This window comes from Pan troglodytes, chromosome 23 (genome assembly GCF_028858775.2).
Source record: "Pan troglodytes isolate AG18354 chromosome 23, NHGRI_mPanTro3-v2.0_pri, whole genome shotgun sequence".
In the NCBI taxonomy this organism is placed as follows: Eukaryota; Metazoa; Chordata; class Mammalia; order Primates; family Hominidae; genus Pan; species Pan troglodytes.
Window position 1 is genome coordinate 23,409,345 of NC_086016.1, and position 57,452 is coordinate 23,466,796.

At 54.4% G+C, this 57,452-nt stretch overlaps 3 protein-coding genes across 11 annotated transcripts; 2 read left to right on the top strand and 1 right to left on the bottom strand.

The window, feature by feature from the left end:
• The first annotated feature begins 1,119 nt into the window (after nucleotides 1–1,119).
• LOC101058786 (transmembrane protein 191A) lies at nucleotides 1,120–7,218 on the top strand. The gene has a single exon (XM_054676047.1). The coding sequence runs from the start codon at nucleotides 6,720–6,722 to the stop codon at nucleotides 7,200–7,202; it is 483 nt and encodes a 160-aa protein (XP_054532022.1). The 5' UTR covers nucleotides 1,120–6,719; the 3' UTR covers nucleotides 7,203–7,218.
• Nucleotides 7,219–7,364: 146 nt separating this feature from the next.
• On the top strand, nucleotides 7,365–10,158 carry TMEM191C (transmembrane protein 191C). Of its 9 annotated transcripts, none has more exons than XM_024353567.2 (11): nucleotides 7,442–7,840; nucleotides 7,959–7,994; nucleotides 8,120–8,243; nucleotides 8,378–8,428; nucleotides 8,579–8,677; nucleotides 8,999–9,055; nucleotides 9,164–9,223; nucleotides 9,350–9,414; nucleotides 9,494–9,566; nucleotides 9,714–9,754; nucleotides 9,837–10,158. In XM_024353567.2, exons 1-11 carry the CDS (start codon nucleotides 7,545–7,547, stop codon nucleotides 10,039–10,041), a joined length of 1,107 nt encoding a protein of 368 aa, XP_024209335.1. In that variant the 5' UTR covers nucleotides 7,442–7,544; the 3' UTR covers nucleotides 10,042–10,158. The 9 variants fall into 9 exon arrangements, with proteins under 9 accessions (XP_024209337.1, XP_024209335.1, XP_024209332.2 ...); XM_024353564.2 differs by having other exon boundaries at nucleotides 8,579–8,656; XM_024353563.2 differs by lacking the exon at nucleotides 9,350–9,414 and having other exon boundaries at nucleotides 9,164–9,282.
• A 3,079-nt stretch (nucleotides 10,159–13,237) lies between these two features.
• Nucleotides 13,238–45,671, bottom strand: LOC458675 (putative phosphatidylinositol 4-kinase alpha-like protein P2). The gene is given in 19 exon segments (XM_054676048.2): nucleotides 13,238–13,641; nucleotides 14,818–14,901; nucleotides 15,428–15,517; nucleotides 16,209–16,377; nucleotides 16,854–16,974; nucleotides 17,996–18,121; nucleotides 18,203–18,307; nucleotides 18,791–18,900; nucleotides 19,959–20,029; nucleotides 20,130–20,202; nucleotides 23,215–23,285; nucleotides 24,200–24,329; nucleotides 28,455–28,582; nucleotides 29,220–29,327; nucleotides 29,528–29,679; nucleotides 29,880–30,014; nucleotides 30,016–30,038; nucleotides 33,715–33,813; nucleotides 37,371–45,671. Coding segments are annotated over 19 exon segments (1,878 nt in total). The 5' UTR covers nucleotides 37,402–45,671; the 3' UTR covers nucleotides 13,238–13,589.
• Between the last annotated feature and the right edge of the window lie 11,781 nt (nucleotides 45,672–57,452).

Here is a 57,452-nt window from a genome sequence, read left to right on the forward strand (position 1 = left end):
CATTGCACTCCAGCCTGGGCAACAAGAGCGAAACTCCGTCTCAAAAAAAATTAGCTGGGTATGGTGGCACGTGCCTGTAATCCCAGCTGCTTTGGGGGCTAAGGCACGAGAATTGCTTGAACCGGAAGGCAGAGGTTGCAGTGAGCCAAGATTGTGCCACTGCACTCCAGCCTGGGCAACAGAGTAAGATTATCCAAAAAGAAAAAAAAAAAAAATTAGCGGGTGTGGCTACACCTGTAGTCCCAGCTATATGGGAGGCTGAAGTAGGAGGATCGCTTGAGTCCAGGTGGTGGAGGCTGCAGTGAGCTATGATTGTGTGACTGCACTCCAGCCTGGGTGACAGAGCCAGACCCTGTCTCAAAAAGAAAAGGGTCATGATGCCTCCCCAACAGGATATGGTGGGGACACTCCAAGACCATGGGAGAAGAGGATACGAGCCGGAGCCATGGAAGAAGTGAACACGTAAGACTCCAGAGGCAAACTGCCCGTCTAGACAGCTCTGGCCTGCAGAGCACACCACTCCCAGGCCAGCACTGTGAGGTCCTGTTGAGCCACCCACCTCACTGTGATCATCCCCAGGTAAACCCTCGGACGTGGGCCCGGTGCCCTCCTTGCTGAGGCTGAAGCCACGTGGCCATGAAAACCTAAGCATCACAAGCCGCTCTCTGCGTTTGTGGTGTGATCAGGGCCTTCTACCACAAGCCATGTGCCCAGGCTGATCCTCTCTAATGTGGAGAGGCGGCTGCGCTGGAAAGGCCTCAGTAAGAGCAGCTGGGCCCTTGCAGACAGACATCAGGGTGTGACCCTCGGGACTGGCTCCCTGCGGCCACTGCAGCACAGGTGTTCACATCTCACAGTGGAGGCAGTGGAGACCATGCTCGCCTGCAGGCTCTTGGCGAGGCTCTGAGTCTGGCCCCTTGCGTAGCCCCTGGTGACTCCTTGGCTTCTGGAGCGGAACTCCATCCTTCACATGGCGCTTTCCTCGAGGGCCTGTGTGCGTGTCGTCTGTGGCCAAGTTCCCACTTCATAAGGACATCAGTCATATTGGATGGGGTCCCACCCTGCTCCAATGAGACCCCATCTTTTTTTTTTTTTTTTTTTTTTTGAGACAGAGTCTTGCTCTGTGGCCCAGGCGGGAGTGCAGTGGCACGATCTTGGCTCACTGCAAGCTCCGCCTCCTGGGTTCATGCCATTCCCCTGCCTCAACCTCCCAAGGAGCTGGGACTACAGGCGCTCGCCACTGCACCCGGCTAATTTTTTGTATTGTTAGTGGAGACGGGGTTTCACTGTGTTAGCCAGGATGGTCTTGATCTCCTGACCTCGTGATCCGCCCTCCTCGGCCTCCCAAAGTGCTGGGATTACAGGCATGAGCCACCGTGCCCGGCTGAGACCCCATCTTAATCACACCTGCAGTGACCCTGTTTTCAAGTTAAGGCCACATTCTGAGGTATTGAAAATTAGGACTCCAATATGAATTCGGGGGGACCCAATTTAACCTGTAATATGTATATCCCAAATGCAATTTTCTCCTTTTTTCTTTTAGACAGTTGCTCTGTCACCCAGGCTGGAGTGTAGCTCTTGGCTCACTGCCTCTGCTTCCCGGGCTCCCGCAATCCTCCACCTCAGCCTCCTGAGTAGCTGGGACCACAGGCGCACACACAGGTGATAGAGATGAGGTTATGCCATGTTGCCCAGACTGGTCTTGAACTCCTGAGCTCAAGAGATGCACTCACCTCAACCTCCCAAAGTGCTGGGATTACAGGTATGAGCCAGCATGCCTGGCCTCCAAATGAAATTTTCAGAAAGGCCTTTTCATAATAGTAACAGGAAACAAGTGACATAGGCATAGCCTTGATAAATGTGCCAAAAGCCCATTTGGAAATAGCACATTTGTAGGAGGCCTGAGGCAAGACTTGTGGGATTGGACGGGAATGCTCTGTTCCTGGGACCAATATCTGATGATGGAGAGTGTCCATTCTTCCCTTTAAAATTTTTATTTTAATATTTTATTTTTAAAAAGGGGTCTTGCTATGTTGCCCTGGCTGGTCTGGAAGTCCTAGGATCAAGTGGTCCTCCCACCTTGGCCTCCCAAAGTGCTGGGATTACAGGTGTGAGCCACTGTGCCCAGCCCATTCTTCCCTTTTAATATATACGCTTCACATACAGGCTTTGTTTTTGCAACTCCTATCAAATCCCAACAATGTATTTGGGAGAATTTGACAAGACAGTTCTAAAGTTTATCTGAAAGAGAAGCAGCAGATCCTAAATGGCTTTCCCCAGGCCCAGCACTGGCAGATAGCACCTTTCTAACCTTCGGGTGTGAATCCAAGGGTGGTGGTGGAGCTTCAGGACACATGCACCCTCGTGTCCCTCCTCTATGTAAATGGAAGCCTTCAGTGCCAGCTCCTTTAGGTTGTAAGGACTGAACACGCTCACAGAAGTCGTGTGCACAGTGAGGTGGGGGCTGAAATGCAGCAGCTCCTCTCCCCGTGTTCTGTCCCCGCCCCACCTCTCCCCCACCTCAACTTTGACCACTAGGGGACCAATTATAACATGAGATGTCAAGAATAGCTCATGTAAAGCCACCCCACCCCAGTCACCTGGTTGCTGCATAGTGTCACATTCATAGGAGTACAATTTAGTCACTAGTAATCCTTTGCGAATAATACAAACATCCAGTAATTCTTTGCTGCATAACAGGCCTTGTGCTCAAAAGGTTCTGCAGACCTTGCCTGGGTGCTCTGGCCAAGCTGCAGTCATCCCAGGGCTGGCTGGGGGCTGGGGGTTTGCCGGCATGCCTGCTGGTTGGTGCTGCTGCCAGTCCCAGCTACTCGGGAGGCAGAGGTACGGGGACGGCTTGGTCTCAGGAGGTTAAGGCTGCAGTGAGCCATGATCGTGCTACTGCACTCTGGCCTGGGCAACCAAGCAAGACTCTGTCTCAGAAAAAAAAAATAAGGGGGTGAGAGGGGCTATAAAGGCTCTGAGGTCCACGCTCTGGAGGCCCACAAAGTCTTTTCTGCATCATCTTGTTTGTCAGAGCAAGACCCAAGGGTGAGCCTAGATTCCTGAGCTGGGGAAACAGGCTCCACCTACTGGTGGTGAGAACTGTAGACAATCTGTGGTCGTTTTGAGTCCACTATAAGTAACCAAAATAAACTTCAGTCTTGCTTGCATTTCTCAACATTAGTGAAAGGGGACCCAGTGCTTGGTTGTAGCAGGCGTCCTAAACTCTCCTTCTGACCTGCAGAGTTTTCATCTGCAGAATGTCCCCTCCTGGTGCACAGCATTCATGTCCCTTGTCCTCATCCCTGGTGGGTGCTCTCGCCGCCTCCTTTCTGATCCCATCCTCCTCCTTGTCCTACCAACCGTCTGTACTCACCCTGTGTATTTAGTTTATATAAATGTTAATGCCTGGCCAGCCGTGGTGGCTCACGCCTGTAATCCCAGCACTCTGGGAGGCTGAGGCGGGCGGATCACCTGAGGTCAGAAGTTCGAGACCAGCCTGGCCAACATGGTGAAACCCCGTTTCTACTAAAAATACAAAAAATTAGCTGGGCATGGTGGCGAGTGCCTGTAATCCCAACTACTCGGGAGACTGAGGCAGGAGAATTGCTTGAACCCTGGAGGCAGAGGTTGCGGTGAGCTGAGATCATACCATTGCACTCCAGTTTGGGCCACAAGAGTGAAACTCTGTCTCAAAAATAAAAAAATAAAAAATAAATGTTAACACCTGTAGTCCCAGTGCTTTGGGAGGTCAAGGCAGGAGGATCACTTGAGCACAGGAGGTCAAGGCTGCAGTGAGCTGGGATGGCACTACTGCTCCCCAGCCCAGGCAACAGAGTGAGACTCAATCTCAAAAAAAAAAAAAAAAAAAAGAAAGGAAAAAAAAGACCAGGGGGGGTGGTTCATGCCTGTAATCCCAGCATTTTGGGAGGCCAAGGTGAGTGGATCACTTGAGCCCAGGAGTTTGAGACCAGCCTGGTCAACATAGTGAGACTTCATTTCTACAAAAAAATAATCAGCCATGCTGTAGTCCCAGCTACTGGGGGTGCTGAGGTGGGAGGATTCCTTGAGCCCAGGATTTCCAGACCGCAGTGAGCTAGGATCAAGCCACTGAAGTTCAGCCTGGGTGACAGAGCAAGATCCTTTCTCTCTAACAAAAAATTAAAATTAAAAAATATTGGCCAGGTGTGGTGGCTCACGCCTGTAATCCCAGTACTTTGGGAGGCTGAGGCAGGTGGATCATTTGAGGTCAGGAGTTCGAGACCAGCCTGACCAACATAATGAAACCCTATCTTTACTGAAAATACAAGGATTAGCCAGACGTGGTGGTGGGCGTCTGTAGTCCAGCTACTTGAGAGGCTGAGGCAGGAGAATCACTTGAACCACCATGCCCAACCTAATTTTTTTGTTGTTGTTGTTGTTAGTAGAGACAGGGTTTCACCATGTTGGCCAGGCTCATCTTGAATTCCTGACCTCAAGTGATCCACCTGCCTCAGCCTCCCAAAGTGCTGGGATTACAGGTGTGAGCCACTGCGCCCGATCTGAAGACATTTTTGATTGGTTGATTGAGTTGGGGGTCTCACTGTTGCCCAGGCTGGAGTGTGGTGGCATGATTATAGCTCACTGCAGCCTTAAACTCCCAAGCCCAAGAGATCCTCCCAGCTCAGCCTTCTGAGTATCCGGGACTACAGGTGCACACCAGCACACCCAACTCATTTTAAATTTTTTCTTTTTTTTTTTGAGATGGATCTTGCTCTGTCACCCAGGCTGGAGTGCAGTGGCGCAAGCTCCGCTCACTGCAAGCTCCGCCTCCCGGGTTTATGCCATTATCCAGCCTCAGCCTCCCGAGTAGCTGGGACTATAGGCACCCGCCACCACGCCCGGCTAATTTTTTGTATTTTTAGTAGAGATGGGGTTTCACCATGTTAGCCAGGATGGTCTCGATCAGGAGATCGTCCATCTTGGCCTTCCAAAGTGCCAGGATTGCAGGCGTGAGCCACCGCACCCGGCCCCGTAGTTTCTTACATGTTCACAAAGAGACAAACTTAAAAGAGCAAAGCATTACGAACTTTAAGAGGCCAATGCAGGAGGATCACTTGTAGCTAGAATTTTGAGACGATCCAGGGCAACAAAGTGAGACTCTGTCCCTACAAAAAAATAATTTTTTTTTTTTTTTTTGAGACAGAGTCTCGCTCTGTCGCCCAGGCTAGAGTGCAGTGGCGTGATCTTGGCTCACTGCAACCTCCGCCTCCCGGGTTCACGCCATTCTCCTGCCTCAGCCTCCCAGGTAGCTGGGATTACAGGCACTCGCGACCATGCCCAGCTAATTTTGTATTTTTAGTAGAAATGGGGTTTCACCATGTTAGCCAGGATGGTCTTGATCTCCTGACCTCGTGATCTGCCCTCCTTTGCCTCCCAAAGTGCTGGGATTACAGGCATGAGCCACCGTGGCCAGCCTCTTTTACTATTTTTTTTTTTTTTTTAAGATGGAGGCTCACGCTGTTGCCCAGGCTGGAGTGCGGTGGCACGATCTCGGCTCACTGCAACCTCCGCCTCCTGGTTTTATGCGATTCTCCTGCCTCAGCCTCCTGAGTAGCTGGGATTATAGGCCACCATGCCCAGCTAATTTTTTGTATTTTTAGTAGAGGTGGGGTTTTACCATGTTGGCCAGGCTGGTCTCGAACTCCAGACCTCAGGTGATCCACCCACCTTGGCCTCCCAAAGTGCTGGGATTACAGGTGTGAATCACCGTGCTTGGCCTTTACTACTACATTTTTTTTTTTTTTTTTTTGAGATGGAGCCTCCCTCTGTCACCAGGCTGGAGTGCAGTGGTGCAATCTCGGCTCACTGTAACCTCTGCCTCTCGGGTTCGATTCCCCTGCCTCAGCCTCCCGAGTAGCTGGGACTACAGGCAAGCACCACCATACCCGGCTAACTTTTTTTTTGTATTTTTAGTAAAGACAAGATTTCACCATCTTGGCCAAGCTGGTCTTGAACTCCTGATCTCATGATCCACCCGCCTCGGCCTCCCAAAGTGCTGGGATTACAGGCGTGAGACACCGTGCCCGGCCGTCTACTACTTCTTAAAGGGTGAGAGGTGGGAGGATCACTTGAGCCCTGAAGTGTGCGGCTGCAGTTAGCTTTGATCGTACCACTGCACTCCAGCCAGGGTGACAGCAGGACCCTGACTCTAAAAAAAAAAAAAAAAGCAAAAAAAAGCATATACTATTAATACTTCCTCCTTACTATAATGTTTACTGTGGCCTTTATCAGACTAGAGAGTGCTTTTATCTCTCCCTTTTGTAAGAGCTTTTAGAATTATCAATAGATGGTCAGGTGAGGTGGCTCAGGCCTGTAATCCCAGCACTTTGGGGGGCCGAGGTGGGTGGATCACGAGGTCAGGAGTTGAAGACCAGCTTGGCCAAGATGGTGAAACCCTGTCTCTACTAAAAATACAAAAAAATTAGCTGGGCATGGTGGCGAGTGCCTGTAATGCCAGCTACTCTGGAGGCTGGGGCAGAGAATTGCTTGAACCCAGTAGGCGGAGGTTGCAGTGAGCCAAGATTGTGCCACTGCACTCCAGCCTGGGCAACAGAGTGAGACTCTGTCTCAGAAAAAAAAAAAAATTATTAATAGATGGTGACCCTCATCTTCATGTTTTCTGCATCTATTGAAGTGCGCCACTGAGATCGTGGAGTTCTTCCCTGTTTGTCCATATGGTGAACAACACTGATTTTCTGATGTTGAACAATCCCTGGAATAAACTCTGCTTGGTTTCCATGGATTTCTGTTTCCCTTTAGATTTTGTTAGTAATTTATTTTGGATTTTTGCATCCAAGTTCATAATTGTAACTGGACAAATAAAGGCAGATTTTAAAAGGACAAGTTGGGAGGCTAAGGCGGAAGGATCACTTGAGCCTGGGAGATTGAGGCTGCAGCTAGCCTCGATTGCTCCACTGTACTCCAGCCTGGTGACAGCAGGACCTGTCTCTAAACTAATAATACTTAAAAGGACGAGTTTACCTACAGTCTCACCAAGCAATGAAAGAGCTTATCTTCCTCCTGTTTCCTTTACGGATCTTGCTCATGTATTTTATCTTAGTTACTTTAGCATAAATGCTAAATCAAATTCTTTTTCACTAGACATCATCATAGCTCTAGGCATACCACATAATACCCAAGCACATTTTAATCATTAAAATTGTTTCCTTTTTTTGTGGCTACTGTAACCACTTCAGCGAACCATTTAGTGCATGGTGGGTTTAAATTATTTTTTCTCCTTCCTGGGATAAATTTCCCAGGAGAAGGATAATTGGGTCAAAAGCTACGAACATATTTATGGGTTCTTTTCCACAAGAGATCGATCAGTCTGCAAGTGCCATCTGCACTGTGGGGGAACCAATCTTCAACTTGCCTGCATTTGGTATTAGTATTTTATTAACCTTTCATTGATCCAATTACGGCTCTTTGACACAGTTTTCATCAGTGATGGACTAAGTGTGATCCGGCCTGACCCACCTCCGGCCGGCGTGAGAAGGGGCATGTGTCGGGCTACGCTCGGGCTTCCCCTGCCGCCCATTGTGATCCAGCCCGCTAGGCGCTCCCTGCCGCCCATTGTGACGCCTGCCAGCCGCAGGCTGGGTCCCCGAGGCGGGCGGCATTTAGGCTCGGTCTCCACAGCCATGGCCGCGACGCAGGAGCTGCTGCTGCAGTTGCAGAAGGATAACCGAGATGGTCGCCAGCGGAAGCAGGAGCTAGAGAAGCTGATACGCGGGCTCGAGGCCGAGAGCGAGAGCCTCAACCAGCGCCTGCAGGACCTGAGCGAGCGGGAGCGGAGGTGCGCGGGGAACGCCGCTCTACCTGGCGGGCGCGCGAGGGTCGGTCCCGCAGGCAGCGCCGCGAGGTGCTTCGTAGAGTACCAGGCTGATCCGCCCGGGCCCGCATCTCTGCTCTAGGACCTTGGGAATGGGTGATCCACCCAGCGGACCCAGGTGGGGGACTCGGCCAGGACTTCCCAGTCCTCAATCATGAGCCTGCGGCTGGTCCTTCCTGGCGACTGCGGGATCCTGAGCGACCCAGTCCGCCTTGTAGCGCCAACCTCAGTTTCCCTCTGCAGCCTGCTGCGGAGGCGAAGCCAGGCAGCGCAGCCTCTGCAAAGGGAGGCGCGCGAGGCGGCGCGGGAGCGCGCGGAGCGGGTGCGCAGAAGACTGGAGGAGGCGGAGCGCCACAAGGAGGACTTGGTGAGGAAGAGTCCTGGAATGGGGCTGGACCCAGGGTGGGGTGGGGCAGGGCGGGCGGAAGGGGGCCGGATCCGGGGGTGGGGTGAGGTAGGACCGGCGGAGAGGTCGGCACCGCCCCAGGACCCTGTCCGCAGGAGCAGCACAGCAGGCAGCTGCAGGAGCAGTGGGAGGAGCTGTCGAGTCAGGTACGTGCAGGAGATGGGAGGGCCTGTCTCTTGGTTCCTCTCGAAGTCCTGCCCTTGTCCTCGCCCTTGTTGCCTCCCTGTCCCTGTCTCCCCTGACACCCGTTCCTCCAGAAGCCCGGTAAACCCCGCCCTTACGAGCCCCGCCCCTAGCTCTTCTACTACGGAGGAGAACCGCAGAGCCAGAAGAGCACGGAGCAGCAACTCGCAGCCCAGTTGGTGACGCTGCAGGTCCTTGAGCGGGACCCTGAGGTCTTTAGTAGGGGCGGAGCAGCAGCATGAGCGGGGCCGTGACCACCTGGGGGTGTGGCTTAAGGCAGGCCCTGAAGGCGTGGGCGGGGGAATGTGGGCGGAGCATAACCGCCTGGGGGCGGGGCTCTGAGGGCTAGAATGGGGCGGAGCGCGGAGGGGGCGTGGCCATGACCAGCTGGGGCGTTGCTTACGACTGGTCCTGAGGACGTGGGCGGGGTCATGATCGCCTGGGGGCGGGTACTGAGGGCCGGGGGCGGGGCCCGGAGGCGCAGCGGGTTGCCGGCCTGCGGACCTCCTGACATTCCCTGGGTCCTTCTCAAGAATGAACTGGAGCTGGCGGAGACCAAATGCGCCTTGCAGGAGGAGAAGCTGCAGCAGGTGAGGGCAGAAGCGGGTTCTGTTGGAGGAGGGTAGGCTTTCGAGTGTGGATGGGGAAGGGCCTGTCGCCCCGCCGCCGCCGAGTCTAACCCGGGTGTCCACACCCAGGGCGCGCTGCAGACAGCGGAGGCCTGGGCCATATTCCAGGAGCAGACCGTAGTCCTGCAGGTGCGGCCCCACTCAGACGCCAAGGTGCCTCCCGCCTCTCCTCCCCCAGACCTGGGGCGGTAAGTCTCCCAACCCACCGCCAGGACGCCTCCCCGAGGCCTCAGTCCGCACTCTCACCCGCTCCAGGAGGTGCAGGTGAAGGTGATGGAGGCTGCGGAGGAGCTGGACGCCTGGCAGAGTGGCCGGGAACTGTAAGGGAGTTGGGCCTGCGGGCGCGGCGGGGCACTGTGGGGCCGGGCTGGGCTCCCACCTGCATGCCTGTCCCCGCAGGTGTGACGGGCAGCTTCGCGGAGTGCAGTACAGCACCGAGTCGCTCATGGAGGAGATGGCCAGGGCGGACCGAGTGAGCGCCTGCGCGGGTCCGGGCGGGGTGGGCTGGAGCGGGACAACCCTCCCCGTCCCCCCCGCGGTATCGCCTCCCCCTCCTCCTGGAAACCGGGCCGGCGCCGCGGGCGCAGAGGTAGCTGGATGCGGCCCTCTCTCCCCGCAGGAGACGCGGCTGTTCGGCGGTCCTCGCGCGCTGGCCATCAGGTGAGCCGGGCGGTGGGCGCGGCCGCGGTCCCCCACGTGCCCGCCCGAGCTGCCGCCCACCTGCCCGCCTTTCGCCCCGCAGGCGGTGCGTGCTGGGCGCGCTGCAGGTGCTGCTGACGCTGCCGCTCCTCTTCCTGGGGCTGTCGCTGCTCTGGACGGTGCTGTTGGACCCCGGCGCCGTCTCCGCGTGGCTCTGGAGCCTCACCTCGGAGACGACGCTGCGCCGCCTGCGCTACACGCTGTCCCCGCTGCTGGAGCTGCGCGCTAACGGGCTGCTGCCAACCTAAGTGCAGCGCCCCGCGCCTGGCTCCAGGTGGACGCCAGGGCACCTGGCTTTATTTCTGGTGCACTCCTCTCCTGAGAGTGTAGACCAAGGTCGCCTAATAAACTCCTCAAGGGATGAAGCTCGTGGGTTCGTCGTCTGTCTCCCATGTCATGTAGGAGCTTGACTGGCTTTTCAGCCTCCAAAGATTCCTTCCTTACTTACAGCTCATGGATTTAGATCCACTCCCCAGTATTGTAAACAGCATTTTTAGTTTTTCAGGATACATAATTTGCCATATTGCCAGAAACTTGTACATAGCATTTGACACTTTTTTCTTTGCCAATTTGACAAGCTGCCTTTTTCAAGTATTGTGATTTGAAATTATTTCTACTATATTTGAATTTATTTCTCCCATTTGTAACATGTTGATCCTGATTTTTCAATGCTCCCCTTTCCTTCTGTTTATTTGGGAAGTCACACTCTGTATTCTGGTATTCTTACTACTTGAGCTCAGCTCATCGCTGTCATTTTCCCCTAAACCGCCTTAAAGCATCTTAGGTCTTTTCCCTCTGATCACATGTGTTTTTTTTTTTTTTTTTTTTTTCTTTTCTTTTGAGACGGAGTCTTGCTCTGCGCCCAGGCTGGAGTGCAGTGGCATGATCTCGGCTCACTGCAAGCTCTGCCTCCCGGGTTCCAGCGATTCTCCTGCCTCAGCCTCCCAAGTAGCTGGGACTTCAGGCGCCCGCCATCATGCCCGTTTAATTTTTTGTATTTTTTGTAGAGACAGAGTTTCACGGTGTTAGCCAGGATGGTCTCGATCTCCTGACCTCGTGATCCGCCCACCTTGGCCTCCCCAAAGTGCTGGGATTACAGGCATGAGCCACCGTGCCTGGCCAACATTTTCTCCAGATATCTTACTGAGTCCTAATTTCCACTGTGGACAGAGAATACACTCTGCATGATTTTAATTCTATCTCATTTACTGAGACTTGTTTTGTGGCCCAGCACAAAGCTTGTAATGAACACTGAGAAGAAAGTGTATTGTTGCTGTTGACAGAGTGATTTTTTTTTTTGAGACGGAGTCTCGCTCTGTGGCCAGGCTGGAGTACAGTGGTGTGCAATCTCGGCTCACTCCAACCTCCACCTCCTGGGTTCAAGTGATTGTCCTGCCTCAGCCTCCCGAGTAGCTGGGACTACAGATGCATGCCACCATGCCCAGCTAATTTTTGTATTTTTAGCAGAGACAGGGTTTCACCGTGTTGGCCAGGATGGTCTTGATCTCTTGACATTGTGATCCGCCTGGCTTGGCCTCCCAAAGTGCTGGGATTACAGGCATGAGCCACCATGTCAGGCCGACAGAGTGTGTTCTAAATACCCAGCAGGTCCAGGTGAGTGACAGGCTTGTTCAGGGCTCCTGTGTTTACTTTCTTGTTGGTAGCGCCGTCAATTGTTATTGTGAAATGCCCCTTCATAAACACCCATACACATTTTGATTATGGATGGCCAGTCTTTTTTCTATCTGTTATTTTCATCTTAGATCTGTCTTCATATGTAAAGTGCTTTGGTTATAATCAGCACATAACTGGGTCTCACTTCTTCAATTCATGTTTGTAATCCCTGACTTTTAAATTGGGCTGGTAAGTCTATTATGTTTCTCCTTTTCTGCCTTCTTTTGGATTAGTATCTTTCAAAACTCCTTTTAACTTATACGCTGACTCATATTTTTTATTAAGACAGTCTCACTCTGTCATCCAGTGTGGAGTGCAATGGTGTGATCTTGGCTCACTGCAACCTCCACCTCCCGGGCTCAAGCGATCCACCTCAGCTTCCTGAGTAGCTGGGACTACAGGCTTGTGCCACCATGCCCGGATAATTGTTGTATTTTTTGTAGAGATGGGGTCTTGCCATGTTGCTCAGGCTGTTTTCAAACTGCTGGACTCCAGTAATCCACCCACCTCAGCCTCCAAAAGTGCTGGGATTACACATGTGAGCCACTGTGCCCAGCCTATATTTTTATTTGTACTGCTCAGGACTCAACTGTGCTTCCTAAAGCTGAATATTTGTGTTTTTCAACTCTGGAAATCCCATTAGAAGTTGACTGGGGCCGGGCACGGTGGCTCCAATCTCAGCACTTTGGGAGGCCGAGGCGAGCAGATCACCTGAAGCCAGGAGTTCAAGATCAGCCTGGCCAACATGATGAAACCCCTTCTCTTCTAAAAGTACAAAAATTAATTAGCTGGGTGTGGTGGCGTGCAGCTGAAATCCCAGCTACTTAGGAGGCTGAGGTAGGAGAATTGCTTGAACCTGGGAGACAGGTTGCAGTGAGCAGAGATCACGCCACTGCACTCCAGCCTGGGCGACAGAGTGAGACTCCGACTAAAAAAAAAAGAAAAAGTTGACTGCAGCTTTTCATTCAACTCTTCTTTTTCTTTGGCCCTGTTACCCAGGCTGGAGTGCAGTGGTACCATCATAGCTCACTGGAGTCTTGCTCTTCGGCTCCAGTGATCCTATCTTTCTTACCCTCCTGAGTAGCTGGGACTACAGGCATGCAACACCATGTGGCTAATTTTAAATTTTTTTGTAGAGACAGGGTCTTCCCATGTTGCTTATGCTGGTGTTGAACTCCTGGGCTCAAGCAATCCTCCCGCTTTGGCCTGCTGAAGTGCTGGGACTAGGAGCCACCCGCTTGGCTTTCCTTTCCTTCACACTGCATGTTTGGTCATTTCACTGTTCTGATCACTGATTTTCTCTTCTTACCTGCTGCCGTTTAGCTGATCTTTTGGAGTTTCTCTTTTGTTTCAGGTCTTTATTCCTATCTGCTTCAGATGCAGGGCCTCGGTGGGTGGGAGTAGATGCTTGCTGGGTCTAGTCACACAAAGATTTTGGACTTCCAGAGCACAGCACTTGAAAACAAGCAAGAGGGAAAGACTAGAGCAGTGGGAAGATGCTGCGGAGAGCCACAGACAGGCCCCCACGACAGCCCTGAGGGAGACAGTTTTGGAGCGGGCAGACAGCAGTCAGGACAAACACAATGTGTGTTTTGGTGCACCTATGCCGTGGTGAGATTATGGGAATCTCATGTTTGTTAAGCCACAACCCGTGCTCCTGGGCCCCAGCCTATGAGTGCAGCCAACACTGGGTCCCCCTCTCTAGGGGCAAATCCAGGAACTGCCCTTTGGCTGAAGGTGGACTTAGGACTTGACACAAAACCTCACAGATTCCAACACAGCACTATTTTGGGTTTTTATTTTGTTGATGTTGGTTAAATCTTATCTCTTTTTTTATACACAATACTTCATGTACCTATGAAATAAAACAGGTAGGGAATATGTCCAGTGCAAAGGACTCACACCTGTGCATAGACAGCACCATCCACTGATTGTCGCTGCAGTCCACGGCGTTACTAAGCCTGCGCCACCCACGTGCTGCCCCAGGAGGCGCTACCAGGCTCTTCGGGCCACAGGCCTCTCCTCCACTGCATGTGGCGGCAGGGCGGGTAGGTCGCAGGGCTCCATGATTGTGGGGCAGCTTCGAGGGCACATGGGGCAGAGGCCCTCGAAGGTCCCCTCCTCAGTAGGGGATGTCATTCTGATAGTACTGGGTCATGTCGTAGGTCCGGCTCCTGAAAGGCCAAGAAGAGTGAAGGGAGATGCGAGGAGCCAGCAGGGTCTGGGGTCCCTCCCCGCAGGGAGCCCTCCCCGTCCAATCAGCCCCTTATGGCTGCGCAGCACCTGAAGGTACAAATGTCCCAGGCGTGCCCTCCCCCACCCAGTGACCACATCTCCCGCTCCAACCCAGGGGCCTCCGAGGCCACCTCATGCTCCTCAGCCAAACTGCTTCCATCCGTGGGAGCCACTGCTCTGCCACATGGGCCTCGGGCCTCTTGGCTCGTCCTGGCCAGATGCCTCCAAGGGGTCTGTACGCTCTCCTCGCACCTCTGGAGAGCCCCTTCTCGCCCTGCCCCAGCCCCTCTTGAGGTCCTGGCCGCCTGGTTTCTGTGCTTCCTATCAGCAAGGGCTCCTTCCGTGCCCAGCCTCCACAGTGCCCTTGTTAGGGTGCCGGACCCGGGCGCCACCTGGGGGCAGGTCTCAGCTTCCTCTCATGCTCTTCCGGCAGCTCCCCATGCAGAGATGGCCACGTCTGGGCCCCTCCTCCTAGTCTGGATGTGGTCTGTCCCATGGCACAGCCTTGGGCCTTACCAACCCCACATGTTTAAGTGCTGCCCCCTTCGGGGATGGCTCACTTGCTGGGATCGCCATCCTCCCTTTGTTCAGGCCGGACCCCTCAAAGCCACCTCTGACTCCCACAGCAGGGAGCCTGTCAGCCCGGTGCTCTGCCTTCAGACCCTGAGCCAGCCCTCCCCAGGGCCCCCTGCACCCATCTCCTCCCACCACAGTAGTGACCAGCAGCCCGGCCTGCACCTCCAGTCACTGCCCACGAAGCAGCCCGAGGCAGGCGCAGGAAAGGAGTGGGGTCTGACTCCTCAGCCCTCCTGGGAGGAGGGAGGCCTGACACCAAACTCAGTTCTAATACTCCTGGCCTTGTGTCCCTATTGCTCCTTCGGCCTCACGAGCCCTGCCCAGGTGGGCCTGGCCTCTGCCAAGTCTTCCCCTCGGCACACCACAGCCCCCTAAACCAGCACCCCACTGCTCCTCAAGAGTTCCTGTCAAGGCTTGGGTCTTCATGAGAGGGGCGGCTTGGGGACAGCAGAATCCTCATCGCCTGGTACAGGCAAGGCCCTGCAGGTGCCCAGTGGCCACCGAGGCAGTGGGTGAAGGCAGGGGGGCAGGGCACTCACCTGTTGCTGAGGAAGCAGCTCTGGATGACCTTCATGATGAAATTTGCAGTCTCGCGCTCAGTCATGTTGGGGCTAAACCTGTGCCTGGGGGAGAGGCTGTGTCAGGGCTGCCATGGGCAGGGCCGTGCTGGCTCCCTGGCCCAGTGGGAGGAGGGTCTTCCATGGGGACGGACTTCAGCTGAGAGCCACGCCCTGGAAATGTACCTTTGGGGTCCACATGTTGGAAGATGGGGTGCTGTGAAGGCCACGCCTGGCCTATCATGGGCCCTGTCCCCTTCCCAGCATCACCTGAGTGGCCCCATGGCATTAGGGGACTAAGCATTGGGGAGCTAAGCTACTGCAGCCCCAGACCTTAGGGTCGAGGTGGGGTGGGCGTAGCATCCTTGACATAGAGGCCCCTGGGTGGGTCTTTGGTGTGGCCGGCACAAGCAGGGGCCCCTCACAGTTGTGGTCTAGGGGCAGAGCCTCACCCAGGAACCCTGTCTGCTCTGAGGTTCCAAGGAGATGACAACCACAGTGACAATTACACGAAAGGTACCTATCTTGGATGGAGCCTCAGCTAATGGACAACTGTCCCCCAGATGGCCTGCGTGTCCACCAAGGAACCTACTTCAAGAACTTCATTGTCTGGCTGCGAAAACAGGGCAGGCCCGTGTCCAACATGAGAGTGACCAGGGAGACGACCGCATCCATGTAGGGCCTGGGGAGAGAGAGGAGGGAGCGGTGGGCTGAGGCCAGCCTAGGTGGTGGCCCTGCCTGTAGTCCTGTGGACTGGCTGATGCCAACAGCCTCAGGTGTGGGCTCCTGCCACCCACCTCGCCTGCCACATCTTGCACATCCCCGAGGCAACTTTCGATCTGCTGCACTCGGTCACCCGTACCGCCCAGGCAAGGGCTGCCCATACGCACTCTGGACAGGCTGAGTGTCCTGCCCTGTCCCCCACATAAGGCTGCCGGCCATGGCTTCTGCACCTGGGTGGGATGCAGACACGCTGACCTGCCTTTCTCTGCGGGGCAGTGGGGATGAACCCAGGTTGGACTGTGGCCTTGGCCAAGTGACCTGTATATGAAACTGGGACAAAGCCCATCTTTGGCACGTAGCCTGTGGGGTGGCAGGTGCTCAGGCTTTGGTGACAGGGTGGATGGGATGCCCAGAAAGGGAGAGCCCATGGCTGAAGGCGTGGGCAGGATCGTGGGGAAGGTGGTTGGAATTAGATGCCCAGAGCAAGAATTTACTGGCACAAGTGGGCAGACAGAGGTGACCAAAGGACAGGTATAGGTCAGCAGGTGGCTGCTAGCACCTACCTCACTCTCTGGAACCGGATTCCCTTCATCCTAAAGGGGACCTCAGAACATTCCACACACCCCCTCCGCCTCCACCCTGGCCCTCACCCAGGCTCACCGCACAGCCAGGTAGCCTGGACACACATCTCCATGAACCACTTGAAGGGTGTGGCCTCCATCTTGCCCCCCATGATCATCACCATCTCATCCGTCAGCTTGATGTCGGGTTCCCAGCCGAGATTGCCGCCCGGCGAGCTTTCAAACATGAAGCCAAAGTCTGCAAAACCCCAAAGAGCTGCCTGTGACTGGGTAGGAGCCAGGGCGGGCAAGGACGAGTGGTCTGTTTTGAGGAGTGGAAAAGGACTGCAACAGGAGCACCCCCTCCACCCCCAACAGGCAGGTTGTGTTTTCTTGGGGACAGTGATGGGGTGGGTGGTGGAGCAGCAGGCAGAGAAAGAGAAGGGAGGAAGTGGAGGAAGGAGCCAAGCTGGGGCACTGAACCTGGACCAGCCCCACTCCGCCCAGCTCCAGCTTCTGACTCAGAGCAATGGCGGCTCTCGCCCCAGCTCCCTGGGGCCGGGGCCAGGCACCCTCTACAGCAGAACAGCTTGGTGGCCGATAGTTCGGACCTTGGACCCTGACACTCCTGGCAGGGTGGTCCTGGGCATTCTCCTCTCTGTGGGGTGGGGATCCCTATCCACCCCTGGGTGCCAGGGGTGAAGGGAGAGGAGGGTGGCGCTGTGGCTGGCTGACTGATGTGGATGATATGGCCCTTCTTGTCCAGCATAATGTTGCCGTTGTGTCTGTCCTTGATCTGCAGCAGGAACAGCAGGAGGCTGTAGGTGGCCATGCTTCGGATGAAGTTGTAGCCGGCCTGTGCAGAGAGCGCCCTGGGCTCAAAAAGGCCCTGGGGCCTGTGGGCATTCTCCCTGGTCCCACACCCAGGATCCCTGGGCCTGTGGGCACTCTCCCTGGCTCTGTGCCCCCACTATGGAGGCAGAGCCCGAATCAGCAAGCCAGTCTTCGGCAGCAGGAGTGACGGGCTGTCTGTGGATGTGGGGGTGCAGGCACTTCCTCCCACACTCAGAACTTAACTTTCTTCTAAGGAGTCCAGCCCAGCTCTACATTCTTTTGACTCCCAAAGTGGCTTACAGATGCCCTGGTGTTTTTTTTTTTTAAACGGAGTCTCGCTCTGTCGCCAGGCTGGAGTGCAGTGGCACGATCTTGGCTCACTGCAACCTCTGCCTCCTGGGTTCAAGAGATTCTCCTGCCTCAGCCTCCCGAGTAGCTGGGACTACAGGTGCCCACCACCATGCCCAGTTAATTTTTTTACTTTTAGTAGAGATGGGGTTTCACCATGTTGGTCAGGATGGTCTCGATCTCTTGACCTCATGATCTGCCCGCCTTGGCCTCCCAAAGTGCTGGCATTACAGGCGTGAGCACTGCGCCCGGCCAGGTGCCCTGGTTTTTTTTTTTTTTTTTTTTCAGATGGAGTCTCACTCTGTTGCCCAGGCTGGAGTACAGTGGCGCAATCTCGGCTCACAGCAACCTCTGCCTCCTGGGTTCAAGCGATTCTCCTGCCTCAGCCTCCTGAGTAGCTGGGACTGCAGGCGTGTGCCACTATGCCCAGCTAATTTTTGTATTTTTAGTAGAGACAGGGTTCACCATTTTGGCCAGGATGGTTTTGATCTCTTGACCTCGTGATCTGCCCGCCTCGGCCTCCCAAAGTGCTAGGATTACAGGCGTGAGCCACCGTGCCCAGCCCAGGTGCCCTGGTTTTAACCCTTAACAAAGGATGACTGAGGAGAGCAGGGTGTGGGTGGAGGCTGGGTATGGGTGGCTGGGATGGGGTGGAGCACACACGACCTCCCCCGGCCTGTGGCCACCCTGGCTACCTGCTGGAAGGCCAGGGTGGACTCATCCCCGTACTGGCGTGTGAAGTAGTCGTACATGCCGAAGTCTGTCTGGCGGCTCAGCTGGTCCCGGGAGGTGCAGTCGGGGATGCACTCGATCACCCCACACTAGGAGGAAAGGCCAGTTCTGAGGCCCGCCGGGTGCGAGGTGCCCAGGGCTGCCCTACTGGCTCCACTCAGGGAACTTACCCCAGGGGCAGTGGCCACCACGCGGTAGGGAAAAACAAAGAGGTCCAGGCCGACCAGCTGGAAGATGTTCTTGAAGAGGTCGATGATCTGCAGGGCCAGCATGTCCTGGGAAGCCGGGAGGCGCAGGACGCGGTCAGTTGGCGTCCTTGCACCCCAGCAGCTCTTCTGGCTCATACAGGGCAAAAGCCGAGCACCCAGAGATGGAGTGAGGTGGGGAGACCACAGCCGAGCAAGAGTCTGGAAGGCCTTCCTTTCTGACCACCGGGGGCTGGACTCAGGCTGCTGGGACCACCAGGCCCTGGGCTGAGCATGAGGCTGAGCTGTCTGGTGGGGTGTGTGAGATAAGGCACCCAACCCCTGGACAGTTCCCTCAGGTGGGCACTGGCAGGGCGGGGACAGTGGGAAAGGGGCTGGAAGGAGAGGCCTCCGGGTTTTGCAGAAGCCCTAATTTACCCCGTGGCACCTGAACCATATAAGAGAAGGAAAAGATTCACATTTCTGCATATGAGATTGGACTCTGGCGGGCCTGGAGCCTTGGGGAGCAGCAAGCCCAGTCCCCAAGCCTACTCGAGGCCTGACCCTGCTTACCTGCCGGCAGTCGTCTCCCACTTTGAAGATGGCTGCCTGCCAGGAGATCTTCTGGCCGTCGGCCTCCTGCGTGCTGCACTCATCCTCGGAGTCTGAGCGGCACCGCAGACCTGCCCGCAGGGAGAGAGGCCGCTGTTAGCCTGTAGGCAATGAGAAGCCCTCTGAGGGGGCCAGGGATGAGTCCTCTCACATGCCTGAAAGGAACCCCAGCAATCTTGGGGATCACTTCTTCAAAACCCCAAGGAGGCCAAGGAGGAGCCCAGCAGGGCCCAAGGAAAGCCTTGGAACAGCAGGTGGAATCCAGGGTTGGAGTCTAAGAACATTTAGGCGTAAATGGAACTAAAAACAGAGCCCCATTTCATCTGCAGTGAAGACCCAGGTGTGCCTGGGTCAGTGTTGGGTGCTGTGAGCTGGGGGGCAGGAGGAATGTGTCTGTACACTGGGGTCCTGGGAGGGCTCGGGGCCAGTGTGCAGACGGCCATGGGAGGCAGGTCCCTGCAAGGGGTGGCAGCCCCCTCTCCACAGCTGGCCACACCGTCTGTACTGGGTTGAAGAGTGTCTCCCTAAAATTCATGTTCACCCCAAACCTTAGAATGTGTCCTTATTTGGAAACAGGGTCTTTGCAGATGTAATTAGGTTAAGACAAGGTCACAGTGGATTAGGACAGTCCCTAATCCAATGACTGATGTCCTTCAAGGGAGATCATCATGTGAAGAGGGAGGCGGAGATGGGAGTGGAGCATCTGCAGGCCAAGGTGAGCCCAGGACTGCTGGCAACACTACCAGAAGCTGAGCAGGCAAGGTGTGACCTGCCCAGAGCCTTCAGAGGGGGCACGACCCTGATGATGGACTCCAGCCTCCAGAACTGAGATTGTCCATACAGTAGCCCCGGGAAACTAACACCCCCCAACGGCCCCGGGCCCCTCAGCCTCAGGAAGGAGCCTGCTGGAGCATGCCAGCTGACTCATGGCAGACAGACCTCTGGGTTGGCACATCTGTCAGTGCATTTGAGCTCCCTGCCATCCCCCAGTGAGGGGTCTGAGGGCAGACAGATGGACAGACATCATCTTTTATGGAGAGCTGTACTAAATTTAACACATGCCAGAAGAAACTGGCATTAGCAAGGAAAAGCACTGAGCTCCCAAACAAAATCAGGGTTCTTTACTGACCTTCTTTTTCAAGTTCACTAACTCCACATCGCTTCACCTTGAACTTGGCCAGATATGGGGCTTTTGCAGCACTGAAAACAACAAAAAGAATGTGGCACCCATGATGCAGCCGAGAAAAACTTCACACGCGGACGCTGTGGAAGCGGGGGATGGGTAGGGTGAGGCGCCCACCTCTACATCCGGGTCCCAGACTTGTAGTCGATGTCCAGCACAATGGCTTCGGGGTTGCTGGGCAGGTAGCAGCCTGTGCAGGGACAGAGGCAGTCACAGGGAATGCATGTGTCACCACAGGTGAGCCAGAGTCAGTTTCCAACACGGATGTTACGTGTGTGTCCACCCTGCAGGCACACCCCACCCCTGTGGAGGGGCCTCTGGTCCTTGTCCAGGGCACCACTAACTTCTTATTCTGTGGCCGCTAAGGGTCCGTCCTCCTTGACTCTTCGACTCTTCCAGCCATCGACCAAATGAGTCTGCACCTTCTGGGAAATGCTCTTCCTAGAGGAGCACTGAGCCCCATCCTCACGGATACAGCCCTACTGCTTCTGGGGGTGCGTGTGAGGCCTGTCCTGCCTCCACCTGCCTGAGCAACCCTCTGAACAGCCCTCCATTCTTGGAGTCCCTGTTTTTTTTTTTTTTTTTTCGATAGAGTCTCACTCTATCACCCAGGCTGGAGTGCAGTGGTGCAATCTTGGCTCACTGCAACCTCCGCCTCCCAGGTTCAAGCAATTCTTCTGCCTCAGCCTCCTGAGTAGCTGGGATTATAGGTGCCTGCCACCATGCCTGGCTAATTTTTGTATTTTTAGTAGAGATGGAGTTTCGCCATGTTGTCCAGGCTGGTCTCAAACTCCTGACCTCAAGTGATCCACCTGTCTTGGCCTCCCAAGTGCTGGGATTACAGGTGTGAGCCACTGCGCCTGGCCTTCCTTACCCATTTGAATACTACTCTCTTAAAAGCCTTACTTAAATGTCACTATGTCCATGAACTGTCCTTGGTTCTCCCAGCCTTTAGGACTTTTGTCTAACACGTTTCTTTTTTTCTTTTTCTTTTTGAGACGGAGTCCTACTCTGTCGCCCAGGCTGGAGTGCAGTGGCTCGGTCTCAGCTCACTGCAACCTACGCCTCCCGGGTTCAAGCGATTCTCCTGCCTCAGCCTCCCGAGTAGCTGGAATTACAGGCGCCCGCCACCGCGCCTGGCTAATTTGTGTACTTTTAGTTGAGACGGGGTTTCACCAAGTTGGCCAGGCTGGTCTGGAACTCCTTACCTCAGGTGATCCACCCGCCTTGGCCTCCCAAAGTGCTGGGATTAAGGCATGAGCCACCGCGCCCGGCCAACATTGTTTATGTTTATTTTTTATCTCTGTGAGTTCAAGCTTCTTCAGCTCAGGGACCATGTCTTACTCATCTTTTTAACAGCTACAATACCTAATGTCATGCCTTTTCTTTTGTTTTTGCTTTTTTGAGACAGAGTCTCACTCTGTCACCCAGGCTGGAGTGCAGTGGTGCCATCTCGGCTCACTGCAACCTCCACCTCCTGGGTTCAAGTGATTCTTGTTCTCAGCCTCCCAAGTAGCTGGGATTACAGGCACACGCCACCATGCCTGGTTAATTTTTCTTTTTTGAGACCAAGTCTGGCACTGTCATCCAGGCTGGAGCGCAGTGGCACAATCTTGGCTCACTGCAAGCTCTGCCTCCCGGGTTCACGCCATTCTCCTGCCTCAGCCTCCCGAGTAGCTGGGACTACAGGCACCCGCCACCACACCCGGCTGATTTTTTGTATTTTTGGTAGAGACGGGGTTTCACCGTGTTAGCCAGGATGGTCTTGATCTCCTGACCTCAGGTGATCCACCTGCCTTGGCCTCCCAAAGTGCTGGGATTACAGGCATGAGCCACCGCGCCTGGCCCAGGCTCCCCTTTCTCAGTGAGTGCTCAGTAAATGTGTGAAATAAGAGGACAAGGGAAAGCCTGTTTCTGGCCAAGGAACTGCCAGTCCCCAAGGGGGATGTGTGCTCCTTGAACCCTGAGAGGTGGGCTTTGAGGGGAGCCAAGCTTGGCCTTGCTGTGGGGTACAGGGAGGGGGGGCATGCCATCTCCTCCTCTTCCTCACCTGCCCTTCTGCCTGCTCCAGGCTGTGGCTCACACTCAGGCCCCTCTGTGCTCTCCTGCTAGAGCCCTGCTGGCTTCCCTGACCTCTGGGGCAAGACTCAGCCAACACAATCTAGAGCCAGGGGCTGGGGACTTCTGTGCATGCCCCCTGCAGTACAATGCTTCCAGCTCTTTTTGCCCCTCCCCAGCAGTTGCCTTCCTGATGCGGGAACGGAGGCCCTGCATACATGTCCTGCCCTCTCTGGGAAGCCGTGCTGTTGTGTGAGCTCAACACAATGTGTTGGGAAGAAATGGTTAAACCGGGGTCCTGCAGGGCACTCCACAGCTGAGACCAGCCGCTGTGAACATCTGCACAGGACAGACAGAGTTTGGAAGACAAGTTTGTGCCAATAGTTAGAAATGCAGAGAGAGGCCGGGCACAGTGGCTCATGCCTGTAATCCTAGCACTTTGGGAGGCCGAGGCGGGCAGATCACAAGGTCAGGAGATTGAGGACATCCTGGCTAACACGGTGAAACCCTGACTCCACTAAAAATACAAAAAAATTAGCCGGGTGTGGTGGCGGGTGCCTGTAGTCCCAGCTACTCGGGAGGCTGAGGCGACAGAGCAAGACTCCATCTCAAAAAAAAAAAAAAAGAGAAAGAAATGGAGAGAGAGCTGCCCAGTGAAGTCTGGATTTCCATCTTCTCTTGAAAAGCTCAGCTTGAATTCCCATGTGGCCACAGCCACAGGCACCCAGGAGCGACTTCCCATGGAGGCGGTGAGGGGGTGGTGCTGATGGGTCCCAGCACACCTGAGCCGTCCCACACTGGGCCCACCATCCCCTCGTCTGTGTGACCTGCTCCTGTAATGCTGGAGCCTAGGAACCCTCTTCTAGAGTAACAGCTACTGAGGTCAGTGTCAGCCTCCAGAAAAACAGCAGGCAGCAAGAAGATGAAGGGCACCCACTGATGAGCAGCTCCCGCTCACTAGCGGCAGATTCTGGGGAGGGGCTGGGGTCCTGGGGCACCAGGCACCATGGGCCCAAGCAGGTGTGGGGCTGGCCAAGCCACTGTGTTCACATCCTGCAGTGCCTGGAGAGGGCAGCAGCCTTCACGCCCCGCCGCCCGCCTGCAGGAAGAGGTTGGTCTGAGCCTCCAGAAGCCACCTGCTCACCCAGCTGCACCGTCACTTCAGACAGGGCCGACAGACAAGCCTTCTTTCTCTCGTCGCCTTTAGGGTAGGGCCTGAGAAACAGGAAAGAAATTCTTGCTTTGTATCCTGGAGGAACTGGCTGCTGGGGGACAGCCCAGGGCCCCTCCTGCCTGGATTGCCCTCTCTGTCCCTCTCTTCCCGGCTCTAGCTGCTCCTAGCGCAGCCACGCACCACTGGCAGCGATTCTTGCCCTGCATTCCTCATGGAGAATCCCCGACAGCCCCGGAAGGGCTGTTTTCTGACAGGCTCTGCCCCTGCTGTGTGCGGGGGTGTGTGGCTGGGGGTGGTGGGGGTAATAATGCCTGCCACCTGCTGCCACCCAGGAAACGCTAGCTCCCGTTCTTCATCTCTTGGGTTAGAAGCTGCCAGCACTGCTATTCTCAGCACCCAGCCCAGAAAAGGGCCTCAAAGTGACCAAGGTCAGAGCAGTGTAAGCACTGGAGACAGCCCAGCCGGCATGCCCAGCATTGATGACTCCAGGGTTTCATCCCTTATGAATGCACAAAGCCACCAACATCCAAGGATGGTGTCAGGTCCACATGAATGGAAGGTCTAGGAAAACGGTGACAGGAGCTGCAAAGGCAGTCTGGTTTTCCTGACAACAAGAGGATCGATCCTTCAGAGTGTGGAGAGGGCAGGGTGGCCTCAAATTGTGGAGCCATGTGCTAAATTCCACAAATCTCAGGAATGAAACTAAGCTGTGTTTCCTGAAACTGGCGTGGCCGTGCATTCTGCCATAACTTCAACAGCCCTGACTCACCCCAAGCAGTGCTTCCCCACCCACCCTGGCTGTCCATCAGAACCACCAGCGGCCCCGCTGCTAGAGACTCTCATTCATCTGGTTGGGGCCACGCATGGGTATTTTTAAAGCTTCCCAGGCAATTCTGTTAAGCTGCAGGGACTGGAACAAGATTCCAGAAGGTGGTTTCCGAAGCACTGCACTTACTTGATGACAGCCGACACGTTGGTGATCTTGTTAAAGAAATCAAATTCCCGCTGGTAAAAGTCCTTCACTGGGCCCGACAAGGAGCCTGTGATCTCCTCTACTAACTGCTCCAGGAGGTCGCCGATGTCAGCTGCCAAGGAAACAAAGAGGCTGAGTCTCTGTGGCTGTGGCAGAGGCCCCTCAGGAATACCAGCCCTGTTTCCCAGGCCCCAGACTGGCGGTGCCCAGAGTATGCTCTGCAGGCTTGGTGAGACCATAACAGCTGCCGTGTGCCCCTTTTGCTGTGTTGACACAGCCGACGCTGCTGGGAAGCTAAGCTGGTGCCTAAGCGGAGCTCAAGGCAGGGGCTAAGCGCACAAGTGGACGTGGAATCCTCACTGCTGCACACACTACACACGCAGGAAGAAAAAAGCCCGTGTCATTTATGAATGTCACGGGGCAAAGAATCCTCACTGCTGCACACGCAGGGAGAAAAAAGCCCGTGTCATTTATGAATGTCACAGGTGAAGCAATGAAAACTAATTCTTATTAAACTCTACCCTGAATACATGTCTTTTTTTTTTTTAATAGAGGCACACAGTGGGCGGGGCTCTATATGAAATAGTGCCTGTCACTATTCAAATCCCAGGCTGAATTTAAATTCCTGGGCTCAAGAGATCCTCCTGTCTCAGTCACCTGAGTTGCTAGGACTACAGCTAGTAGGTGGGACTACAGGTGCGCATCACATCTGGCTTTTAAAGTATCCTTTGTGATGAAACGGGATGTGCACGAAGCACTCTTGCCGCATCTAAGGCAGGCGCTGTCCTGAGAAGCACCTGGAGCTTGTCTGATTTTGGAGCCTGGACTAACCTTTTTCACAGACCTTTGTTTTTACTTGAAGAAATGACTGACAGACAACATATAGCTATTCAGACTTAGGGATGTGGCAGATGTTTTCCTGAAAATGAACAAAAAATAAATCTTCCACTCAAAGGAACTGAAACATTTTTTTGGAAAACTTGGATCTGCTGCTGTGAGCTCAATAGCTTCCCTTAAAAACTCTTTCTGGGCCGGGCGCGGTGGCTCATGCCTATAGTCTCAGCACTTTGGGAGGCCGAGGTAAGTGGACCACAAGGTCAGGAAATTGAGACCATCCTGGCTAACATGGTGAAACCCCGTCTCTACTAAAAATACAAAAAAATTAGCAGGCGTGGTGGCGGGTGCCTGTAGTCCCAGCTACTCGGGAGGCTGAGGCAGGAGAATGGCGTGAACCTGGGAGGCGGAGCTTGCAGTGAGCCGAGATCGTGCCACTGCACTCCAGCCTGGGCGACTAATCAAGACTCTGTCTCAAAAAAAAAAAAAAAAAACCCTTTCTGATAAGACCGGCAGATGTGAACAAATATGATTTTTCCACACTGTACAAAGAAATGCATCAACCTTTGAAACATGTGCATAACTCACTGGCCTGTATTTTATAAATGCCCACTGTTTGATGTTATAAAAGCTTTTGTGGGTCCAGGTGCGACGTAGACAGACTTGAACAAAACACAGCATGAGAAGTTTACTGCCAAGTTTAAGATGCCGCACTGCAATTAACCTTTTTTTTGGCGATCCTCCTGCCTTGGCCTCCCAAAGTGTTGGGATTACAAGCGTGAGCCACCATGCCCGGACTGCAAGTAATCATTAAGAAGCTAGGCTGAGCTACAAAAAATTAAAAATTAGCCAGTCATGGTGGCGTGCACCTATAGTCTCAGCTACTTGGGAGGATGAGGCAGGAGGATGGCTTAAGTCCAGGTGGTCAAGGCTGCAGTGAGCCGTGATTGCGCCACTGCACTCCTGCCTGGGAGAGGGACCCTGCCTCTAAAAAAATAAAACAAAAGCTACCACTTCTCAAGTGTGGTGCAGTATCAAAAAGAATCTCCACAATGACCTGAGAGACTACTAACATACAACTTCCTTTTTCAACTACATTCACTTCAACTGAAACAACACTGCAACAGATCAACTGCAGAAGCGGAACGAGAATGAGAATCCAGCCGTCTTCTACAAGGAAATGCCACTCTTGTGGCTCATTTTTTAGTTTTTTGGGGAAAGTTATTTTCCCAAAAAGATGTTATTTATATTAACATGTAATGAATGGGCTTACATTTTCTGAAATTCTGTCTTAATCTCTAATCCTCGTTAACATTGACAGCTAATGCTCACATTAAACAGTGCTCTTTGAGGACCTCAATAACATTTCTGACAGTGCAGGGGTCCCAGTTGTAGATGCACTGGGGTGGGAGAATTGCTTGCACCCAGGAGTTTGAGGCTGCAGTGATCTATGATTACACTATTGCACTCTAGCCTGGGCGACAGAATGAGACTGCATTTCTAAAAAAAGTAGAAAATAAAATAGAACAAAACAAATATCATAATTTTCTTGATAAAAGATGGCAGTTATCTGATCACCGGCAATGTATAGTCCTTTAGTACGGTGACAACTTGAGGGCCTGTGGGGGCAGACTGTAAGGACTGTTTGCCCTCTTCTAAGTGGAGCCAGAAAGCTGCCTTAGAAAGTCACTGCATCTGCTTTTTTCTTTCATTTTCCTGCTAGTTAGGTTGTCAGCCGTGGGTCTGCTAAAGAAAACCGTCTCAGCCAGGCAATGTGGCTCACACCTGTAATCCCAGCACTTTAGGAGGCTGAGGCGGGCGGATCAGAAGGTCAGGAGTTTGAGACCAGCCTGGCCAATATGGTGAAGCCCTGTCTCTACTAAAAAATAAAAAAATTGGCCGGGCACGGTGGCTCACGCCTGTAATCCTGGCAATTTGGGAGGCTGAGGTGGGCGGATCACAAGGTCAGGAGATTGAGACCATCCTGGCTAACACGGTGAAACCCTGTCTCTACTAAAAATACAAAAAATTAGCTGGACGTGGTAGCAAGTACCTGTAGTCTCAGCTACTCGGGAGGCTGAAGCAGGAGAATGGCGTGAACCCGGGAGGCGGAGCTTGCAGTGAGCGGAGACTGCACCACTGCATTCCAGCCTGGACGACAGAGCGAGACTCCATCTCAAAAAAAAAAATTAAAAAAAAAGTCCGGGTGCGGTGGCTCACGCCTGTAATCCCAGCACTTTGGGAGGCCAAGGTGGGCGGATCATGAGGTCAGGAGATCGAGACCATCCTGGCTAACACGGTGAAACCCTGTCTCTACTAAAAAAATACAAAAAATTAGGCGGGCGTGGTGGCGGGCGCCTGTAGTCCCAGCTACTTGGGAGGCTGAGGCAGGAGAATGGCATGTACCCGGGAGGCAGAGCTTGCAGTGAGCCGAGATTGTGCCACTGCACTCCAGCCTGGGCGACAGATCAAGACTCTGTCTCAAAAAAAAATAAAATTAAATAAATAAATAAATAAATAAAATAAAAAAAATTAGCCAGGCATGGTGGCGAGCACCTGTAGTTCCAGCTACTCAGGAGGCTGAGGCAGGAGAATCGCTTGAACCCAGGAGGCAGAGGTTGCAGTGAGCCAAGACTGTGCTACTGCACTCCAGCCTGGGCGACAGAGTGAGACTGTCTCTCAAAAAAAAAAAAAAAGAAAAAAAAGAAAACCCTCTTTCGTCTCTCAGAGTCTGTGCTTAGTAATCAGCTAGGTGCTGGGAGAACAGGGCATGGCCTCCTTACAGAGGTTTGCTGCTTGTTTGCGTGGCATGTTTTCATTCGGCATTCCCTTCCCTGGAATGCTTTGCCCTGTCCACCCTGCATGCCGGTGCAGCCTTTCAGACTCAGCTCAACTGTCTCTTTTCCAGAAAACCATCTCTGATTCCCCAACTCTGGATGGGCCAAGTGTCTGTCCCGGAGGAGTGCTCCCACAGTTCCCTCATATTGAAATCACCTGTCCATTTGACTGCCTCCTACAAGGCAACAACAGACCATACCCCAGTCATGTAGGTGTGCACCAGCCTCAGCCCAATCCTGGGCCGTCAGCTGCTCAGAGCGGAGTGTGAACGCAGCCGGCTGCTCAGAGGGGTGTGTGAACGCAGCTGGTGCCAGTGCAAGGAAAGTGCGGTGAGTGGAGTCTGCTCAGCTGCCTCGGGTGCGTGTTTATGCTTCTCAGCTCAGGCCGGAGGAGAAGCAGAGCCAGGCATGCACCGGCCTCCAATGACCGTGCAACACAGCCAAGGCCAGGGCTCAGGGGGGTATAACTGCTTTTCCGTCCCTACCTCTGGCACCCTCAGGGCAGCCCACGTGGCACCCCTGTCCTGCCTGCCTCCACCACGAGCAGCTGCACTGTTGAGGGTTACCTGGGGGAACAAGCTGGCTGGCGGTCAGGTACTTCGTATCTGAGAACATGGCGGTCAAAAATTTAATCATGATGCTTATGTCTTCACACAGCCGCTTCTCTCCTTGAGTAGGGAACTTTGGGGGACAGCTTCAAACAACCATAAGAGGACAAGGGCTGAGTGTCTGGAGTCAGGGACTAGAGGCCAGTCACACAAAGCAGTGAGAAGGTGATGCAGACAGTTTCTTAATGACAAAAGGTCAGCCCAAAGCCAGTCATTAGCAAGGATGATCTGGCCCATTCCCATGGGAAGGTGTGGTGGCTCGGGAGCCCTCTTATGCCCTCCTCCCTCACTGCCCACAGCAGCCCCTACAGCTTTCCACTGAAGCTGCACTTGTGGCAGATCAGGGCAAGGAAGCTGCACTCACACAACAGCACAGCCTATGGGTGCAGAGCCCCAGGCAGTGGGTGTTTGCAATTCTTCATGCAATAAGCCTTCACATTAACAGGGAAATTAAATGGACGCACTTAATCTCCTAAATCAGTTGAACTGAGGGAAAATTTGCCTACATCTCACTGGGAGGCTAGCTCTAAGTACACGGGACACATGCACAGGGCTGAAGGGTATTTAAATCCACAGGGCCAGGGATACTGAAGGAGGAGGTTGGTGAGCACAACTGGGCAACTGTGTATTCCTGTGAGTGACTTCCTGGGGGTCTGGGGCGATGGCGCACTTGGAGGGGCTGCGCCGTCCCTAGACGCTGCACAGCACATCTTGGGGGAGTACCTGAAGTAGTCAAAGGCAGTGGAGTAGATCTTCTCGCGAAGCACATTGCGGATGGTTGCATTTGGAACCACGTCGGCATGCAGGAGGGACAGCCCCAGGGTCAGCAGCCTGTGAGGGAGCCCGGGACCCGGTCAGAGCAGGAGCCTGGCCTGGGGCCAAGTTCACCTTCTGGACTCTCTTCCCTGCCCTTCTAGGAGCAGCTCACTGAAATGTGTTCCCCGTCTACAGGAAGTACCGTGATACACAGACGCCCCATGACACACTGTACACACCAGGGGCCCTGTGCTCCCCAGGAAGAGGGCCCTCACTTGAAGCGGGGCCCGATGGCCGCCACGTGCCGGTTCATGCTCCCCTTGGCCCCGCCGATGTTCAGGGACATGGAGCGCTGCAGCAGGCTGGAGAAGATCTCCACTTGGTCAGAGCTGCAGTACTTGGCGATCTCAAACCGCTGCACCAGGAACTGAGCGAAAAGAGGAAGACGCTGTGATGGTGGGACTGAGCCGGGCTAACCCTGGGGCCGTAAGAGACAGCTGAGGAGGGGTTCTGGGCTGACTGGCCGAGCTTGCCGAAGGCCTTGGGCTCGGCTACCCCCACCCCAGGAACAGTCCTGGCCCCCCAGGTGGAGCACCCCAGAGCCTTGGTGGGGGAACAGGCACGTACGTCGATCCAGATGTAGTGGGGGGTCACTTCGGGGGGACAGGGTTTGGGTTGACTTGCTTCCGAGGCAGCCAGGGGGTCTGCTTCCTTTATCTCAGCAGAAAACAGGCCAAATTTCTGCTCCACCGTCATGTGCCAGGCCCCTGCCATCTCCCGCATGAACTACAGGTACAGAAGGAATGTTAGCTCCTCTGTGAAACACAAAAAGGGGCTACTGTCAAGTTTTCTCTAATTAAAAAAAGGAACACGTGCTCACTGAATAAGATTTAGAAACCAAGAAAAGTATGAAGGAAAAAATGAAGATCGCCTATAGTCCCACATCCCAGGGTCATCTGTGTCAGTGCTTGGTGTATTTTCTCCAGCCTCTCGAGGCTGCATTCTGTTCAACCCGGTTCACAGTGTGGACATTGCAGGTGTGAGGTGGCAGCACCTGGGATGTGCCTGATGCCCTGACAGGCACTGGGTAAGTGACTCTTCTCTATAACCCTGAGAACCCTCTGTGGCTGTGAGTGGGAAGACCCCTCTGTGGGCTGCTGAGCTGGCAAGGGCAGAAGAGGGTTCTGGATCCAGAGCCTGGCTCCTCCTCTCCACCCCACACAGACCCTACCCAATGCCTTCATCCCGCTAACCAGATCAGGAAAGGCCCATGGAACCGAGGCGAGCCTGCAGCCACCATGGCCAGGCCTGGGAGCCCAGGGTCAGGCTGCTCCCACGGCCCAGTCATGCTCAGCCAGGTACCCATTCCATGGGGGGTGGGGCATGAGGGGTGCCCAGAAGGAGCAGCATGGTGCCCGGGAGACACCTGGGTGCTGCAGAGAGTAAGAGGTGCAGCTCACATGTGGAAAGCCCCCACGATTTCTGGGTGTTTTTACAAGGAGACCAAGAAACAGCATTTGGCACCTGGCCATAGAGGATTCTATCCCTCTGCTGTCCCAGCAGCACCAGCTTCTACAAGGGCTCCAAGCACCTGTGCAGAGGTGGCAACGAGGCCTAGTGAGTAGAACACACACCGCGGCTCCCTCCCCAGTACCCATCCCCTCCCTTCTTCCTCATGAGGTGGATCAGGGTGGCCACGTGGCCAGTCACAGGGCTCTCAGCCAGGGTCCCTGCTGGCTGAGGTGGCCACTGTTCTCCCCGGCCACTCTAATGAGCCAGGGAGAGTGAACTGGGCAAGGCCCTGGGAACACATGCCAGGGTGAGCTTCATAAGGTCAAGGCAGCTGGCCTCTGCCTTTTGCATTCTGTCCTTGTCTTCCTTCCTGCTGGGAGGCACAGAAGCCATCTGGAGGCTGTGAGGGTGGAGACAAAGGCCACATAAGCCCAGGATGGCCAGGAGCTGACGGGAGCCTGGGGCGGGGCTCTGTCTGCTGCTTCCCTCTAAGCTGCCCATGGGGTGAGGACTCCTGGGGGACGAGGCACTAGAGCCTGCTTTCTGTTTCCTGCAGACCGATTAGTCTTATGGAAGCAGACAAGGGAGCAAAAAAATGGCGGTGGGGGGGACCCCAGAACTGCCACGGACAAGAAGCCATGGAAGAGACACACTCCCATCTATTTGTTAAACAACCACATCCTGGTGGCTGCCTCTGTGCCAGGGCCTCGTGGACTCTGGGCATGGTGCTATGAATGAAGACAAACATGACCACACAGTCTATGGTGGGGACCACAGACAACAAGAAATAAGCTACACACACTGAGAAACACTAAGAAACAGCAGTGCGAGTGAGCGTGTGACAGACCAGGTGGCCAGGGAGAGCCCTGGCAAGGAGGGGACATCTGAGATGAGCCCTGGAGGAGACGCAGGAGTGAGGCGCAAGGCACGGCCATCTGAGAAGAGGGAATGCATGACGCAGCCTATGGTGGGAGCAGCCCAGGAGGGCAGCTTCAAAAGTGAAACTGATGGGATGTGCTGAGAATCATCCGTGGGAAGTGCAAGCAGGACCCCAGCATGGCCACAGCACAGCAAACGAGGGGAAGAGAGAGGATGGAAGTCAGGTGGGAAGGGGGCTTGCAGGTCACAGAAACAAGCCCACCTTCGAGTCTGTAGGGGGGCTCTGAATCCCCCCTGGCTTCCACCAACCGCATGTGGAGAAGGGGAAGATGCCTGGGGTTGGGGAGCAGGAGGCCAGGCCAGGGGGCAGCAGCTGGGATGCTGGGACTTGTCAAATCCTGGATAAACCTCAAAGGTGAAGGTGATGGGATGTGCTGAGAGTCATCTGTGGGATGTGCATAAGAGGGAGTCAAAGATGTCTGAGCAGAGAGAAGGACCTCGCTGGCATCTACAGTGAAGGGAGGGACCTCGCTGGCATCTAGAGTGAAGGGAGGGACCTCGCTGGCATCTACAGTGAATGGAGGGACCTCACTGGCATCTACAGTGAAGGGAAGGGTCACGCTGGCATCTACAGTAAAGGGAGGGACCTCGCTGGCATCTACAGTAAAGGGAGGGACCTCGCTGGCATCTACAGTGACAGGAGGGACCTCGCTCACATCTACAGTAAAGGGAGGGGCCACACTGGCATCAACAGTGAAGGGAAGAACCACCCTGGCATCAACAGTGATGGCGGATGGGCGACCAGTGCAGCAGTGTCTGGAGCTGAGGTTGGACCCATTAGTTGGGGCTGCTAATCAGTTCACCATGCAGGCCGTGGGCCAAGCCACTGAAGGGATGCACCTGGACTAGGAGTGACTGGGCTAGGTAAGCAGTGGAGCTGGCCAGAGTAGCCAGGCAGGGAGGAGGAGCCCTGGGGCATGCCAGTACTGAGAAGGCCCTGAGCTCAAGAAGGTCCCTTTATTCTGGAGGATGAAAGGGCTACAAAAATTACAAAGGCCTTAAGTCCCTGGGAAAAGCAGTTAGGCTCCCAAAACAGCTGCTTTCAAGACCCAGAACTCTGAAGGAGGCTGTGAGCAGCTTTCCCTGAGCTGATCTGTCCTCCTACCATCTGGGACCTGCTAGTGATATCTGTACTCCAACTGCCCTGCTCCCAGGGGTCAACCAACCCACTCCTATCTGAGGACCAGACAGGGAGGCCAGAGGTTCAAGGGCACCTGGACTAAGGAAGTGGAGAGGAGAGAGACGGATCTGGGCTCCAGAGCCCCAGGTACAATGTGAGGGCTGACACGTGGTCAGGAGCACTCCCAGTGCCCTGTGAAATGGGAACGGCTACAGCCCCTACTCTTTTTCTTTCTTTTTTTTTTTTTTTTGAGATGGAGTTTCACTCTTGTTGCCCAGGCTGGAGTGCAATGGTGTGATCTTGGCTCACCGCAACCTCCGCCTCCTGGGTTCAAGCGATTCTCCTGCCTCAGCCTCCTAAGTAGCTGGGATTACAGACAGATGCCACCACACCCGGCTAATTTTGTATATTTAGTAGAGACAGGGTTTCTCCATATTGGTAAGGCTGGTCTCGATCTCCCGACCTCAGGTGATCCACCCACCTCGGCCTCCCAAAGTGCTGGGATTACAGGCGTGAGCCACTGCGCCTGGCTGAGCAGCCCCTACTCTTAAGGCCCACCGAGGTCTGAGGCTGAAGCAGCATATGGAAAGGAATCCTGACCATAGCAGCACTGTGTCCTGACAGTCACAATTTGTGGTGAAACCAGGGCTTTCTGGTGACCCCAGAAAACATCAGTGCCGGCTCTGCCAGCACCCAGACACCTGGTACTCCGAGACTGGCAAGGGGACTGGAAGAGGGCAGTGGCCTCCAGGCTCCCTCCACACTGCCCAGTGCTGTGTGCACACAAAGGACCACGGGTCAGACAGATAGAGGCCGAGCTGTGGGGCTGTGTGCCACCCAGAAACTCCGGGGAAAGGGGCCAGTGGCAGTCCTCCCTCCCCTGCGCCTCACCGGAGTGCCAAGGGCCCAGACACCATGTAAGCAGCAGCCAGCGGGGCGGGGGCCTCCTGAGCGCGTGGCCTTCCTGGGGGTGCATCAATGCCTGGTCACCTGGGGAAGAGAAGACGAACACAGTCACCCAGACAGCCATCAGCGAAGAAGGGAGGGAAGGGCGACGAAGGGAAGCACCTGGGGGTCTCTGGCTGGGGCACCAGGGGCAGCCCAGCAGGAGACTGTGGCCACAGAGCCTGGTAGTTGGATCTGACAGCCAGGAAGAGTAAGGACCAGCGAACAGGTCTAGGGAGTTCGGCGGGTGCAATACCTGCCCCTCTAACACACACAGGAGATTAAGGACACCCAGGGGCCACCTAGGCCAGGGGGCGCTGGTGGCAGACACACAATTCTTGGCCTGCGGGTGTGGTAGCAGGAGGCCTGGGCAGGGCCCTTCCCAGGCTGGCCACATTTACATAACAAAAGGTCAAAATTAGAGTCACTTGTGCAAGGGCTATTTATAAGAACCAGTCTCAACCGCTTTTGGCTCCCCTGTTCCTTCCCTTCCTGATCTGCTCTCACCGTCTCCCTGCCCAGAGGGCCCAGCCCCCTAGCCCGCCTGGCCTGACCACATGGCCTTCCCTCTCCAGAGGTTTCACTGCCTAAGGGCTCACCCAAGCTGCAGGCCTGGCCTTTCAATACCGGCCCACCAAAGCCTTGGGCAGCTGCCGCCAGGAAACGACGGGTTCCCTCCCACCCCCAGAGCTCTGGGTCCTGCAGGCGGGGGGATCCTGAGGTGGTGGGTCCTTGCACCCCACACCTGCCAGCCTGGGCCCCCACGGAATAGAGCCGGGCTCGGGGAAGGGGCTCGGGGAAGGGGCGTGCAGAGGCCCGTCCCCGTTTCCCCTTCCCCCACTCCACCCCCAGGGCCAGGGAGGCTCAGCAGATCCCTCAGGAATGTGACCAGACCCGGGGTGCCGGCCCAGAGCTGGGAGGCCTAGGCTGCAGCTGGCCAGCTGTCTCTCCAGCCCCTAGTGCAGCTCCCCTCTGGGTGGGGGGTGTGAGGGGAGGGGTGCATGGCTGGTCCAGGACCCCACCAAAGGCCCAGAGGGCAGCAGAACCAGCTCTGTTGGTAGGAAGCCCAAGGGCGTCCACAGTTAGCAAGGGTTGGGCCCAGTGGGCTAATGCTGGGATGAGGCCAGTAGGGCAGGGGCCACTGAAACACTGGCGGGAGCAGTCGAAAAACTGGATAGAGGGTCTCGGTGGCACACTGGAGGCAATCAGATACCACCATCCAGCCCTGTGCCACTTCATCTGCTCCCCAACCACTGCCCCTCAGGACCCAGTCAACCATGGGTAGAGCGCATGCCAAACTCTGCAGCCAGGGGTCACCTGACCTTGCCAGAGGCCAGGCCAGCTACTGGATGCCGCACAGGGAGTGGGTGGCAGAATAGGACTGGGGGGCACCTGAGTGCCATGGGGGTGGGAACACCCTCCGTCAGTGCCCACTGCCTGGCCCTGACAGGCACTTTACAAGCCCAAGGCTAGGACTAGGTCTCCCCACCAAGGAAGGATGGTCCCAGGCTGGGTCAGCTGTGATGTAGGGCAGGGCTCCTCCCTGAACCCTCCACTTGAGTTAGGGGGTGTCAGAGCCACCTGCAGAAAGTTCACAGCAAGCACAATGCCACCATGCGTGCCATCCACACCAGCTGGGCCAAGTCTGGGCCATCTAGGCCGCCACTGTGTCTGCGAGCAGCAATGCAGCCTCACCCCATGGCGGGGCAGGAGGGTGGCACACGCCATCCTGCTGCGAAACGCCTACTAAGCACTGCTCTTTCCTTCTCAGCCACAGAGCTCTGCCCTACCCGCTCACCGCTGGACATGAAACAGCAAGCGCCTATCCTGGAGGGCTCCGCCTGGGGAGTGCCAGGTAACTAGAAGCACGGCTCTGGGTGCTGGCCCGGATGCTGGTGCTCAGCCCTGGAAGCAGCTGACTGCAGGCTGTGATGAGAATGCCACCTAGCACCCAGCAGCCCCTGGCAGCAGGCCCGGGCAGCACGCCTATCAGCCCCAAGGCTAGCACGCCCAGCCCTGGCCTACTGCCCATCCAGAAACGCTGGCTCCCAGGACGCCCAGGATCTGAGGCAGTAGGGCAGCAGGCCTGGGCTATCGGGGCCAGCTGGGCATTCGCCTAAGGCTGTGATCCATCCCCTCCCTAGGACAGAGCCTTCAGCGGTCCAGGGGAGAGGCAAGAAGGGTAGCAGAGAAACTATCTCCCAAGTTAGGATCCCTCAGCTCCAGGATTCCCCCTGTAGGTGGACTGGCCCCAGCTGGGAAGGGCAAGAGCCCCAGCAGCTGGAGGGAGGGCCAGCTCTCTCTGCGGAATCCTGAAGGTCTGCAGGAAGGAACACAAAGCCTCGGGGTTACCTTCCCAGGCCATCTGTTAGAGCAGACACACGGCCCTGTTTACGGAACAGCCAACATGCAACTGCTCTCCTTTCCTTCCCCTCCCAGTCCCTGCCACAAAAAAGCCAGAAAGCCATGTCCCCAGACACTGAGGGCAGGCCCAGGGCCCAGGCAGGTGCTAGCGGGCTGGAACAGCACTGAGATACTCCAGCCTCTCAAGCCACTGGTGGCACATGCCCAAGCTCTGTAGAACTGGGCCAGCCACAGCAGCCCCACCCCCGCTCTGTTCGCCCTCAAAGAACTTACAGTAAGGCAGCTGCTCTGCAAGGCCCAGTCAGAGCCTACCCGGCCCAGCAAGTCCATTCTGTGGCAAGAAAAACCTTGGGGACACACATACCCAACTGCTAAATAAGATTATCTCTGGGAGCGGGATTACAGAAAAACCATAGTATCTGTATGTTATGTTCATTTCTGTAATACTCAACATTTTAAAGAGTATTACTTTTTTTTTTTTTTTTTTTTTTTGATGGAGTCTCATTCTGTCCCCCAGGCTGGAGTGCCATGGCGATCTGGGCTCACTGCAAACTCTGCCTCCCAGGTTCATGCCATTCTCCTGCCTCAGTCTCCCGAGTAGCTGGGACTACAGCCGCCTGCCACCACGCCCGGCTAATTTTTTGTATTTTTAGTAGAGACGGGATTTCACCGTGTTAGCCAGGATGGTCTCGATCTCCTGACCTTGTGATCCGCCTGCCTCAGCCTCCCAAAGTGCTGGGATTACAGGTGTGAGCCATCGTGCCCAGCCAAAAGTATTACTTTTAAAACCCTAAAAATACAAAGGGCAGAAATGATGCAGAGACACGGATGAACCTCACAGTCGTGGCACTGAGTGGAAGAAGACTTTTGCGAGAGTACAGACTGCATGACTCCATTTACATCAAGTTCTAGAACAGGCAAAACGGACTGAGGGTAAAAACCAGAGCAGAACAGGCTGTGAGGGACAGGTGAGGACTGTCCAGGATGGGGTGAGGGACAAGCGCCCACTGCCTGGCCCTGACAGGCCTATCCAGGACGGGGCATGAGGAACTCTTTGGGGTGAGGGCAGCTCTCTCTCTTGCTGGGAATCTGGGTTAAGGTAAATGAAAATACAATTTTAGGCCCTTAATTGCATGTAAACTTTACTTCCAATGAAACCTCCAGACAGAGGCTTTCACAGGACATTCTCATCTCAGAAGCCCAGCACGATACCCTGGAATCACCACCAGCTAACTAACCTTTCCTGGGCACTGTTGTATGCCCGACCATGTGCTATGTCACTGGAGCCGCAGGGCCACCCAGGAGCCTGTGCGTTCTGTCCATGTGATGAGGTGGGCTCCTCTCAATCTTCACACAGCACAGCTGAGCCTCAAACCCAGCACTCACCCTGACCTCTCACCTCCCCACAAGATAGGAAAACCTGGGGCTGAAAGTGTGCAGGGACATGTCATCTTTAGCCTTGGGCACAGGCAACCCTTCCCACTGATGATTTCCAGATCACCCAGGGGTATTGGTTCTGCCTCAATTTTCCAACTGGCACAGAGATCAAGGGCGACGGTGAAGCAGATTGGAAGGGCAAAGACGCCACGGTGGGAACAGGTTCCTATCCCTCCCGGCTGCTCCCCAGCTGGGTGGCCCTCAGTGCATCTCCAGAGGGCAGTCAAAAGCCCCAGGCCAAGACCACCCTGCACTCTGGATCCCTCTACTCGCTCACCAAACACAGACCAGCCAAATAACCAACGGGGATGGCAGAGGCCAGGGCACTGTGCACCCCTCGCTGCCTCCTGACACTCGAAGCAGCCCCCCACTGGGGGACCCACTAGCCCATGATCCTACGCGAGCGAGGTCAGGCCACACCTGCCCGTGTGTGGAGCCTCTGGTCAGTCCACGTGGCTGCAGGGGCCTGTGGGGAGGCTGGAACAGGGTTACCTCAAGGCCTTTCTTCTAAGCACCCAGCAAAGGGCAGGAGAGTGTGCTCTGGTCAGCATCTTTCAAAGGCCAGGAGAGAGGAGGTTTTCAGATCCAAGTGATCCCTGCTGAGGCAGAAAGCAGAGAACTCCAGCCCCAATTCTGAGAGGCACTGCCCCAACCCAGCCTGGATACCCACCTTGCCTAGAACCTTGGCCTCCAAGAAGCCAGGCATTCAGAACTGCTCCAGGTGCTGGGCCTCCACATGGCTCCTTCTGGAGGCCATGACTCTGGGAGACAGGAATACATCTCACGCCCACGTCCAGGCCCACAGGCGGGGGTCAAACTCAGGGTGTGGTCTCAGCCACATGATACCCCTGCCTTCAGACTGAAACTTCTGGCTCACGCCCAGCCAGGAGGGAGGCCTGGGGAGAAGGGTGAAGACCAGGAAAGGGCGCCACCCCAAGCAGGCCATCCCGCCTAGCCCTCCTAGGATCCTTCTCATCCACCTTCCTCCCTGGAAGCTATCCCTTTACTACCAAGAAAGGGGCTTCCTGCAGGAGGCCTGGAGCTATGCTGGAGGACTGAGGAGAAGCTCCCCCCAGCCCACTCCCAAGGAGCAGCACCTTAATCACCTCCCAGCCTAAACAAAAGTAACAGTGAAATGAGAACCCTCCAGCTGACGCCAAGACAGCTGAGAGTGAGCAGGGCCGCCCACGGCCCGCCCGAGCTCCACTGTCAGGTGGGAGGGACAAGCATGCCAGGCTGAGAAGCCATGCGAGGCAGGGCAGGGCCACCAGGCAACTTCCACAACCCAGAGGTCTAAGTACATCTGACCAGGGTCAGAGAGAGCCCCAGACTTGCTGCCACTGCTCCCAAACTTCAGTCTAAGGTCAGCATCGGCCCTGGTTCCAGACCAACCCCCAACTATAGTCACCTCATACTTCAGGTGTGGCCGGGACAGATGCAGCTGCAACGGGTGGCCCTGTGTGAGCTCAGCCTCTTCCCAGGAGCCCCTAAGCCATGGGAGAGACTGCCTGGAAGGCACAAGGCAGCCAGGCAGGAGGCAGCCAGTATCCAGAAGTGCCCCAAGGCCCAGCCCCCGGACACACCAACCAGCCCTGCACAGTCACAAGCCCAGGACTTTGTTCACCCTATCCCCATGGCCTGGAGTCCTCCCTGAGGAAGGCTTGGTAGACAAGAGATAGCTCCAAGGGGCGAAGGCTGCACCTCGCCCACCGCCACAGCCCTGTATGAGATGGCAGCCTACATGTGGGCAGGTCTGATCTCCTCAATCTTCCCACAGGCCCAGTGAGCGGGGCGTTATCTCTGCAGTTTCAGATAAGAAATTAAAGGTTCTTGGGGGTTAAGCAACTTGCCTAGGGTCACAAGAGCATGTAGGTAGCAGAGTGAGGACCTAAAGCCTGACTCCAGAGTTGTAGTCTGATGACCCCCCCCAACGCAGACAGGGCCAGGGATGCCACTCACACATGGCTTCCAACTGCCAAGCTGCTTGGGGGAGCTAGAGGAGGCACCGCCCTCCATGCACTGGTGTGCCAGGAGCAGGGACTCCAGTCTGCACCTCCACCCTCACTCCCCCACCCCCCAGCACCACCTGCCTATCCACAGCAGGGCCTCACCTGGGTGTATTCTCCCAAACTCACTGTGAGGGCATGGGGTCTGCCCAGCTCCTCCACCAGAAGTGACAAGGTGGAGCCCCCATGCAGCCTGCTTTGGAGGCCCAGGTTGTGCTTGCTGCTCCTCTGGGAACACCCCCACCCTCCATGACCTCCTTCCCTGTCCCTTCAGGCATGGGCTGGTGGTGGGTGGGGCTCACTGCTCTGGGCAAGCCCAGCCATGTAATCCAGCCCAGACCTGGATGCCAGCCAGCAGCTCCTGGCTCTCCTCCCAGACCATCCTCCTGGAAAGCAACAGGCTCCACAAATGCCAGGAGCCCAGCTCTCTCCAACGCAGCTTCTACAAAATAAACACTCGGGTTCCACTCAACACATTGGTGATGCAGCGATTGGGACCTGAGGCTGGCCTCCTCCTCCTCTGCTCCTCAGGCCAGCCCTGTGGCCTAAAGTGAGGGAGGTAGCATCCACCCCAGCCCAGTGACTTTCCCAAGCCCGTCCTGAAATGCCCATGGGACCTACTGATGACCTCGTACTGCCCACAGCAGGGCCAAGCCCTGCATGGTCCGAGCCACCCGCCCATGTGTACTGTCCCTTCTGAGGTGAGGAAGCCCGGGCTAACACCCCAGCACAAGGAAAAGGCCGGAATCGGCTGCTGAGAGGAGAGCTGGACCGAAAGTGCCTCCAAACTGTGCTTCCCCCAGAAGGTACAGCCTCAGTCCCCTCCCTCTCCTCATCACTTCCGGGTTTGGAGCCTGCAAGGAATGAGGCCAGGAAGACCTTGGAGACCTGCAGCTGATTTCCCCTGCAGTGCTGGCACCAAGGAGGGCCCCAGGCCTGGCACAGTCTGGCTGACAGTTCTGAGACAGGATATTGGAGAGAGGCAGGGGAACATTGCTTTAAGAAGCAGAATAACGGCCAGGTGCGGTCTGTAATCCCAGCACTCCGGGAGGCTGACATGGGTGGATCATGAGGTCAGGAGATCAAGACCATCCTGGCTAACACTGTGAAACCCCATCTCTACTAAAAATACAAAAAATTAGCTGGGTGTGGTGGCACGCGCCTGTAGTTCCGCTACTCCGGAGGCTGAGGCAGAATTGCTTGAGCCTGGGAGGCGGAGCTTGCAGTGAGCCGAGATCGCGCCACTGCACTCCAGCCTGGGTGACAGAGTGAGACTCTGTCTCAAAAAAAAAAGAAGCAGAATAACAATTTAAGGTTGTGATAGTGACTACGAATGCTGTGCTCACCTCCAAACTCCATCCCAACACCACCCTGCCCCCTAAGAGGGGCCTGAGCATGGGGTAAAAGGCTCGCTGACAGCCACAGAGCAGGAGCCCACGCAAGACCACCAGAGGATGTGCAGCTGCTGTTCCTAGTAGGTGAGGAAAAAGCAGGAATCTGGCAGCCACGTATGTCAGGAGGCAAAACAGGCCCTGTGCCGGTTTCTGCAGTCCTCTCCAGCCCACTTCCCTGCTCTTCTTGCTCACTGGCCATGACCCAAGAAACAGCAGCAGCACCACCAGGGATCTTGTTAGACATGCAGAGGCTCAGACTCCATCCAGCCCTAACCACCAGAACCCTGGGGGCTCAAACGCACAGTCAAGTCTGAGAAGGGCTAGGTTAGAACCTTTTTTTCCTTCTTTTGTTTTTACCTGGACACCACTGATTGGAAAGCTCTCTACGGCCTGAAAGCCAAGCGCTCCACAAGTAGTAAACGCTCAAGGGATGGGCATCAAGTGGAAGGAGAAAGCCCCCAAAATGAAGATACATGTCCCATGTACACAGGCTCACAGGCTGGTAGAATGTGCCACACCAAGGCTGAGCGTGTTACCACAGGTACCAGAATGGTGACCACGCTGGAGGGTTCCACAAACCCTGATCAGAGAAGCAGGCGTGAGTGGCGGGCAGAGAACACAGCTCTGTGTGGCAGGGAGGGAGGACAAGCAGTGGCAGCACAGCAGACAACAGGTGGAAATTCTACATGCAAGGCACTAAATGGGCGAGGAAAGCCTGGGCCGCCCAGGTGGAAGGGACTATCGTGATCATCTCTCTCACCCTAGGGACACCTTAAAAGGAGGTAACTGAGCCCCAAAGGGAGGCACCCAGCACAGCTGAGTCACAGAGCTGCAGCCATCCAACCCACAGCTCCAGGAGGGACTCTCCAACTTCACAATTTCAAAATCAACCCTAGCAGCTAACAATTTCTTAATGCCAAGTAAAGACTAGAATTAGAAACAAACAGAAACCCTATCATCTTCTACCATCATTACTTCACAAAAGAAAACATTTCAATGATCGAAGAGCAGGAAGAACTACTGGCAGTCCTGCACCTATGCAGTTCTCCAGGCCTGGCAAAGGCTCTGAGGCAACCAGCATGAAGGAGCCACTGCACCGTCTGTACGCAACACCGCCTGACCCCCGGGCTGGGACAAGACTGAGATGACATGCTGAAAGGGAATCAGAAAAAACAAAAACACAAAAATTCAACAACAGATACTAAAGACGGGATTTTGACTAGCCAAACAAAGACTAAAAGAGTATCTCCCAGGGATGAAAGGAAAATGGGGATGTTTTTAAACAAGACCAGGACTGTTCCAGAAAGAATAAGAACGTCAAAGCCCATCAGGAAAAAGGTAACACCAAATGTTGGCCAGGCAGTAAGGCAACCAGAAGTCTCACATACTTTATAATTTTTTATTTTTTTGAGAGAGAGTCTTGCTCTGTCACCCAAGCTGGAGTGCAGTGGCGAGATGGCTCACTGCAACCTTCGCCTCCCAGGTTCAAGCAATTCTCCTGCCTCAGCCTCCCGAGTAGCTGCGATTACAGAAGCGCAGTGCGCCACCACCCGCAGATAATTTTTGTATTTTTCGTAGAGATGGGGTTTCACCATGTTGGCCAGGCTGGTCTCCAACTCCTGGCCTCAAGTGATCTGCCCATCTCAGCCTCCCAAAGTACTGAGATTACAGGCATAAGCCACCGCACCTGGCCAGAAAACTCACATGGTTTAGAAAACCCTTGGATGGCACAATCTAAAACTGTGGGCCCAAGGCCGTGGGTGGTGGCTCACGCCTGTAATCTCAGCACTTTGTGAGGCCAAGGTGGGTGGATCGCCTGAGGTCAGGAGTTTGAGACCAGCCTGGCAAACATGGTGAAACCCCGTCTCTACTAAAAATACAAAAATTAGTCAGGCATGGTGGCAGGCTCCTGTAATCCCAGCTATTTGGGAGGCTGAGGCAGGAGAATCACTTGAACCCAGAAGGCAGAGCTTGCAGTGAGCTGAGACTGCGCCACTGCACTCCAGCCTGGGCAACAAGAGCCAACTTCGTCTCTAAATAAATAAAGCAAACAAGCTAGCTAGCTAGCTAGCTGTGGGCCCAAAAACTCACCCAAGGTATACGCCAACAAGAATGCACACGTATGCACACCAAACAGGCAGGCACACTCATGAAGGCCCAACAATGGAAAACAACTATGCCCACCCTGAGAAGGGACAGCTGCAGGTATAAAAGACTATGATCCAGCAGTGCACAGGACAGAACGTTTAGGTTGAACTGTATGAATTTACCTTTTAGGGGTAAAAAAACAGCTGACTGCTGATAATTTCACATGGTTTGACTTACAAACAATGCAGATGAATCTCTCAAATATACTTTTGAGCAAAGATGCCAGAGCCAAAAAGACTATTACAGTTCCATTTGCATACATTCAAAAGCAGGCAGCACTAATCTTATGGGTGGGGGTTGAGAGTGACTAAAAGCTTCAGGATACGTGAGGGGCTTCCAGGGTTGTGTTTCTCACTCTGGATGCTAGTTACAAGGGCATAATCATTTGTGAAGAACTCTTGGAGCTGTGCACACTTCTTACGTAGGCTGTCCTTGAATTCAATACAGTGCACAGAAACCTTCAGAAGGGAAGCAGAGATCAACTTCATCCTGATCAGCAAGTAGACTCAGTCCAGGCAGCAACCTCTCCTGGACCCCCAACCAATAACAACACCACAGGAAGCAAAATATTGGCAGGACAGCTGGCAACGCGGCAATGTCCAGGATGGAGTGCCCATCCTAGAGGAGGGAGCTCACACAAGCCAGCCAGGAGCCCACAGGAAACAGAGAGACTACTGTAAATCCTTATTAAGAGCAGACTCATGTCTGCTATCTAAAAGATAAAAACCTGATGTTTTTAAGTTGTCCTAAGGTCCAATTGACTTTTTTTTTTTTTTTTTGAGACAGAGTTTTCCTCTTGTTGCCCAGGCTAGAGTGCCATGGTGCAATCTCGGCTCACCGCAACCTCCGCCTCCCGGGTTCAAGCGACTGTCCTGCCTCAGCCTCCCGAGTAGCTGGGATTCCAAGTGTGCACCACCATACCTGGCTAATTTTGTATTTTTAGTAGAGACGGGGTTTCTCCATGTTGGTCAGGCTGGCCTGGAACTCCCGACCTCAGGTGATCCACCCGCCTCGGCCTCCCAAAGTGCTGGGATTATAGGCGTGAGCCACCACACCCAGCCCCAGTTGACACTTCTAAAGGAGAAGGGGTTCTGCAAATCCTGAAAGGCAAGCCCAGGAGAAACAGGAAATCTGGGAGCACGGCAAGCGAGGTTCAAACAGGACACCAAATAATTCCCAGCAACCGCCTCCAGCAGGTCCTGGTGGCGGCCAGGTAGGGCAGGAGCCGGCTGGGCATATCAAAGGGAGGAAGCCAAGAAGAAAATGGGCGAGACTCTCAGGGATGTGGGGTCAAAGGAAGCCGCTGGGAGAAGGAAACAGCCCACTTACTCCTTCATAGGTAATCAACACACAAACCCCCCAGTGCCTCAAATGGCTCAGGAGCTACAGCCAAAGATCAAGGATCAAGTTATTTTACTCCAAATAAGAAAAAAAAAAAAAAAAAAAGTTATATATTCGGCATCCATTGGAAGTTTTGTGATTGTTTGGAGACAGGGTCTTGCTCTGTGGCCCAGGCTGGAGTGCAGTGGCACGATCATAGCTCTAATTTCTGGGCTCAAGGGATCCTCCCGTCTCAGCCTTTTGAGTAGCTGGAACTAAAGGTGCATGCCACGATGCCCAACCAATTTTTAAAATTTTTTGTAGAGATGAGGTCTCACTATGTTTTCCAGACTGGTCTCAAACTCCTGGGCTCAAGTGATCCTCCTGCCTCAGCCTTCCAAAATGTTGGGATTACAGGTGTGAGCCACTGTGCCAGGCCTTAAAAAGCAATTTTTACAGATAAAATAGGACAATTGCTATGGAAAATATTACAATCTATGGTCCTGTGCCTGAAAAGCCTCCAAGTGTGATACTTTATAGAGAAGAGGTCTCTCCTGTCCAGTAGGTAACTTGAAAGTGTCTAAGAGACAAGTGCCCAAAAACTCAAAGAATGAGAGAGGGATCCATTCAAACTCAGGGAGAAAAATGCTCACAAAGTTTCACTGTACTTCTAAACTGAGTCTCAGTGGTGCATTAAGGAACTGGATTTAGAGACAGAAAACAAAATAAACTGGCACTTCTCTGCCTCAAGAAGCATAGCTTGGGGGTGAAAAGTCAGCTACTTAGAAGGCAGCAAAAACAAAACCCAGAAACCCACCCAAATGCTCACTGCCAGCAGGACAGGTGATTATGTGTGCATGGCGCCACCTTGGACACTGAAATGGAGAATGGGAACGCAGGAACTGCTGCTCCTGGTGTCCCAAGAGTACAGGACACCCAGCTCCCAGCGAACTGAGCCAAAATCATTCCCAGTTTCAGGATCCAGACAAAGGTGGGAAACCGACAAAAGCCAGCGAATGGCTGACCCGCAATTCAGAAGACTGCTGGCCTCTAGAGGGAAGTGGGAATAAGCCAGGGAGAAGTGCACGGGGTGTCCCAGGAACTTGGGAGGCTATTTCTTATGTGGCCATGAGGGAACAACGGTGTCACGCTTAGTGGGACACCCATGATTCAACCAATAGTGGGTTTACCACTACTTATCACTCTATTCTTTAAGATTTGTGCACACACATATATACGTGTAATTTCCTTTGTTTTTTTTTGTTTGTTTGTTTTTGTTTTGAGTCTTCCTCTGTCGCCCAGGCTGGAGTGCAGTGGCACAATCTCGGCTCACTGCGACCTCTGCTGCCCGGGTTCAAGCGATTGTCCTGCCTCAGCCTCCCGAGTAGCTGGGGATTACAGGCACCAATCACCACACCCAGTAATTTTTGTGGTAGAGACAGGGTTTCACCATCTTGGCCAGGCTGGTCTCAAACTCCTGACCTCAAGTGATCCGCCTGCCTCGGCCTCCCAAAGTGCTGGGATTACAGGTGTGAGCCACCATGCCCGGCCTATTTACACCTTTGTAAATAACTTCTTAGAGTTCAATGGCTAAGTCTACTAAGGAAGCTGAGCCTGCTCTGTGCAGAAGTCTCAAAAGAAAGGAAAGTCGGGTGTGGTGGTTCATGCCTTTAATCTGAGCACTTTGGGAGATTGAGGCAGGAGGATCGCTTGAGCCCAGGAGTTCAAGACCAGCCTGGGCAACACGGCAAGACCCTGTCTCATTTAAAAAACAAACAAACAAACAAAAAACAGAGAGAGAGAAAGAGAGAAAAGAAAGAGAAAAAAGAAAGAGGAAAGAGACCTCCCTGGAAATCCCAATCCAGGGAGGAGCCAAGAGGCTAAAGCTGAGGTGCACTCACAGAGCACCTCCCTTTTACCACCCGAGAGATCACCTGGTCCACAGCCGTCAAACTCAGCAAGGCCACACAGTTGGGCAGCTATGACAACAATGCACAAATGAGGGCTTTGGAGGGCTCAGTTCCCACAAGAGATAACCCAGAAAATATCACCCTGTCCTAATCATACAAAGCAAAAGAACCTGGGGCCTCCACACCTGGGGTAGCAGGTATGCTTCACTCAACAGAAGTTGTCCAGGAGGGAGAAATCCCAGGCAACCTCCCAAGGTCTACAGGAGAAAGAAGGGCAGAATCAGAGCCACTCTAAGTGAAAATATCAGCGTTTAGAACACAATCAACCCCCTGCAACCCCTCCAGCCAACCCTCGCCTAGTCCCTGTACCCTCCAATTCAGAGTCCAATAACCCTGAGTTATCTTTCTCAACACCCATCTCATCAAGCCACTCCCCTGCTTAAAGCTTTCAATGGGCCGGGCATCGTGGCTCACACCTTTAATCCCAGCACTTTCGGAGGCCCAGGCGGGCAGATCATCTGATGTCTGGAGTTTGAGACCAGCCTGACCAACATGGAGAAACCCCATCTCTATTAAAAATACAATCAGCTGGGCATGGTGGTGCATGCCTGTAATCCCAGCTACTCAGGAGGCTGAGGCAGGAGAATCACTTGAACCCAGGAGGAGGAAGTTGCAGTGAGCCAAGATCGCGCCATTGCACTCCAGCCTGGGCAACAAGAGTGAAACTCTATCTCAAAATACAAAAAAAAAATTAAAAAAAAAAAAAAAGCTTTCAATAAATTCCTGATGCCTAGTATAAAGTCCATGCTCAGGCCTGGCATGCAAAGCACTTCCCACAGGGGCATCAAGCCCACCTCATCCCTTCCACAGACACACCTGAGAGCTCCTGCAGGCCGTGCCCTACTCTGGGAGGAGCCTGCCCCCACACGACTCCCTCCTCTGTGAAGCCAGAACTGCCTCTGTTGTCCCCCCGCTTCCAACATCAGCACCAGCTGCCAAGCTGCTTCCCTCCTGCCTACCCCCACCACCCCACAGACCAGTACCCAAAGTTAGACCCTGTGTCCCAAGCAGCCACAGCAGCAGGCATGCAGCGGGCACTCATAAACATTCATTAGGTGAGCAAATGCTGGTCAGAGCCAATGCTGAGAAGAGACAGAGTGAAACAACATGTGAAAGATAAGGAGGCACGTGGTGAAGATGGAAATGTCCAGTACCCTCCTTGCCACTGGTTCTAAAATTGTGTTGTTTACATTCTTAAATAGTCAGGGCTCCTAACGAGCATCTGCTTATGTGGCTTCTATATTACTGTTTTGTGGGGTTTTTTCTGAGACAAAGTCCTGCTCTGTCACCCAAGCTGAAGTGCGGTGGTACAATCATAGCTCACTGCAACCTCGAACTCCTGGCTTCAAGCCATCCTGCAGCCTCAGCCTCCCAAAGTGCTGGGATTACAGGTGTGAGCCACTGCACCTGGGCTGTTGCTGTATTTGATGTTACCATGTACTACAGTAGTGCCCTCTTATTCAGTTTTTTTTTTTTTTTTTTTCTGAGACGGAGTCTCGCTCTGTGGCCCAGGCTGGAGTGCAGTGGCGTGATCTCGGCTCACTGCAAGCTCTGCCTCCCGGGTTCACGCCATTCTCCTGCCTCAGCCTCCCGAGTAGCTGGGACTACAAGCGCCCGCCACCACGCCTGGCTAATTTCTTTTTGTATTTTTAGTAGAGACGGGGTTTCACCGTGTTAGCCAGGATGGTCTCGATCTCCTGACCTCGTGATCCGCCCGCCTCGGCCTCCCAAAGTGCTAGGATTACAGGCGTGAGCCACCACGCCCGGTCGCTTTATTCAGTTTCACTTTCCTCAGCTTGTTATCCTTGGTCAACTGCGGGTAGAAAATAGGTGAGTAAATATGTTAAAAGAAAGAGCATATCCACATAACTTTTATCATAATATATTGTTATAACTGTCCTATTTAATTATTTCCTCAGTATGCTTAATTCATGAAATAAATTTTAGCATAGGCATGTACATACAGAAAAAACATCACGTATATAGGGTTCAGCACTACCCATGGTTCCAGGCCTCCACTGGAGGTTTTGGAACATACCCCCACAGGTAAGGGGAGACTACTGTACACATCACTGTTCTACTTACTGTATTAGAAATTTTTTTTTTTTTTTTTTTTGAGACGGAGTCCCGCTCTGTTACCCAGGCTGGAGTGCAGTGGCGTGATCTCAGCTTTCTGCAAGCTCCGCCTCCCGGGTTCACACCATTCTCCTGTCTCGGCCTCCTTAGTAGCTGGGACTACAGGTGTCCGCCACTGCACCCAGCTAATTTTTTGTATTTTTAGTAGAGATGGGGTTTCACTGTGGTCTCGATCTCCTGACCTCGTGATCTGCCGCCTCAGCCTCCCAAAGTGCTGAGATTACAGGCGTAAGCCACCGCGCCAGGCCAAAAAAAATTTTTTTTAAAGGCTGAGCACGGTGGCTCATGCCTGTAGTCCCAGCACTTTGGGAGGCTGAGGTAGGTGGATCACCTGAGGTCTGGAGTTCGAGACCAGCCTGGCCAACATGGTGAAACCCCATCTCTACTAAAAATACAAAAAATTAGCCAAGCGTGGTGGCAGGTGCCTGTAATTCCAGCTACTTGGGAGGCTGAAGCAGGAGAATGGCTTTACCCCGGGGGAGGGTGTGGGGTGGAGGTTGCAGTGAGACAAGATTGTGCCATTGCATTCCAGCCTGGGCAACAAGAGCGAAACTCTGTCTTAAAAAAAAAAAATAGGCTGGACGCAGTGGCTCATGCCTGTAATCCTAGCACTTTGGGAGGCCGAGGCGGGTCGATCACCTGAGGTCAGGAGTTTGAGACCAGCCTGGCCAACACGGTGAAATACAAAAATTAGCCAAATGTGTTGGTGCATGCCTGTAATCCCAGCTACTGGGGAGGCTGAGGCAGGAGAATCACTTGAACCTGGGGGAAGCAGAGGTTGCAGTGAGCCAAGATCACGCCATTGCACTCCAGCCTGGACAAGAGCAAAACTCCCTCTCAAAAAAAAAATAACAACAACATTTAAAAAAATACAAAAATTAGCTGGGCGTGGTGACAGGTGCCTGTAATCCCAGCTACTCAGGAGGCTGAGGCAGCAGAATCCCTTGAACCCAGGAGATGGAGGTTGCAGTAAGGAGAGATTGTGCCACTGCACTCCAGCCTGGGTGATAAGAGTGAGACTCTATCTCAAAAACAAACAAAAAAGGGCTGGGCACGGTAGTTCACACTTGCAATCCCAGCACTCTGGGAGGCCGAGGCGGGCGGATCATGAGGTCAAGAGAGCCACACCATCCTGGCCAACAGGTGAAACCCCATCTCTACCAAAAAATATATATATACATACAAAAATTAGCTAGGTGTGGTGGCGCACACCTGTAGTCCCAGCTAGCCGGAAGGCCGAGGCAGGCGAATCACTTGAACCCGGGAGGTGGGGGTTGCAGTGAGCAGAGATCGCCGGGTGTGGTGGCACGTGCCTATAATCTCAGCTACTTGGGAGGCTGAGGCAATAGAATTGCTTGAACCCGGGAAGCAGAGGTTGCAGTGACCCAAGATCGTGCCACTGTACTCCAGCCTGGGCAACAGAGACTCGATCTCAAAAAAAAAAAAAAAAAAAAAAACAAAGTTGCTATGTAGGCTGGGCACAGTGGCTCAACACCTGTAATCCCAACACTTTAGGAGGTCGTGGTAGGAGGACTGCCTGAGCCTAGGAGTTCAAGAGCAGGAAGATCCCATCTCTGGAAAAAAAAAAAAAATAGCTGGGTGTGGTGGTGCATGACTGTGGTCCTAACTACTCGGGAGGCTTATGCAGGAGGATCATTTGAGCCCAGAAGGTGAGGCTGCACTGAGCCGTGATTACATCATCACTGCACTCCAGCCTAAGCAACTGAGAGAGACCACATTGCCAAAAAAAATTAAAAAAAAAAAAAAAAATTGTAAAGCCTCATGCCGGGCATGGTGGCTAATACCTGTAATCCCAGCACTTTGGGAGGCCAGGGTGGGTGGATCACCTGAGGTCAGGAGTTCAAGACCAGCCTGGCCAACATGGCGAAACCCAGACTTTATTAAAACTAGAAAAAATTACACCAGGCGCGGTGGCTAATGCCTGTAATCCCAGCACTTCGGGAGGCCGAGGCGGACAGATCACGAGCTCAGAAGTTCGAGACCAGCCTGACCAACATGGTGAAACCCCATCTCTACTAAAAATGCAAAAATTAGCTGGGCATGGAGGCGCATGCCTGTAATCCCAGCTACTCGGGAGGCTGAGGCAGGAGAATCGCTTGAATCCAGGAGGCGGAGGTTGCAGTGAGCGAGATCGCACCACTGCACTCCAGCCTGGGCGACAGGGCAAGACTCCGTCTCAAAAAAAAAAAAAAAAGAAAGAAAAAATTAAGCAGGCGTGGTGGCAGGCGCCTGTAATCCCAGCTACTCGGGGGGAGGCTGGGGTAGGAGAATCACTTGAACCAGGAGGCAGAGGTTGCAGTGAGCGAGATCGCACCACTGCACTCCAGCCTGGGCGACAGGGAAAGACTCCGTCTCAAAAAAAAAAAAAAAAAGAAAAAATTAACCAGGCGTGGTGGCGGGTGCCTGTAATCCCAGCTACTCGGGAGGCTGAGGCACGAGAAGGACGTGAACCCAGGAGGTAGAGGTTGCAGTGAACTGAGATTGCGCCACTGCACTCCAGCCTAGGCAACAGCGAGACTCCATCTCAAAAAAAAGCCTCATGCATCCTTCCTATTTCATCACACAGAAAAGTAAAAATATGTGTAATTAAAGGTCTAGATTTAATACTCAGTCATCTGTACTGCCTCCCCTGGACATGTGTAGAACTGGTGGGTCTCAGCCCCCAGTGCTGGCTAACAGTGGGGAACACAACTCTGGCAGTGCAAGTGTCCACCCAGGGCAGAGGCCAGTGATTTTTTTTTTTTTTTAGATGGAGTCTCGCTCTGTCACCCAGGCTGGAGTGCAGCGGCAAAATCTTGGCTCACTGCAACCTCCGCCTCCCAGGTTCAAGCCATTCTCCTGCCTCAGCCTCCTGAGTAGCTGGGACTACAGGTGTGCGCCACCACACCCAGCTAATTTTTGTATTTTTAGGAGAGGCGGGGTTTCACCATGTTGGCCGGGCTGATCTGGAACTCCCAACCTCAGGTGATCCGCCCGCCTTGGCCTCCTAAAGTGCTGGGATTACAGGCGTGGGCCACCGCATCTGACCTTGTAACTTCTAAATATACTAAAAAAGGTATCGGGGACCCTCAGGGTCTGCAAACAACTTTGAGAATAGCTGACAAGCACTGTCTCAAATATTTCTAACAACTCATTTACAGGCAAGGAGAATGAGGCCTGGAGACGTTAAGAGACTGGCCCACGGAGGAAGCAGGAGTCATCTTTCCACAAAACTACACTTCCCCAAAAGCTGAACTCTTGGACAAGGAGCCCACTGCCAAACCTAAGAGTAACAAATTTCAGCAAATAAAAGGAAGTGCCATTTCCAATGGCATCCTCGAATACTCTAAGAGGCGGGGCTGGCAGAATCCATCAACAGGCCTCCAGAGGCCTGCTACTAAGAGCCAGCAACGCTGCTGAAAGCGGCACTGCCTCTGCAGGCTGTCTGACCAGGACCCGGCGGGGGCCCTGCACCTGGAAGCAGAGGGGGTCGGTGGGGGAGGGGTGCTACCAGGAAGCAAGATGTGCATGCTGCCTGCTGGGGGCATGAAGTCAAAGTCCCCTCCTGCCCAAAGTGGCTAGGCCAGCCCTAGGCTGCCTTATCAGCATCAACACATGCCTGGAATGTGGGACTTTGGCAACAACCCTCTCCCTTCCGCCAGCACGGGGCTGACGCCTGGTCCCTGGGCTCTGGTTCACAGTCAGAGGACAACCACCTTGAAGCACCAGAACCCGCACCCCCAGCCCATCTACCAGAAGACAATCTACCAAGAGTCACCGAGAGGAGCTATCCTGCCTGTGTCCCCACACCACCAAGGGCCGTGTCTGAGCACCTCGTTTGTCCACACTCAGGGAATCTCAAGAGCTCAGCTCTGGTCCCTGCAACGTCCAGACCATCCCCCACATGGCTCTCCTGGAGGTGTTCGGCAAAGGCACAGGCTGCCGTGGGGCAGAAGATTCCCACATACCAGACAGTAAGGAGCTGCGTGTGACTGGAAGGATGAGGACGACCCAGAGAATGCTCTCTGGCCCCTGGTCCTTGGGGAGGAATGGGGGACCTGCAGGGGACCACCTTCCCACTCTGGGAGCCAGACTCCCTGGCTTTGTCCAGAGCAGCCATCCCACTACCCCACTCAAAATGAACATCTCAGCTGCCCTCCAGCCCAAGCACTGCGCAGAGTAAGGAGTCCTCACTCACAAATGTGTCCGAGGCTTTCACACACTTCACCTGGAGCTTCGCCACTCACTTCTTAGATGTATGACTCTAACTTCTCTGAGCCACTTGTACAACAAGGACTGACAAAATGATGAGGACCACACCGGTGTGTTCTGACAACTGAACCGGGCATAGAATGCCCACTGCCAGGCTGAGCCCAGGAACGAGCCCAGGATGAGTGCTTACCCTCTTCACCACTACCTTCCTAGCCTTCTGTCAGAACTCCGTGGGGACCATCCTCCTCCCATCTTCTAAGCCAAGTACCCTGGTACAAGCCAGACAGAAACTATAATAGCAGCTGCTTCCATAAAGGGGAAGGGCCATGGGGTCCGGGAGAGGGCTGGGGTGAAGGGGCACAAGACCTAGGGCAGGAATCCACCCCCAGATCACTCACTCAGGACAGGACCACCTGGACCCAGCTACCAAGATGTGCACCACCCCCTTCCTTCTGAGCCCCTTTTCCCATCTCCTCTACTGCCCCTGGCCAGGTTGCTGTCCCATCTCTAAGAGGCAAGATTTCCTACCCAGGATGCTGACCAAAACCACACCCAGGGGCCTACCCGTCCCCTCACATGATAGGCTGCTCCTAGCTGGCAGGAGCCGTCTTATAGCCTCTCTCCCTCAAATACAAACAAAACCCCAGAACAACCTATTGTTCTGTTCCAGCAAAGGGGGCCAGGCCCAGCCAGGCCCTACCTGAAGCTCTGCCTCCCGTCCCCCTTCAGTCCCCTCCCACTCTTCCTTCTCTGCCCCTATTAGTGGCCTCATATACCTTGCCCAGATAACACAGCCCAAGAAACCAACCTCAGGGACAAATCTCTTCTCTTCCAGGGAGAAGAAGACAGAGGTCCCAGGAGTCCCAGGGGCCCCCATTACTGGCCACCTCCGCTCAACCCAAACTGCACTATGTGAGGTCTCGCCAGACTACATACAGGCCAACAAGAGCCCAAGAATGCAGCCAGGAAACCAGGCCAGGCAGACTCCAAAAGCCCGAGCTACGGGGTCAGTAGGACCCGCCTACAGCTGAGGGCTATAGGCAGCTCTCCAGAGGACCTCCCAGGAGAAGCCAACAGTGCACATGGGCTAGGTTCCTCCTGCTGTTCACCCTCTGTGCCCAGTAACTACCCAGGAACAGGCATGACTGATTCTGCCAACTCATTCACTGGGTAACCGCTGACCCCACCAGGCCCTCGGAGTAAAGCAGGCAGTGAGAACCGCAGGTAAAAGCGTGGGCTACTCATCCCTCCGCCTGTGGATTCTATTATCAACAAAGATGCATCACCTGCTAGAAAAGCGGTTCTCAAACTTGGCTGCACATCAGGTTCACTTCAAAAGCTTCAGGAAAAGCTAGTGCCTTGGGCCCACCCCAGAGACAGGTATAGCTCAAGGTGAGAACCAGAGCACCAGCAGGCAGGCCTCTGCCAGGCAGCATGGGCAACGTGTGCTGGGTGAATGTGCGGCCTGCACTCATCACCCAGAAGAGCCCCACTGTGTCCACACAAGGACAGGCCACCGAAGTCCCAGTCCCCACTCTCCCTTCTCACTTACTTTGTGAATGAGAGCTCACCAACAGTTTACTGTCTTCCGAGTGCTGCGGCCTCACCGACCGACCCGCAGCAGGGGTGAGGGCTGCAAAGGCCATGCAACAGATCCTCCCCCTCAAAGGGGCTCAGGCCTCAGTGTGGTAATGGGAGCGGCCCCTTCCCACACTTGTCAGAGAACCCACCCACCTGGTGGAATGAAGCCGAAGCCCAAGCTGCAGGGCAACAGCCCGGGACGGCAGGGGACAAGTCTGTACAGCAGCCACACCCCTGCCAGAGCCAGGAGCTCTTCCATTTCCACAGCAGGCCAACTCTCACCTGGAAGCACCCACCTAACCAAACCCAATCCCTGCCTTCTTTTAGTCACACTGGGAACTGCCGCAGGAAGGCTGGGGACTCCACATACTCCCTCCTCACCACACCCCACCTGTGATCACCCTTAAACAGAAAACATGCACCTAAGATCCTACGATGCGCTGCCCACCTCACAAAAAAACAGGTGCCTCTAGGTAAGAGGCACCTAGCTGACCCATCCCTGTTCCCTCTCACCATTCGAAGGACCCCCAAGTCCCCCTGTTCTAACACCGAGGCTGCACTCCCACTATCCACCCACTAACATTACCATAAAAAAATTGAATAGTTAGAAGGAGGGGCTCCCCAAAGCCTGGCCACCTTCCCGAGGGTCCCAAGCAGTTTCTTGGAGTCCCTCTCCCCACTCAGTCCCGCCACACCCCTCTCAGGCAGTCTGGCCCTTCCCTCCTGAACTTTGGCGGGCTGGAACCAGCTCCCAGCCTTTCCTCCCTTATCAAGCTCACTGGGGGCCCACACAGAGCTCCCATCCCCACCAGCTTTTCTCGCTTTGCCACTCCCAGCTAAAACTGGGCTCAAGGCAAGCAAGCCTGCAGTCCCTCAGTCCCTCGGGGCCCAGCCCCTCCTCAGAGCCCTCCCCCAGCCCAGGTCCCTAACCCTTAGGGCAAGGCCCCTCCCAGCAGGAAGCGAACCCTGGCGGTGCCAGGCAGAGTCAAACTGGAAGGGCTGGTTCAGAAGCCCCTAAATGGGAGCCAGGACCTCTCTTAGGGAGGGGGCTTTCAGCCCCACTCCTCCCTAGTGCGATCTCAGATCTCTCCAGACACCACACTATATGGGCCTCCACAGGCGGTGGAGTCAAAGGCATTTACCCTCCAGCCCCCAGCAAGCTACTTAACTTCCAAAAGCAGCTCCTTCCCTCCTCCAGAGGAGACCGGGCCGCGTGCTGAACTGCAAGCGCCTCTATCACCCCGCCCAGGCAAGTCTGTGAGCACCAGAAAGCAGGGGCCAACATGACTTGGTCTAAACCAAGGGGGCCAGGCACTGACTTTGCGCTCAGAAAATGTGGCGGAATGAATAAAAAGCTTGAAAAAGAGCCGCATACATGCCTGGCTGGCAGTGGGGTCTCCCAAGCGGGCTTCACAGCTCACACAGTACCCATGGGTCCGCGTCCTCAGTGCTCTCCAGCTGTCTCCACTGCCACCCTCTACCCTACCACTGCCTTTTAAAACCCAGTAGCAGTCACTTCCTGGTTAAAACCCCTCCCCTCCAGGCCAACCCCAACCCACATGGCATCCAGGGTTCTCAGCCAGCCCACGGCCGGCTCCTCCCACACCACCGCTATGCCCTCTGCGCTCCGCTAGATGCCAGCCCTTATCACCCCATCTTATAATCATTTGTTGAGTGTCTGCCTTCCCTAGGCTGAGCTCCAGAAGACAGCGATACATGAATGTAAACTCCAGTTCTGTTCCCATTGTAGAAACGAGGCAGGAGAGTCAATCACTGCTCAAGGTCATGACGGGAGTAAATGGCAGAGCCAGCAATGCACTACAGACTTTGCGACCGACCAAGTCCAGTTCCCCTCTCACTGCCCCACAGGGGTCCGTCCTAGGCCAGGCTCGGAGGAGACAAGAAGGGAGGAACCCAATGTGTTCTTTCTTCCCGCGGTGAAAGCTGCCTCCCAGGCCAGCAAGAGCAGCCCAGAAGAAGTGCCCCACTCTCCCAGGGATCAGGTACTGGGGGCAGCGGGCAGGACAAGGTATGGGGTGGGGCTGACTGCTCCAGGCCAACAGACCAAGCAATAAGGTTGGAACCACAAGTCCCCTGGGTAAACTGAACTTTATTCCTTCCTCACGGCTCTCACTCTCCAGAACTGCCCCGCCAGCTCTTCTCCAGGGGCTGGCTGCTGATTAAATGGCACTTCCCCACCCCTCAGATCTGACCCCGCAAACAATAAGGACTTGAGGAAGGCGGCAGGCTATCAGCTCAATAATGCAAAACCCTGTTGCTCCTCGTCCACAACAGCTGACTTCAAGTGGATGGGAGGCTGCCCTTATTAACAAAATGAGAAATCTGATCTACGGAAAGAAAACACTACGTGAGGATTAATCCGCGACTGCAGCTTGTGGAGAAGGCTGGGCTGCTGGCCAAGACCAAGGATCGAGGATGGGATCGTGCCTACCTGTCCCCAGAGCAGGTATCATGCAGCACAACAGGACTCATCACCCCTGCCCCACCTGCGCCTTCTCTTCTCCTTCCAGCAACTTCGACAATCATTTCGGTTTTGCCTTAATTAAAGGCCTGACTCCCTCGGGCTGCTTCTTCCTCTACACAGAGGCAGCAACCAGAGGGAGATTTTTCTTTTCAGGAATCGGTCGTAAAAACTCAGTGACTAATCTACAAGTTCCAACAACTGGCAGAAAAACACCGCAGGGAGAGGTTGCTGGGCACACAGCAGCACTCAGAGCCAATTGACCAGAGAAGCTGGGCCACAGGCACTCTACTACAACCTCCCTCCCCCAGCCCGACACTGGCCTGCCGACCCACCTGACAGCTCTGACCTCCCAAGGCAGGCAGCTGGGGAGCCTCTTCCCAGCCTTCCAAGTCTACTGCTCGTCCTGTGGGACCTAGAGATCTTCACAGTCTCAATGGCACAAGACGGAACGTTCACTTCCAGGCAACAATCCTGGGCCACAGGACTCAGTTCAGCCCCCAAGTATCAGACTCCCAGCCCTGTTCTTGGTGTTCAGAGCCCACTAAACCAGCAGTCTCGCTACACAGCTTTGTCTCCAGAGGCCAGCTCATCTGCTTTTTTTCACACTACTCCAGCAACCCTGCTCCACCAA

Coding starts and splice junctions, on each gene's coding strand:
- LOC101058786 (XM_054676047.1), top strand. CDS start 6,720: ATGGTGAACAACACTGATTTTCTGATGTTGAACAATCCCTGGAATAAA.
- TMEM191C (XM_024353567.2), top strand. CDS start 7,545: ATGTGTCGGGCTACGCTCGGGCTTCCCCTGCCGCCCATTGTGATCCAG. Junction 7,841..7,958: donor CTGAGCGAGCGGGAGCGGAG/GTGCGCGGGGAA, acceptor TCTCTGCTCTAG/GACCTTGGGAATGGGTGATC. Junction 9,755..9,836: donor CCTCGCGCGCTGGCCATCAG/GTGAGCCGGGCG, acceptor TTCGCCCCGCAG/GCGGTGCGTGCTGGGCGCGC.